Source organism: Symphodus melops (genome assembly GCF_947650265.1).
Source record: "Symphodus melops genome assembly, chromosome: 11".
In the NCBI taxonomy this organism is placed as follows: domain Eukaryota; kingdom Metazoa; phylum Chordata; class Actinopteri; order Labriformes; family Labridae; genus Symphodus; species Symphodus melops.
This window is the reverse complement of record NC_136701.1, coordinates 11,027,743-11,099,436: the sequence shown is the minus strand read 5'-3', so window position 1 is coordinate 11,099,436 and position 71,694 is coordinate 11,027,743. Positions and strand designations below refer to the sequence as shown.

General features: G+C 41.4%; 3 protein-coding genes across 3 annotated transcripts; 2 read left to right on the top strand and 1 right to left on the bottom strand.

The window, feature by feature from the left end:
* The first annotated feature begins 6,813 nt into the window (after window positions 1–6,813).
* LOC306832045 (T-box transcription factor TBX2b-like) lies at window positions 6,814–13,214 on the top strand. Its single transcript, XM_079356436.1, has 7 exons — window positions 6,814–7,423; window positions 8,236–8,503; window positions 8,705–8,851; window positions 9,010–9,086; window positions 9,175–9,320; window positions 10,437–10,984; window positions 12,149–13,214. The coding sequence occupies exons 1-7, from the start codon at window positions 7,065–7,067 to the stop codon at window positions 12,563–12,565; spliced, it is 1,962 nt and encodes a 653-aa protein (XP_079212562.1). The 5' UTR covers window positions 6,814–7,064; the 3' UTR covers window positions 12,566–13,214.
* A 6,227-nt stretch (window positions 13,215–19,441) lies between these two features.
* On the top strand, window positions 19,442–54,660 carry LOC306831377 (acetyl-CoA carboxylase 1-like). The gene is given in 56 exon segments (XM_079355458.1): window positions 19,442–19,652; window positions 20,564–20,822; window positions 22,674–22,806; window positions 22,998–23,136; window positions 23,736–23,845; window positions 23,925–24,006; window positions 24,108–24,206; window positions 24,465–24,571; window positions 24,680–24,790; window positions 24,908–25,117; window positions 26,027–26,197; window positions 27,566–27,727; window positions 27,932–28,095; window positions 28,190–28,340; window positions 28,481–28,584; window positions 28,683–28,910; window positions 29,059–29,209; window positions 29,301–29,435; window positions 30,516–30,662; window positions 30,774–30,962; window positions 31,941–32,041; window positions 32,155–32,243; window positions 32,421–32,545; window positions 32,787–32,900; window positions 33,476–33,589; window positions 33,677–33,766; window positions 33,917–34,035; window positions 35,905–35,928; window positions 36,355–36,504; window positions 36,942–37,085; window positions 37,214–37,316; window positions 37,863–37,970; window positions 38,090–38,146; window positions 38,416–38,460; window positions 39,815–39,856; window positions 40,542–40,757; window positions 40,861–41,016; window positions 41,129–41,353; window positions 42,066–42,221; window positions 42,888–43,034; window positions 43,514–43,783; window positions 43,967–44,064; window positions 44,270–44,390; window positions 44,477–44,587; window positions 46,813–46,956; window positions 47,084–47,204; window positions 48,428–48,524; window positions 48,631–48,727; window positions 48,828–48,963; window positions 49,113–49,144; window positions 49,146–49,291; window positions 49,372–49,484; window positions 50,344–50,498; window positions 51,108–51,278; window positions 52,714–52,850; window positions 52,943–54,660. Coding segments are annotated over 55 exon segments (7,224 nt in total). The 5' UTR covers window positions 19,442–19,652; window positions 20,564–20,592; the 3' UTR covers window positions 53,070–54,660.
* An 11,709-nt stretch (window positions 54,661–66,369) lies between these two features.
* LOC306831379 (LIM/homeobox protein Lhx1-like) lies at window positions 66,370–71,053 on the bottom strand. Its single transcript, XM_079355461.1, has 5 exons — window positions 70,446–71,053; window positions 69,403–69,623; window positions 68,751–69,025; window positions 67,969–68,125; window positions 66,370–67,642 (listed from the first exon to the last, which is right to left on the bottom strand). The coding sequence occupies exons 1-5, from the start codon at window positions 70,613–70,615 to the stop codon at window positions 67,245–67,247; spliced, it is 1,221 nt and encodes a 406-aa protein (XP_079211587.1). The 5' UTR covers window positions 70,616–71,053; the 3' UTR covers window positions 66,370–67,244.
* Window positions 71,054–71,694: the final 641 nt, after the last annotated feature.

The window sequence follows — 71,694 nt, the reverse complement described above, 5'->3', positions numbered from 1 at the left end:
AACTAAAAGTATGTCAAACATTATATCATTATTTAAACAACGTTATACTTCTTGACTATATAAAATCAGCAGACATTTTGAAAGCATATCAGTAATAATGTCTGACAGAAAAAGAGAAAGGGCTGTCAAATGCCTCTATAAGGGCATCCATTATGGACATAACATTTGCTGCACTTGATAAGAAAGCAAAACAATCTGCAGTTCATCCACCATATTACCATTTATGTGTCCCTCAAACCAGCCCAGGTGAGTCCCTAGCATAGTGTCAGTGCATAATACAAGTGATGTAATTCTTTAAAAGGTACAGGTAAAAGACTTCCTAGGATACATGTAACTGGTGGATTTGTGTAACTGTGAGCCCTGAAACATGTGGTGTTTCTCTGTGGATGTATAGCTCCTTTTACAATGCAAGTTAAATAATGCATATTTAGTCCACTGCTGAGCTTTGTCAGCAATCAACAACACACACAGGTGTAATGTTAGGGTTAAGTGGTCCCGCCTCGAGCAGGCTTCTGAGGCAGAAATGGGGGCGATACTTTCTCCCTGTGGAAAATGTGTCTTGGACTAAACATTTACAGTTAAATATAATTAAAAACTGTCCATAAAACCATACATGTGTAATAGTTAAGAACAGTCATAAACAAATGCAGGTACAGCTACACATAAGCACAGCGTCGCCTATCCCTACACACAGAACACTCGCTGTGCGTAGGGCCACATAATCCATATGGGCCCCTTTATGCGCAAGTGGCTTGAATTTCCCTCTGTATCAATACAGTATCAATGTATCTATCATTCTCTGCAAATGCGCAAAGGAGCCACGCGTAGAGTACCAAATCAGCCTGAGACAGTAGAGGGGAAAAAAAGGAGACGAGTAATCTCACATACGTTGCCTTAATTATTGACAGCACGCAGCCGACAGGAAGTTGGATGCAGGTAGAGAGATGGCTTCCAAACGGCGATGTGAATCGGGAGAAAGCAAGATAGAGAAAAAAAAAGTCAAAGCATGAAGAGGCTCACGCTTCACTTGAAGGTGGGTGTGTTGTTAAAACGTTGTGGCATAAACAGCCCAGCTGCTGGCCTATACTAAAATGAGACAGAAGAGAGGATCATTCTGTCTAGATGTGGACTGGAGATCACATTTTCCAGCGGTGCCGATGATCATTCATTGAATGTCTTGTTCGCTGCATATACATTCAGCTCTGTTGAAAAAGGAGTGGCGAACTGACCAGTTGGTGGTCGTTTGGTGGCTCGTTTATAGCCTATCAATCTTTTCTATCAATAGAAGTTTAAGACTATTTTTTATGGAGCTACAATTTTGCCATCACATGAATTAAATTCACAACAGTCATATAAGATCAGATAAAATAAGATAAATTAAGAAAATACTTTATTTGACCCACGGTGGAGAAAATTCAAGCATTGTAGCAGCAAATGGCAGTGTAGGAATATAAAACCTATATATTTAGAAATATCATCAAATCATAATGAATATTATTAGTTGTGGTCATATTTGCATTGAGTGAATTTTAATCTTTGTGAGGTCAGTATTTAAAATCATTTATTTGTGTAATTTACCATTAAGACTAAAACTAATCTTAATAATCTGCTTGTATGATGGAATTCTTGTCATAACAGGGTCAATGCTGAGGTTTTTAGCCAGCGCCCAGTACTTCCAAAAGGTGTGTAAAAACACACCTTATAGCTTAGGTGATGTTGAGGGCTTTGATAGACGAGGTGACAGAAGAATGGGTTTTTGCCTTCTTAAGGCCTCTACGTCTGCCTGAGGGGAGGAGAACATGACATGGGCCGTTCAAAAGTATTCTGTGGGCCTGGATGTTGATGGACCGGCTCCAAAATAACTTTAAGATCAACCCAGCAACCCCCACATCGATGTTATCCTGTCTGGAAACTTTAAAAAAAAAAATCATTTCAAGAAAACACCCAGTATAACGTGGTCAGAATTTTTTCAGAAGAAAATATTTCTCGCTTGGAAGTTCCAAAAGAAAGGTTAGGTGGGGTAGAGAGGAGTAAAATCAGCTCTATGAAAGCCTTCTGCTAGCTGTCTCTGACCCTCTGATGGGATTTGGGACACTTCAGGATACCAGGAAATGCACAGGAGTGGCAGGCTTAGGACTCAAGGATGAAATAATTGATAAGTAATGTGTAATGCAGAATAGCAAGAGAGAGCTGCAGAATCTCTCAAGATAAAGGTCTTAGCTTTTTTTTTATTTTTACAAATTATGACTAAATGATTCAAATGATGTCTTCATTTTTACTGCTGAGCATTTGAAGTTGGTTCATGACCTTAGAACATCACATTTTCAAAAGAAATGGTGGAACTGGAGTTCTAGGAAAAATATACTTAAATATTGACAAATGCAAAATTGATAATTCACCCATTTTCATTAAGCTTTGTATCATTAGAAACCTGTTAGTATTTTTAAATTGTCCTGCATGTATCAGTGTGTGTGTATGTAGAGCTGTCACAGTGTCATGCGTCCACAACGCCAAAACCCCATGTGAATTCCCAGACTGTTAAAAGAATATAACAGTCATGGAATGAATATGAATGTAACGTCAGGTTAAACAGAACCTTGTGTTGTGTCCAGTATGTAACCGATATGATGCCACAATTAAAACAAGACACTACAGAGCCCAAACACTTGAGGTGACTAATCTGTCACCTTCTCCGCTCACCCTTTTGTCCATCCTTACATCCATTTCCTTGTGTTCAAAAATTAAAGAGCATGTTCCGAGCTTGAGATGTGATAGAAACTTTACTGGCTTACCCTTTGGGGGACTTTCAAAGGAAGCCAAAGTGGCCTAACATTTTTCAGAATGTGTCCCAGGTGTGGACTCTGACCAGAGAAGTGCACCATCACTCAGATAGATTGCTTCCTTCCTGTTCTGGCGCTTCTCTCAGACTGTCTGCTGAAGCTGCACCAGAGAAGGAATGCTGGCATTTGGACCATCCTTCACGGTAGCGCTGAGTGAAAAAAGGCAGACCCAGTCACCACCAATCCCCTCTTCAACCCCTAGACTACTTTTTTTTCTGAGGATGGCTGTTAGACAGGGGAGCTCATGCACGAAATATCTGTGAATATTTAGAGAAAGAAATGGAGAAGGATGTCTTCCCACCCTTCTCTCTATCATGCCTCTCTGAACTCTTCCTATGGCTTTGATTACAAGTGATTACCCTCAACTATCTTGGGAGTCATTTATCATCCATGGGACCTGTGAGATCACTTCCTATGCAGTGCTTGCAGGTGTGTTTCCTGCCTTGTAACTGTCAAGCAGCACCCCATATCACCTCACATGTTGGTTCAACCCTTGGTACCAGTCTACCTACAAAGGAAAGGACTGTCTATCTAAAAAGACAGGAGTGATTATGGGCACACTCACACGAGGCCCAGTTACCCAATACTCTGCTGAAGCAAGATCGTCCCCCTCTACAATCCCCCCCCCCCCCCCCCCCCCCCCCGCTTGCCTGCACGGACATTGCTTAATGCACTACTGTCAACTGAGCACAGTTACCTCTCGTACATCGTCACACCATATAATGACACACTCAGTCTTTATTTCAGTACGATGGAGAACAAAACAGAAAACATGACTGCAACTTCACTGACTTTGTGGCTTGTTTTTTTGTAAGATACAGCATTCTGCACTGCTTGATTTCTGGAGCTTGCAAGGCACTGACCAATCATACAGTACACCATGTCCCTTCTGTGTGCCTGGGCTTGTGCACATATGCATGAGCAAACTTGCCATGGCAAAGTCCACCTCTTCAAACCATCTCTATGCCAGCATGATATTTGTTCTTTCTAAAACAAATATTGTTTTCTCAATCTGTTTGATTTCCTGCAGTTTTGCAATTTTTAATGCAGTTTTCTGATAACGTTCAGATTGACCTATTATCCAAGAAAGAACGAGTTTGTTTTAACTTTACAAAAAAAACAATACAGTATCGAACATTAAAATTATCTGCAAATAATTCGTAAATCACAACATGTGCAAATTACTGCTGTGGCCATTTTAGCAGCACTAGAATTCTGGTCGTTTAAGTGTTAAAGGGATACTTCCCCTGCTTAAAAATAAATCTGTATTGAAATTGGGTATAAAATACATTTCGAAGTTGTTGCCTTCTTGATCAAGAAATGGCAGAAAGTGTCTTTTTGGCTCGTTGTTACGCGGCTGCCCCAACTACAGCTAAAAAAAATACCTCAAGCTTGTTTCTATGGGGCCGGTGAGCCCGTAACCTTGTGCCCATCCTTACGTGCTCCAGTCAACGTGAAGGTGTACCTGATAATTACCTGAATGTGTGTGACTGCGCTGTCTATGTGATGAAAGTTCCCACTGATGTCAGAAGATTTAGGTGCCAATGTCTTTCTGTGTGATAGAGAGAGAAAGGAGACACCGAAAGTAAACACATCATTAACAACAATAATATTCACATCAGCTTTCAGACTGCGTATTCTGAGATTCAATTCTGCAAACCCTGATAAAAAATAAATACTGAATGGACTTGAGGTTGTAAAGCATGTTATAATCTTCTGACTACTCAAAGGGCTCTTACATTCCATCTACTCATTCACACCATTTATACAGCGATGGTAGAGGTTGCTATTTAAAGTGACAATCATGCAACTAATTCTGTCAACAAACATTAAAACGTGGCCAATGAAGTAGCTGGAGCAAGTAGGGGTTAAGTGTCTTCTCCAAGGACACATAGGACAGATGGCTGCAGGAACTGGGGCTTGAACCACCAACCATTTGGTTGAGAGAGAATTGAACCTAACAATAAAGCCCCGTTTCCAGCAAGCGATCCAGTATGGATCAGCACAGTTTGGTTCGGTAAAGCCTGATCCTGTTTGCTTTTCCACAGCCAACCGTGCCCTATTTGGTGTTCAGCGTCCAAGCTTGATGCCGATACCCGCGTCAGCTACATAATAGCCTGACATTATAGCAGCGCGACACAGTGTACACAGCTAGTAAATTCAACAAAGAAGAAAAACGTGACACAGTAAGCAAAGACCAACATCCAGCAATTCATCTACTGTGGTGCGCTCCTCTTGAAGTATGACCGCTGCTGCTATTTATTTTTATTTTATTTATTCGGTTTTTTTTATGCGAAGAAAAAGGAAACTAAGTGAAAGGAGAGAAAAAATTATAAATATATATATATATATATAGCATATATTTTGTGCTACGGACGCTTCATCTCAGGACAATTAGTGAGACACCTCAGTGAAAAACTGTGCATTTTGCATGTGGCTCTTTGTTACAAAACACAATCAAGCTTTGTTTCAGAGAAGGCTAATGCTGCTTTTGTACGGGACCAATCAACAGACTGCTGTGTTTAGCTCCACCTTTTAGGGTCAGATCAATATCCTTGGCACCCCAATAGGAGGGCTACAAAAAGTAGGACGGTACGGCTTTAGTCTATGGAAACCCATCAAGAGACGAAACTGAACTGCTTGGTTGAAACGGGGCATAATATTATGAATTAGCCTATCCCAGTTAAAGGCTATACGTCATTCGTTCTTTGAAAAAAAATTAATGGCTGTGTCCGAAATCTTCTTCGAGTTTAACAGTTTTTCCTTTGTACGGTCAATTTAAACCTTAAACTTGAACTATGAATCGTCTTTTCAACAAGAAGCCTTTTGGTTATGTAACCTTAGCATAGGCTTTTGCAACAAGAGAGATGTTTAAATGTCGCCTTATTATTCATCGAAACTCAGAAACTCAAGAAAGTTTATCATCTCTAACGCATTTCTAATTGCTTTCACTCGACTCACGCATTTATTTCCCCGACTGTTTTCATTTAGTGCCCTTGGATTTGAGTCATGTTCCATTTTCTCACGTTTTCTCCCGCTTCACAGAAGCTGAAGCATCATAGCCTGCAGGCTGCATTAGAAAGAAAAGTGGAGCAGGCGACTTGAGGATTTGAAGAGTTATCTAAATATGAAGTGACAGGAGAGAGCTTTCGACTCTTTGAGGGAAGCCAACAAACTGGCACAGAGTCCGTCTTGATTAACAGTTCCACCACACTTCCCCATCATAATCGAAAAACCTGGGGTGTGTTCAAGAGAGAGAGGAGCAAATTAACATTGAGAGTCAGTACTATCATTACTGAACTACAGTACATATCAATTTGACCCTGAAGTGGACTAAACAAGTGTAAATATCATTATTATTATTATTATTATTATTATGAATGAATGAGTGAAACCTATAATGCCATGAGGGGAATTTGTCTTACACCATGAGCATGAACATCTTTAACATATCCTAACAAGACAGACAGACAGACAGACAGACAGACAGACAGACAGACAGACACTTTATTGATCCAGAAAGAAATTTAAGTAAGTTCAAATGTATGGGATGTCAAGTTGCAAATTTATTAAAGTGCAGACTGCCGAGTTGATGAATTTTATCAGAGCTTGTTAAGCAGCAGAATGCGCCTCAGTACAAAGATGTGACGTTTATTCCAGTCCTGATCCTGGGCATTTTATTTTGTAGCCTGTATGTATACATTGAAAACAAAGGTCTGCACACTTCCAATTAAGCTATGGCAAAATATTTTTTTACAATATTGTATAAGACAAGCCTTGTTCAACTCAAAAATGCATAGGATTTTTTTTTCATACTGTCCAACCTAATTCTTGGTTAAAATTAAAGAAACAACAGACTGTTAAAAGTAACTAAAAAAAAAGTAACTTGGTATGTTGCTCTGAGAGCTTGAAACCACACCCGGAGCTTTGTAATTGGTTCCGACTGTGTGTGAGAAAATTAAAGCTCATTAATGTACCATGTGCCTGGGTGGGCAGACGTGTGACTGTGTGTAAACATTTGCATCCCTCTGTCCTCACTCATCAGTGCCACTGCAGCGTTTATCAAGCTTTACGCACGGTCCTGCACTGTACTCTCTTCCCCATCCTTGCATTTGCCCCTGTATCTGCAAACAATTTTGGAACTTTTTTTTAATTCCTTATAGTGAATTCTTTCAATTACTGTAGGAGTCTTTCTACCATCGACCTGCCAGTTCGGATGCCCCGATGAGAGATCCAGTTGACACAGCGGCTGCCATGGCTCATCATCCTTTCCAACCTCACCGACCAGATGCTCTGCCTCTGTCTGCCTTCTTCACCGCCGCACAGCAGTCACTTTTCCCCGCCATGGCTTATCCAAACGTCGCATCTATGTCCGAGTCTCTTCCGGAGCAGGCTCCGTCTGACGCGCGGCTGCACGCGGCTCTGGGACGCCCACGTCAGCCGTCAGTTCAGCCGCGGTCCTTGAAGAGTCTGCAGCCAGAGGACGGACAGGATGACGACCCCAAAGTCACACTCGACTCACAGAATTTATGGAATGAATTTCACAAGAGGGGAACAGAGATGGTTATTACAAAATCAGGAAGGTACGTAAACTAACACATCTTACTCATGCAAAGTTGAATTTTATAATAGTAGTAGTAGGCTATATAGCCGAAGAATCTGTGATTGTGTTCAATGAGAGAAACACTTTGAGTCACAATTTAGGGCGCTTTCCTGACATCGCTTCAGTTTAGTAATTTGTTAATTGCACTTTTGAAATTGTTATAAAGTTTTAAAACATTCCCATTCTTTAATCTGACCGTTTTTTTCCCCGACCAATTCAATTTAGTTCAGTAAGCTTTTTGGCATGAATTTGGAAAGAAGTGCCATAGCATATAAAAACACAAATACAATATTAATTGTAATTGTGATTAATTGTAATAATTAATACTTCAATATTAGCAATCATAATTATCAATAATGATACTATAACAATCATATGCATATCTCATAAAGTAGGCTACTAAACAAAAACACATCAAAGAAAAAAAGGATAATTTATTGCCAGACAGTGTGTGTTTGTGCCTTTTTGTGTGTAGATTTGTTTTATGTGTGTAAATATATTTAAGGCAGTGTGTGTGTGTGTGTGTGTGTGTGTGTGTAGGTGTGTGTGTGTTTAAATTGTGTTTCTTTGTAGCTTTGTGTCCGTTTATTCAGGTTCCACTGGTTGTCATCCGATTTTGACAGGCTGTAATACATTTTCCAGCTATAATCTCAAAGTCATGTTTTTCTCCAAACTTTTTTTTCCCAACCTCATAATATGAGAAAAATACCAGAAAGACAATGACTTCACCAAAACCTGAAATCCAAGTCTCTCGCGTGCCAGTTAAGAAATGTGTCATTCTTCCTTCTTCAGGAGGATGTTTCCACCTTTCAAAGTGCGGGTGGATGGCCTGGATGAAACGGCGAAGTACATTCTGCTCATGGACATAGTGGCTGTGGATGACTGCCGCTACAAGTTTCACAATTCTCGCTGGATGGTGGCAGGAAAAGCTGACCCAGAGATGCCAAAGCGCATGTACATCCACCCAGACAGTCCGTCCAAAGGAGAGCAGTGGATGAGCAAGCCTGTGGCTTTTCATAAACTCAAACTCACCAATAACATTTCAGATAAACATGGATTTGTAAGTATTATTGTCAGTCTTAATTGTAACTTGTTAGGCTTATCCATTTCATTATGTTTGTATTAAGGTTTCAGAGCTCGACAAGATGACATCACTGTGAATAAATTTAAAAGATACAACTTTTATTGTAATTACTGTAATATATTAGCCAAATAACCAAGTCTGTATTTGTTTCTGTTTTCCTCTCTTCCTTTTTTCTAGACAATATTGAATTCCATGCACAAATACCAACCTAGATTTCATATCGTGAGAGCCAACGACATAATGAAGCTTCCTTACAGCACCTTTAGGACTTACGTTTTCCCGGAGACAGAGTTTATTGCTGTAACTGCTTATCAGAATGAAAAGGTAAACCTGTGTGTGCGTGCATGATACTACTTATGCAGTAATTATGATTTATTGATGCCGTTTAGGTCCATGGCCTAAGAAGAATGATGCCTTTCTTGATTAAACAAGATGCCTCAGAACTGGGCCCTAATGTGCTGATTTTTCTTTTATTTCATTAGATTACACAACTGAAAATAGACAACAACCCCTTTGCCAAAGGCTTCAGAGACACAGGAAATGGAAGGCGTGAAAAGAGGTATTTGTTTTTCCATCAATACTTGCAGTTATACAGATATAAAGAAATCCTGTGATGGATGTATTTATAGATTTGTTGTGATTTGCAGGAGTAAGCAGTTCACCATTTATCCACTGCATGAGACCCAGAGCAAAGCAGACCACGAAGGTGCTGAATCTGATGACTCATGTGAGCTACCAAATACCAGGGATCAGTTCCACTCCCCTCGTGAGCTGTCCACACCAACACGTCAAGGTGGGTTGACTTGGGTTTAGCCAGTTGTGTCATGTGGCATGCATCCTTCATGCACATGTTTTATGATTTGTACTTCATCCAAATATTCATATAGATTCACATATAAGACTGTTCAGAGAAGCCTTTTTACAAAGCGGGTGTTTTGGACTTGTTACTGTACAGTGGGTGAAGAACAGGTGTTACTAATGACATTAACAAAGGCTTTATTCTATTTAAGTGTTGCACTAAGCCATTAAAGTGTGACAGTAAGCTTTCACGCACAATAGCAGGACCCTGAGTTGAGACACTAAATGGAATTAAGCCACCAATAATGGTCTTATTTACACCTGTGCTTGTCCTACTGTGACATTTAGAAGTGTCATAGTAGGACACATTGAAGCCTCAAATACTTATTTTAAATCGATGTACGTATGTATGTATGTATGTTTGTATGTATGTATGTATGTATGTATGTATGGATGTATAAACGTATAAACGTATTAAATGGAAAAGTCTGTAGAAAAACTGAATAGTTAGAGGAAAACATGGGAACTCCACCAAGTTTTATATATTCTAGTATTGTATGTTTTTATTTCAAACTGACTGGAAAATAAAGATGACAAAAAATCTTCTTCTGCTGCTAAACTAGCTTTCAAGCGAATGTCTTGGTCATAACCTAGTAATTTGACCTTAGATAAAGTCATTTATCTAAAATAAATGTTGAACTTATTTGGAGGAGTTTATCATGGGGTGAAAGAGACTTTCAGGAAATGTCTACGGCTTGAAGTGGCCCGAAGACATTGCAGTGACATTATCTTATCCCTTCAAGAAGTAGGATGGCAGCTAAAGTGAGCAACAAAAACAGGAAGGCAAGTTGTTTATGTGTAGACCTTAACCTTAATTTAGTGCGTGACTCAAGTTGACGGAGCAGAAATAGCTTACATTAATGAATCAACTGTTAGTCTCTGGCGCCTCTAGATAAGTCACACATGGCCTGTTTCGTCTGTAGCCTGAGATGACGTGCCTCTGCCTAAACATCCTTCTGTTTTCTACTTTACTAACAAGGAAAGGTTTGCGCTTCAAACCTTCAACTAAAAATACGTTTATCAAGCATAATGGGTTTTTTTCCCCCCACAGGTGAAAGCAATATTGAAAGTGATTCAGATATGGACCATCGGGATGAGGAAATTGCTGAAGCCGGCTGTTCGAGGACTGAACGTGTGTCTTTCTTCAGTACGAAAAGTGAGGAGGTGCTGAGAACCAAACCTGCTGTCAGTAAGAGCCCTGGCAGTGAAGACAAAATTAAAGAAAGAACAATTTACAGGACATCAGATGATTCGTCCGCTATGGAAGCCGAGGCTTCAAAAAAGAACACGAGTGAAATCAAAGATGGTCTCCAGCCTATGCTGTTGCAGGACTCGTTGTCCCTCAGTGCCGCACGCCGTCAGACTTTGGATTACTCCAGTGTGCACAGGCAACAGTTGCTTAAGCTTGGGGCTCCTTTGTTGCTTCATCCAGGACAGTTGCCGATGAAGCCAGAGGCTTTTCCATCCACGGGGATGGGACATCTGTTTTCTTCTTTGCCCGGAGTAAATAACCCGGAGAACAGTGGCCTTTCTTCTCAAAGCTTCACCTCTACGTCTCCCTTCATGTTTCACCTGTCACAGCACATGCTGGCAACTCAGGTAGATTTAAGCATCAGTACTACATTTCAGTTTGACGCACAATTCAATACACTTTCCAATAGCTTTCTTAATGTGAAGATATTAGCTCCTTAAAGTGTCCATTTACAAATACAGTGTATGGAACAAAGAGTTTATCTTTTCAAAGGTGTCTTTCCAGAGACAATGTTTCAATCTCACAGGTGATATCTCTTTTTGTAACTGAACAGGCCCTTTAAATGTCCTGGATAGAGTAGAGTAGAGCTGTCTGTTGGCTGCCAAAGCTGGCTGTGACCCTAATAAGCTCTAAGTATTTGTTAATGTTAATTTGTTAAATTACATTTTGAGATTACTTTAGTTTATAAATCAAATCTGTATTTAAGTTAATACAGTTGCCTTAGGGTCCTACAAATTGTGCCAGTTTTATCCTAAAACCAAAACTTTGCTGCCTGGAGTTTACTGTACATTGATAACACATGTTGATAACACTGATATTTATTCTATTAGAAAAAGAAATAGAGACAGTTCATGCCAGTTTGTAGGGCTCTGAAAGTTGTATAATGTGGCACTGATTTGGAAGTTAGCTCAGGACAGGTTAAGAAAACAGCCAGAACTGTTTAACTGCAGGGTCAGTGTGGTGCTTCAGCACAAGCCTCAAACTATTTCCACAGCAGCAATGATATTTCATTCTGAGACAGTAGTGCGAGAGCTTTCAGTGATGAAGAGATGAAGACAAAGAAAAAGAGAGGCAGCAAGGTGACCATGATTGTTCTTTTTTTTCTGCAACATTTTGATATCTTGGAAGGTCAAAGCGCTCCTCAGCTAACCGTCTCGTAAGTAACCTGTGACGGGGGATTCCAAACAGATACTGTTCCTTAATAAGAGATCACAAGCAGTTTCAACTGTGCTTTTTTATCTTAATGGATCTTGTGTAGTAGAATCTCAAAGGATTGGATAAATAAACGTTGACTACATGTCCGTTTTAAATTCAAACACAAGCGTGGTCTTGCAGGTTAACTTTTTGTTTGTTGTGTGATTTATCTTGTCTCTTCCATATTTGTTGTACTACCAGTTTCAGTGCCTTTGAATGAAGACGAAGCACTTTACTAATTTTTCATGGCATATAGAGGATAAAAACAATTCATGTTGCAGCACAAGGAAAATTAATGATTGCGTTTCTTCATACAGGGAATCCCGCTGTCACCCTTTGGAGGATTGCTCCCCTATCCGTACCGCTACATGGCGGCACCTGCTGCCATTGCTCCAGCTCTTCCCACCTGCTCCGCAACCTCCACACTGGCCAGAAACCACTGTTTCCGCAGCCACCAGCCCTGGTTACGATTTAACCCTTATCAGATCCCTTCCTCTGTCACCTCAAGCCAAAACCTGCTTACAACCGGATCACCTGCGAGTTCTAACTCCCAGTCTGAGCTGTCCAAATCTGGAAGCAGGGAGTCCAGTCCAGTGTCTGAGAACCCCAGTGAAAGAACCAAGGTCAAGCTGAAGACGGCTCCAATTAAAACTATTGTCAAAGAGTCCATTCAGGACCTAAAAAATCTACAGGATCCAGCTAGAGAATTTGGTAAACCACTTCCTTCAAAATAGACTCTCTGTTATGTTGATTTTTAACACAAACAAGTTTAAGCTGCACATTAGAATCTCTTCAGTTATTTTGTCAGACGCTGCAGGTCTTGCTGCTATTTTTTTCTTTTTCATTATCTCAATATGGATTTGGTGATGTGTTGATCAGAAGAACTAGGTATCATAATATGTTCTTCTTTCAGTGGGAAGCATGTTACCATAAGACATTGAACTAGTTCTTAAGTAGTGCTTTTGTGTCAGAACATGTCACATCCTAGACTAAATGTGGCCCATTTTAAACTCTACTTACAGGAAGTTCTTAAAGTTATTGAAAAGAAAAAAAAAAGAAAGAAGGATGGAATTCCTCTGAGGAAAAACAAGCTATCCAAACTTAACACCCAAAGTGGACTGCTCTAAAAGGATCATGATGTGCTATAAATGTGAACACGAACCAAAGAGAAAGAATAAAGTTGTGTTCCACCAAGTCACAGTTTCACACTATGTGTTGATGTACAAAAGCTGCACCATGGACTTACAGGGAAAAAAAACTCAGGAGTCTTTTCATTTTTAAACAGCACTTGTTGGCATAATGTGTTGTGGCAGGTTGTCTGCCAATTTTTTTTGGGTACATTTTTGTGTGATTTGATTTGATTTTTTCACATTTGAAATAAAGTTGTTGTTCACATGTTGAGGTGCTGTTTGAATCTGTAATGCATCTTTAATTCTGTCCTTTTCTGATAAACCTCGGTCACCCTTTTAACACCACTAATCACTCTGGTCATCTTTTATGACGCACTTAAGGCTTCCCTCGGCAACAGTAGCTGTGCGTTTTATTACCTCCTGACCTTCTGAAGTAGCGTAATCTCTGACAGCGACCTGGCACTACCTACCTGCTTCTTCTCTTCAGGAAATATAAACTGTTTTTAATTAAGGACAAATGTTACACGACCACAATATTGCACTTTATTGTTTATATAGTTGTTGAAGCATCACTATGTGTGCTTAAATTTGTCCCGTTCAACAGCTGCTGCTGATGCCATGCCCTTGGCCATAGCGATGGTGGCTGAGCAATAAAGGTGAATGAGCGAGCGTCTACGGTTCAGTGCGCTTCATTCTGTATGCATGAGTGGAGCTCACTGCTTACAAGGGCAATTCCCAAAACATTTCCGCTTGTGACAGTGGAGCCACACTTGAGTTGTTAATCCCTGTCTGTACCTCACCTCAAACTGTCGCATAAAAAAAAAAATCTGAACTTTTCATGGAGTACAGCAATGACATTCATATTCATTGATAGTGGATATTAAAAACTTTACAACATTTCTCTGGCATTTTTAAGGAGTGTATGGCCGTCACAACACTTGAGGTCTGTTTATGGTATGTAGATGCAAAGACTGATGGGGGGTTCAGATTGGGGCTAAATCAGCAAAAATGAATCTGAGGGTTTCAGATAGCAAAATGAAGGTCCATCTGACTGAATTCTGAAATTACCCAATGATCATAATTCATTCACTGATCACGATGAAGATGAAATAGTGATTAACTGCACAGCACTCTTGAATCAGGGGCTTTAATACGTTGAGAACAAAGCTCAAATCACTTTGATATTGAGTCTGTTTTCTACTCATGCAAAAAGCACATCTGCAAATATTTGCAAAAGTCAGTTTGCACATATTTTGCAGGTATTATTCAAAAAGTACCAATACATTTTTTTCTGCCTGACACCAGCAGGGATGAAGCACCCAGTGCTGGAGAAAAGCTATCCAAGTGAAAAGCCAGAATATGGATGTTCAAGTGACAGGGATAATATGCTATTGCAAAACTCTGTTTTGAGGGAGTCACTTTTAAAACTGTTGACAGATCAATTCAATTTTCAATTTTGGAGCAATGAAAATGTTCAGCTCTGGATTTTGGTTTTTCTCGACAATGAGACACTTATTTTGTGACTGTTTGTTTTTCAGATTTTGGTTGGAATTCCCTGAAGGTCCTGACAGACACTAATAATTAATGTGCTCTGAAAAAGGAACAAAGAAAATCTGTAGCAGTTGTAAGCATGTAAGAAGACTAATTTCTGCCATGAGGTACCAATGTGATGAACCAATCATGACTCCCTGCTCGTTCTCTCTCCCACGAGCCCACAATCAAAGCATGATCTCAGGTCTGTTTCTGGACCAATGTGGCTTGTGCATGTAATTGAGGGGCGGGGCTTTTAAGGGAGCACAGAGGGGAGGAGGTGGGTCCAGACAAAGCACTGAGCTAATGCTACTTGCCAAATCATGCTAGTTTTTGAAAATTCCTAACCCTGCCTTCTAAAGGAGAAAAAAACTTACCTGAGTGATTAACTTTTGAAAGATGGTGGTAAATTGTCTAATAAATAGTCAATCTTCTATATAAATAAATTATAATTGTGTTTGTGTGAGTCTGTCTGTTTGGGTGATCACAATGTGTATTTCTTTAAAGTGTTGTATGTGATCATCTTTGAATTGGTCATTTTGTTCGAAAAAGTTCTGTTCAGTTCCTGTTAAAAGATGATGACTCGAACAGCCGCCCATATTTCCAGTTCCATTTCGAGTGTAAGCAAAAGATCCTATTTCTCAAATGGCATCCATTTGAAAGACTTCTTGAATTTGACTGTTGAAACTGATTTTACTTTTCACTGACATTCAAAGGTTCTTCCCTCTTTCACTGTAGCTGCATGTTCCAAAAAAGGTCAGCTGGTTTCCCAGGAGAAAAATTGATCCAAAAGTCCCCCTCCCCCTCCTTTTCCGCATGGGCTGTTCTTGTCTCACAAACTTTTTTTGTGCATTTTCTTCTCCTCTGCTGAGTGTCATGTTGTTTTAAAAGAAAATCTCTACTGGCCCAAAAAATGTGGCAAGGAGGTCAACTGCAAGGTTTACAGACCGCAGAAAAACTTCCCCCTGGACTGTTCTGGGTCTTTGGAGAAAATACATATATCTTCCTGTATGGTAAAGCATGATCAGGAGGGGCCGTTCTTTCTTGGACTTTAGAGGAAGTGAGTGAGCGGAGGATGTTAGCGAAGCTGACATCCATCATGGCCAACCCCTCTCACCCCCTTCATGACACTGTGGGGGCTCCGAGCAGCTCCTTCAGCAGCAGACTGAGACACCCACCCTGCAAGAAAGAGTCCTACGCTATCGCAGGTCAGACTGCAGTCAGACTGTTTATTACCGCCACTTGACTCTGTATGATAAAGCTCATCACAAACAATTATGCTACAACCTGTGTGTCTTTAATAACAGTTCTTTTTCCACAAGTGAAAATCGACATGTATATTTCTAGCATTATGTTATCTCTATTGTCTTTTTCTTGCCTCATTTAATTAATTTAAATGTCTGTTTTTTTTTTTTACTCTTTAGCTTTTTGCTAATTGCACTTACAATCTTTATATTTGAGTTATTGTAAAAAAAACTAAAATGTTAAATAAAGTTAATCTTGTCTTAATCTTTTGCCAAGAAGGCAAGAGGAAATAACGTATACACAGGACTTAAATAGTTATCTCACAATTCATTAGGTGCAGAATAGTAATGTTATGACATTAAAGATAGTCATTTGAAACACACAGTGCTGCAACTGTAAAGGTGACTCCACTCACGACACTTCCATGAGCCTGTAGAGCTCAGATGATATTTCTAAATAAATCATTCTGTTTTGCATTACACTATGTCAAAGCGACTTTGCGACTCCAGACTCACATTTCCCTCGATGCTGGATGAATACTCAACATATTGCTGCTCTAAGTTTCCTGGGAAAGTAAAAGCTGGGATACAAACGTCAACACAGATGGTTCAAGGACACTACATATTCATCTGAAGCATACAATATTAATAATGCTCTTAACAGGGACATCAATTCTGTTATCATGAATAACGAACTAGAGAATCTCTGTCAGGGCTTTGTCAGAGTACAGATACACAACAAGGTATAGTGATGAAGAGAGGTGAATTATCTAAACTACAATAAGGGGAGCTGATTGATATGCTAAAGATAAATCATTGGGAAATCACAAATTATTTTATTTTTTTATTAGTTATTAGTTTTTTTCATTCTTAATAGTTATTGGATATTTGATAACCCTGTCATTTCAGATTTGTTCATTGATTCCCTGTTTTGTAAGGCAAAGGCAATTCAGCCTAATCAAGCACACCTCGTTTGCTGTTATTGCCGACTACTTGTGGTAAGGAAAATTTCAGCAATCACTCAAGATCACCCTCATTAACATCAACCAGTCATAAATGCAAGTCTTTTATAGACCCCTGTGAGTTTAATATAGGATTTCATTTTCATTTTTTAATTTATTGTTTTTTATTTCTTAAGTCAGTCCAGTAACAATCCCCCTGACACATAGTGAACACTAAGATGTTGATGAAACAGCATGATTGCAATGCAGGCAAAGTTGGGCCTGTCACAATCCATATTGAAAGTGTAACTTTACATCACCAAACACAATGCTATTGATTGTCTGGTTTCTGTGAGTGCATCTTATAGGTTAAGGAGCTAGATGAGACCAACTGAATGTAACAGGGGCAACAATGGAGGCCGCTTATGGTCTCGAAATGACCCATCAGTTCATAGACAAGCGCTATGGTGGACATTCCTTGCACTGAAACTTTCTCAATGGATAGCCTCTAAAGCCATCTAGTGGGCCACAGTTGTAATTACACCACCATTTTGATAGCACCGTAAACTAGTGTATGGATAGTGGACTCTAAGTTTTAACTTTCTCAAATGGTTCTGATACCACTTCAGTAATGACCTCACATTTTATGGGCACCATAAACTCTGTAATAAAGTTTTGATTGGTCTGTTTAGATTCTGTGTGCCATAAGAAATTATGTAACTACATGTCTTACACACCACACAAAGTATTTTATGGAAACTATATACACTTTAGTAAAAAAAAGAAAAGAAAGAAGGAAATGTCAGTTTAGATGAGAAGATAGAGCAGTTATTTATTTAACAATTTATTTTTTTCAGCATACACTTTTTACCACTTCTAATCATAGAGTACATCAGCTATCAATAAAGAATAAGGACACAAATCCAAGAACATAGTGCACAAGGTTGCAATGCATGGACACATTGCTACATGTGTATAGAACTTGTTTTTGACTGCTAAGCATGCACTGCATTCCACACTGCAAGCTATGCAGCGTAAACCCTGCAGTTCACCCTCCTATTGTAATAGAAAAGAAGAACGATTGCTTTTAGACATTGACATTTAACTGTACTTTTTAAGTGACAGTTTCCATTTTTTGCACGTCATGTTTTCTTATGCTTCTATTTCTTTTTCTACATCGGCCTAATTGTCTGTTTGGATTACCAAAAAAAAAAGGTCCTGAATGTTTTTTTTTATTTTTTTTAATCTATAATCAAGGTGTTGTTTACGTATCATTTCATGTCTGAATAAAAAAGTTGGATATTCAATCTCTTCACACCCTTTGCTACTATTCATCTGTAAACCACGTGACAAATCTTGTTGCCATAACTATCTTTAGCAGAGACATGAAAGCTGATACGGCGAGCTTCAGATAAATTCACATCAACTATTTTTTGACAGTAAAAGCAAATCAAATAGTTAAAACGTGGAACTTCATTATTTTTTAAGGCACCGGCACGGCTTGGCTGCCAGCGAACTGCACATGCTGAACATGCATGACGTAGGACCACCTCCTCCATGACGTACCCCTCTAGAAGCCTTGGAAACCCCGCCCACAAAACATCCTCCGGAATCTTATTGGCTCGCTTAGAACGAGACCTCCCTAGATATGTATTCAATAGATTGCGTATGCATTAAATCCTGACAACGTGTCGATTCAATGTAGGTAGGCTATAATTAAAAACGTACCAATAAATAAAATGAAGTTTATGAAACGTTATATTATCTGACTACAGATAATTTCCAAATAATAGGGGCCTTCTGTGGCATCACAATGCCGATGGAGAAATCCTTACCACACCAGTTATATAACTAAGAAACAGCAAGAAATCCCTCATCCAAAATCAAGTGTTAAAAACAGAATAAAGTAATGAGAACACGTGTTTTTAAAATATGACTCCTAAATTCCTGAGAAGATGTTAATTGGCAGTACTGTAGCACTGCATGCAATATACTGTTATAGTATTTTGGGTGGCAGTAGCTCAGTCTGTAGGGACTTGGGTTGAGAAAGGAGGGTCGCTGGCTCAAGTCCCGGCAGGTACCAAGTCCAGAAATTGGTTTGGTGCCAGTCCACTTCCTGAGCACTGCTGAGGTGCCCTTGAGCAAGGCACCGAACCAAAAACTGCTATGGAGCGCTCGCTGTGGGCAGCCCCCTTACTCTGAGACCTCATTAATGTTTGTCCATAGTATCCTATTTGTGCATGTGTGTGCATTTCGGCTTATGTGTGTGTTCATGTTCATTACACAGTGTAAACTGAATTTCCCCTCGCAGGATTAATAATTAATTAAAATTATTTTTAAAAAAAAGTAAATTATTATTGCCATTTGCTTTTATGAAAATGTATAGATTAATGAACAATTAGGAATTAAATCTAATTATCAGTTATATCAATTATATATTTTAAAAAAGAAAATATATTTAAGAAATATGAAGAGGAAAAGTTCGTGAAAGATCGTGAATGGTATAATTTCTGTATATAAATGAAAGGGTTCAAATGAAGGAATGTGTATTGTTTCAGCTGGAAAAGAAAGTGTATTTCCTCAAACTGCACATTACTTATTGTAGGTATTTATATCATAATTATGCAATTTCAAAAGTGATTATTCCACGTTTATATAACTCCATATTTTAAACATTTCGTTTCATTCATACCGTTTTTTGAAGCGTCGATAGGCGAACCGTCTTTTCTACCTCATCTATTTCTATAGCGGAAGTTACGGTCAGAGGTCATCGTCCAATAGTAACCTGTGCGCGCATCATCACATCACCCCACTCTCTGCTGTTTAAGCGTCTGTCTGAGCCTGGTGACCTCACCGTGATGTGATTTTGTCATCTTCAGCACCGGACGGACGGAGAGATGTCTTAAAAGACGCATCTAGATCATCGATCTCTGGGAGTCAACTGAGTCAGGATTACGCTTCGGTTCGTCTCCACCGGTGAGTACATGTTCATCTCAGATCACTCTCATATGCACCGGTTCCGACCATGCTGCAGGACAGTAACAGTCAGCTGTACACTGAGAGTGTATTAGTGCCATCACTGTGTGTATTATAAGTGTATTAGCATCTACCGGTAGCATCTTGCTAACTGTACAGTCAGCTTGAGCTCATCTGAGGCTGCTGATGAGTTAGAAAGCTAGCTGGGATTTGTTCAAGCTAACACAGTCGATTTAAAACAGTAAGAAGTACATGGTTTCATCTAGAAGTTTCGGTTTGTCCACGAGCTGACCTCGGGTGTTTTGCAATGCTACCCTGGCTCATGCTTTCAGCGTGTCTGTCTTCAGTGCTCGTCTTGTTTTTCTGGTCTCGCAGGCAGCTAGAGATAGGTAAGGCGTGCCTCACCTGGGGAGCAATGATCTCTTTCCTACCTGAACAGGAAGGCAGGGACAAAAAAAAACAAAAACCCATTTAACTGTAGAAACGTAAAGACTCATTGTACTTGTGTTGTTCCGGACTTCGTTGGTAATCAAGCAAGTGAATGAGAAGTCCTGCTCTGCATTACATTACAGTAGGTGATGTCCTTATTGTAGGTTTTAATGATCTCTTTTACACATAGAGAGGATTCAATTACTACTAGCTGACACAACGCTTCTCATAATTGTGGCTTTGTCAACACTACAGTTTTTTTTTTGTTGCTGATCCTGGATTTCTAAATATAGTCATTTTGGTAATGTATGTTGTGTGGGTTCAAGTGGTTTGATAAATTATCAGAATGCACGTTTATGTAAGCCACTTTTGCAATAAGACAAACAGCATGAAACACAGGTGTTGTGTCCCTCTGACTTTAACCAGTTGTTTGGACTCTCCTCTATAACTGTTGCTGCCTCTGTCGCGTTCCCCCTGCACAGTTTTCGCAGCCTGTTCGTGTCGTCCAGTCATGGCACAGAAGGACGGTGCTGCCAAGAAGAACCCGGCTGTTGCGTCGTTGCACTCTCACTTCATCGTGGGGTCAGTGTCGGAGGAGAACTCGGAGGATGAGATCCCGGTCAAGACCGACCCGCAGCTGGAGGAGAAGGAGCCCCGGTCTTTGTCGCCTTCCTCGGGGAGCTCGGACAGCACCTACGAGCTGGGATTCGACTCCATCGATGGGCCCGTGCAAAATCTAAGGTTAGAAGTCGGCCTTTTCATTTCTGCACTCTCAATGTAAAGCTTCTGTTTTTTTATCAAGCATGCAGGTCAACTTTTAAAGAGAGATTGTACCAAGTTTTTGGAAGCTCCTTATATATTTTTTTCCTATTTATGGAAAATAAAACAAATTATTTTGGCCTAAAAAATAAGAAGTCTCTGATGCACTTTAACTATTTTTTGCGTCGGTAAAAATGCATCCTTCAACTGCACTGTTTCTTACTGTCGTGGCTGTGAAGCACACAGATGTGAATATAAAATAAAACCCTGCAAATTCTATCATGAAACTCCAGCTCAGCAGTCCAAAAGGAGTACACTGTGTGCACTCGTAACGTCTCCTCCTCCTTTGCAGCGCGTGAAAAAAACCAAAAAGTGGTTTCGCTGCAGCGCACGCTGCTAAAGGTTTCTTTGTTTCTCTGTGTGCACAGTCTGTCAGGGAGTCATGGAAATTAGGACCAGACTAGAAAAGGTGTGAATGTATGTGCATGTTAAAAAATTCAAGCCATAAAGTCACAAAGAGCGATTCAGTGATGACAGACATTTGCATAAAGTTTTTAGATTCAAATAAGATCTGATGTAGCAGTGTGTGCTGAAGTGGGTAAGATTTTTGTTCCCTCTGGGTTTGTTGTACTTTATGTTTCTATCCTTTGGACCGTGTTGGTCTTCTTTCCTAACCTGCCGACAGTCTCCTTGTGCCAGAGAGGAGGAGAGTCCAATTTGTTTGGCTGCTTTTCAGTTTTACATTCACATAATCATCACACGATTTGAGAACGAGCTCTTTGTCAATGATTGCTTTTTCCAGTCTGGTTTTACATCATCAGTTTCAAAAGGACAAATACATTGGCAAAGAGAGAGAGAGACAGAGAGAGATTGGGGGGGGGGGGGGGGGGGGGGGGGTTGGGTTGGGTTGGGTTGAGGGCCAGATGAGAAAAGCTTGGACAGCATATTTCAAAGTGGACATACTTGATGGGGTGAGTTTGTCTGCTTCCTCCACCCCCCCTTATCGCCTCTCTCATAGGACAGAACCCACTCTTGCTTCACATCTGGATTGAAATGACAGACTGGACTCATTTTTTCTCATGCCAGTAACCCCGCCAGCTCACAGACACCAGCCAGCCAAACAAACAAGCCAAGGCTCGACTACCCCCCCCCCCCCCCAACCATTCCCCATGTCGGGTCCCCCCCTTTAGGCTGGAGCTTGATTTGAATACAACAGTCACTGCTAAGGTCTGGTGGAGAAACGAGCCCGAGCATGTGAACATGTTTTAAGAATCCAGTCGTGACATGTGAAGCCTGTTGTGTTCAGATGTCAGTGGTAACACTTTTTAAAGAGGTTGTCTTTTTCTTAAAGACCCCCCCCCACACACACACACACACACACACACACACACACACACACACACACACACACACACACACACACACACACACACACACACACACACACACACACACACACACACACACACACACACACACACACACTTCTGCATGCAAATAAGCACCATCACTCCCATCTTAACTATTGCTTCTCAGGATTTCTTTGACACCTGTAAAAGGTGGCAGTAAATCAGTTACTTGTGTGTGATAAGAGACAGTAGTCAACCCTTTTATCTTTAAGAGGTGATAACAAGGTTTTTTTTTCTTATATTATCTGGCCTGTTAACATAAACTGTCCTCAAATCTTTTGTCAGAAGTATTTTATTTTAGCAGTTTGATTTTAACAAAGAAAAAAAAAACCCGAGCTCATTAGCTGCCTTTAAGTCCATTTTCTCTGAAACTGGAGATGTTGCAAAATGCTCTGAAGTTCATTCTTTGTGTTTCTTCCAACAGGCCGAGCATGTCGGGGCTGCATCTGGTAAAGCAAGGCAGAGATCGCCGTCGCATTGACCTCCAAAGGGACTTCACTGTGGCTTCGCCTGCTGAGTTTGTCACCCGCTTTGGTGGCAACAAAGTCATTGAAAAGGTGATAACATCTCTCTCTCTCTCTCTCTCTCTCTCTCTCTCTCTCTCTCTCTTTCTCTCTCTCTCTCTCTCTCTCTCTCTCTCTCTTCGAAATGGATGCTGAGAGTGGCAGAATGAATCCTATGAAATTGAAACGGCATCATCTGTGACCAGCCATCATTATTCATGGCTCAACTTGTTGTGCTTCTGCAGGTGCTCATTGCCAATAATGGCATCGCAGCGGTCAAATGCATGCGCTCCATCCGCCGTTGGGCCTATGAGATGTTTCGCAATGAACGAGCGATCCGCTTTGTTGTCATGGTGACCCCAGAGGACCTGAAAGCCAACGCAGGTGAGTTTAATTAATTAATTGATTTTTATTTTACAGGGACATTGGTCATTTAAGTAACAGTTTTGTAAATATAAAGGCTCATTTTCATCAGTTTGAGTATAATATGTGTCTCAAAAAATGTCAGCCTTGGCTTAATGGTGCATTCATGTGATGTCGGACACGTCGGAAAAATGCACATGAACCCCTCCTATTGTTGGAACAACTTGGGAACTCTGGAATTTGTTTGACTTATTATTATTATTTTTTTTATCAATTGAAGTATTGCATATCAAGTTTTTTGCTCAAACATAACTTGTAACCGTTTTTATTCCACACATCTTCTCCCTGGCACCCTTGGTGTTTTTTTTCGTATTTGATCTAATATTCCAACTTTCTGAGCTGAAATCACGTGGACACACTTGATGTCCCAAGAATGACTTCCCAACTCTGGAACTGGGACACTCCAAAGAAGCACGTGAATGCAGCGTTAGTCCCCCATAGCTTGAAGAAAATACTCCAGAATTTTGGTCCATTTTTATTTTTTTTGTCGCTAAATCCAAGAAGTCCTCTTGTGTCGTAGCTGTCGTATCAAATATTGCTTTTGCTTCTGTTTCTTGCAGAGTACATCAAAATGGCCGATCATTACGTCCCCGTGCCGGGAGGGACGAATAATAACAACTATGCTAATGTGGAGCTTATACTGGACATTGCTAAACGCATACCTGTTCAGGTACCACAACCCCCCTGATCTGTGTGTGTGTAAGGTGTCCCTTTAAAGTATGTCATGGAGTTCATCTTGTCCCCCGCAGGCTGTGTGGGCCGGGTGGGGTCATGCCTCTGAGAACCCTAAACTCCCAGAGCTGCTCCATAAGAATGGCATCGCTTTCATGGGTAAGATAAGCTCCTTTTTTTGTTTGTTGTTGAGCCTATCACTTTCTTCTAATGATCAGTTTACTCAACTGAAATTACTCCGTTTCTTACTCCTTCCTCAGGTCCCCCGAGTCAGGCGATGTGGGCTCTAGGCGACAAGATCGCCTCGTCTATCGTCGCTCAGACAGCTGGAATTCCAACTCTGCCTTGGAGCGGTGAAGGTGAGTTATAATTAGTGTTGGGACCAAATATTTTCTTTTCTTTTCTTTCTTTCTTTTTTTTTTTTTTTTTTGCTCTTTAAGATCCTTTTTTTCTTGCAACACAAAAACCTATGTGTTTGATTGTTTTTGTTACTTTTGTTTTATTTTCAAGTCAAACCCGGATATCCATTTATTTATTTTTTTTAAACAACTTTCGTCCCACAGATAATTTAAGGATCAAGATGTATTCTTAAATTGTTCCCTGCTTACCTTGTCCAGGCCTGACAGTAGAATGGACCGAGAGCAACCAGAAGAAGAGGGACATTAACGTTCCTTCAGACGTGTACGAGCTTGGCTGCATCCAAGGTGTAGAGGATGGCCTGAAGGTACAGCGTGTGATTTACCTGACGGCTCGCAATGCAAAACGCATGTTGCATGTTCTTTCACGTACGATGCATGTACTGTATGCTTAAGTTGTATGTTTCAATTACCAGGCGGCAGAGAAAGTGGGCTACCCTGTGATGGTGAAGGCCTCAGAGGGAGGAGGAGGAAAGGGAATCCGTAAAGTGAACTCAGCTGATGATTTCCCAAACCTCTTCAGACAGGTCGGTGGAAACTAAATCCATTCAAGTTCAAATGCACCAGTAGAGCTGCGAATAAAATAAACGTATTTTTGTGCATTTGAAGACTGCAAGGGTTTTCTTGCTCTTTGGTTTTTCCAGGTCCAGGCCGAAGTTCCAGGATCCCCTATTTTCGTCATGCAGCTAGCCAAGCATGCGCGCCATCTGGAGGTGCAAATCCTGGCCGACCAGTACGGGAATGCCATCTCCCTGTTTGGCAGAGATTGTTCTGTACAGCGACGGCACCAGAAAATCATAGAGGAGGCTCCCGCTACCATCGCCACCTCGGATGTGTTTGAGGATATGGAAAGGGTACAGCAATATTTGCACTTGAGCCCGGCTTATGTAGGATTATTTAGGACGACAAAAATCTCGTTGAGTAATCACCAGCAGAAGGCTGATTTCTTTTATCAATAACTTTTTTATAACAGAATGATCGGGCTCGACCGATACAGGATTTTTTGTGGCCGATTATCGATATTTGGTAGAAAAAGTTTTCTACGATATTTCGGCTGAAATCTTTCTCAGATCTATTTTTAAACTACAGAGATAGAAAGACACGGGTATGCACATTTGTTGCTTTGATCCCTCAAAATGCAGTTATCAAACACTTGTGTCAAAGATACTATATGATAAAGACAAGATGGTCACTCAACTGGAAAGTAGCTGCGTGTGTACGTGCGTCACTGCTCCACACTCTGCACAGTGATGATGCTCGTCGTAATCCATTTAGCACACTCGGCTCACCGACAGCCCGACAGAGAGCTGCTCGTGCAATCCGATGAAACTCAAAAGAAAATGCGTTTTGACGGGCGAATCCAACCCGTAATATCGACACACATCTGCATTAAAAAAGCAGCTGACATCGATCGTCCCTTGATATGTGAATATTGGCCGATTATTATGGGCTGGCTGATAAATCGGTCGGGCTCTATAATGTGATGTATCCACTGCGGTGTTCCTTCACTTCATTCACTGCTTCTTGTGCTAAGAGCACAATATTGTGTCTTCTGTCAAAGACGTTTTTCTAATGGAGCAAACAGGATGCACAAATACAGACAAATGTTTCAGGCTCCGTTATTGGCTTAGAAATATATACTCCATTTATCAGCTGAATATTAGGAACAACATATAGCTTAAGACAGTGTAAATCAATTCCGATTGATGGCCCCTTGAAGATGCTTCAGATTTGATATGACCCGTGTTGTGTTCTCTTCTTAGTGTGCAGTGAAGCTGGCTAAGATGGTCGGCTACGTCAGTGCAGGTACAGTGGAGTACCTCTACAGTCAGAATGGCAGCTTCTACTTCTTGGAGCTCAACCCTCGTCTGCAGGTGGAACACCCCTGCACGGAGATGGTCGCTGATGTCAACTTGCCTGCAGCCCAACTGCAGGTCAGTCACACGCACACGCGCACACACACACACACACACACACACACACACACACACACACACACACACACACACACACACACACACACACACACACACACACACACACACACACACACACACACACACACACACACACACACACACACACACACACACACACTCCTGCAGAGCTCTCCACTACTGTCCTGCTGGAGACAAAGTTAGCACGCCTCATTGCTTAACACTAGACGGGGCCCCCCCGGTCACTATGGCAACCGCCTGCAAAGGAGGGAGGCAATATGCAGAAAGATTGTAGTCGTTGCCGTGGTTGTAACAGCGCGAGGTCACGTGGTGCACTCTGATTGTGTGTAAATGGGTCAGCGGCAGTCCAGCTGAAGGGCAGGCGCGGCTGGGAAAGCTTTGTCCTCAAGCTGATTGGGTGTTTCAGCGTGAGTGACACGCTGTCCAGCAGAGAGGATGAGGGGTAACAACAGGACTCACCGTCTCTCCACACAATGTTGTTTCTAAAACAGGAAACGAAACAAACAGATAAGCATGTCATCAAACACAGCGAGTTCCAATACCGTAGAAAATTATAATAAGAGGACGTTTAAAAAATCATCCAAACGAAACCTTTAATTCAAAGAGAGTAAGATAAAAACAGCTCAAACCGAAGCTTAAAAATAAAAAATGTACAAAAAAGTTACAGTGCAGAGTTAAACATAAAAAAAAATAATAATAATAGTTTGGTGAAAGGCAGATGTGAACGGGTGAGTCTTCAACCTCGATTGTAAGAGAGTTTCAGAAGAGCTGCAGTTCCCTTTGAAGTTCACTTTGAAATATGTGGAGCAGAGAACCTGAACGCCGCTTCTCCGTCTCAGCTGTCCTCGACGAGCCGAGCGATGCGGACTGTGAGGGTTTGTAGTCACTGATCAGCCCGTAGCCTCTTTCAGCGCTTTATCAACCAGCAGCAGTATTTTAAAACGTACTCTCTGACAGAGCCTGTGCGCTGGACTGATGCGATCACTTCCTCGGTCTTAGTGAGGACTCCAGCGGCAGCGTTGTGGTGCTGATGTTTCAGACAGACCTCTAAAGATACTGCTACAGCAATCAAGGCAACTGTATGAATCCTCTAATTCTTAATATATTCTTCAGGCGACTGTCAGCTGACTTTCTTTGTCTTATTGTGGCTTTTTAAAGTCCATCAGTTCACCCAGACTGTGTTTGCCTGGTCTGTGGTTTTGAGTTGTCCTCGACTAAAAAAACTAAATCACTGCAATGTGACTTATCTAAAGACTGAATCTTAAACAGCCCGCTGTAATAAACACTGTGTGATGCTGTGTGCAGATGTATGCATGTGATCCTGACACGGCTGTGTTCTTTCAGATCGCCATGGGCATTCCTCTCCAAAGGATCAAAGACATCAGGATGCTTTACGGGGTCCAGCCCTGGGGAGACTCTCCCATTGACTTTGAGGGTCTGTCGACAGCACCGTCCCCCCGGGGCCACGTCATCGCGGCACGCATCACCAGTGAAAATCCTGACGAGGTGCGGCCGACTCCCTTTCACTCCCTTCTGGCTTCCGCACAAAATGTGTCCGTTTTTTTTTCTTCTCGATTTGCTCTTTTCACCTCGTAATCCTGTTGTGACACAAACAAAGTTCTCTGTTTTGACTTCTCTAAAGGGCAAAATCGTCTGCTCCTCGCTTTGGTCGAGTTCACCAGAAGTCCTGATTGTGTTGTGTTGTCGCAGGGTTTCAAGCCGAGCTCCGGAACTGTGCAAGAGTTGAATTTCCGCAGCAACAAAAACGTGTGGGGATACTTCAGTGTGGCAGCTGCTGGAGGGCTGCACGAGTTTGCCGACTCCCAGTTCGGACACTGTTTCTCTTGGGGAGAGAATCGGGAAGAAGCCATCTCGTGAGTACACGCGGCGACTCAAAACCCCCCCCCGGTTCTCAATTTCTCTCACCGAGGTTTAAGCATACGCATGTACGTCTTCATCTTTCCTTAGTAACATGGTGGTGGCTCTGAAGGAGTTGTCTATCAGAGGAGACTTCAGGACGACAGTGGAATACCTCATTAAGCTGCTGGAGACTGAAAGCTTTCAGCACAACAGCATTGACACGGGCTGGCTGGATCGCCTCATCTCGGAGAAGATGCAGGTATACAGATGTTTTCTAGTCACTCGATGCTGTTTGAGTAAAATATATGATAAGAGCTGTAAGTCAGATCGTGATGGTTCACTCGTGGCATTGCGATTTTTCCTGAAGATGTAAGACGTCTGTTTTTTTTTTTTGTGCAGGCGGAGCGGCCCGACACCATGCTGGGAATTGTTAGCGGGGCTCTTCATGTGGCCGACGTCAATCTGAGGAACAGTGTCTCCAACTTCCTGCACTCTCTTGAGAGGTAAAAAAAAATAAAAAATGTCGCAGGTCTCCGGAGGGAACCGAACGTGTGCCGTGTTTGAATAGGAATCAAGACGCTCTCTTTTTCTCTCCGACCAGAGGTCAGGTGCTGCCTGCGCACACGCTCCTCAACACTGTGGAAGTGGAGCTCATCTATGAAGGCACAAAGTACGTCCTCAAAGTGACCCGACAGTCTCCCAACTCCTACGTGGTCATCATGAACAACTCCTCCGCCGAGGTGGACGTCCACCGTCTCAGCGACGGAGGTCTTCTGCTGTCTTATGATGGAAGCAGCTACACCACGTACATGAAGGAGGAGGTGGACCGGTACGAGCACACAAAGCGTTTTGAACACTTTGTTGGGAAATGACATGTCTATCTTGATGTACCTTCACTCAGTTTATAGCTTCTTAGGAGTTGCTCCTGTGACTCTGGTTTTCCGTTCCTTTTTAAAGACAAGTTTCGTCTTCTTCAGGTATCGCATCACAATCGGGAACAAGACTTGCGTTTTTGAGAGGGAGAACGATCCTTCGCTGCTGCGATCCCCTTCAGCGGGAAAGCTTATTCAGTACACGGTTGAGGATGGCGGCCATGTTTTTTCCGGCCAGTGCTACGCTGAAATAGAGGTACAGTGCGTTTGAGGGAATGTGAATGACCTGTATTTTCTTTACTCTTTTTTTTCATAAAATATGCAAACTCTTGACTTGTACGTTTCAGGTCATGAAGATGGTAATGACCCTCACAGCTGCAGAGTCTGGTTGTATTCACTATGTGAAGAGGGCTGGAGCAGCTCTGGAGCCCGGCTGTGTCATCGCCAAGCTGCAGCTGGATGACCCGAGCAGAGTGCAACAGGTACATTCATCTTTCAGCGCCTACGATTGTTAAAAGTTCCAGACTTTCAAATGACACAATAAAGTGTTGCATATTCATATATAACATATACATACATATACAACAGAGGCACTGAACTTACTAAGGCAACTCAACTAAAGATCAAATTATCTCAATTGGTCATATTGAAATGGCGTCTTTTAACACAGTTTCAGCATGAACAGTTTCAGGCAGTGTTAATATCTCATTAAATGGGTGATCATAGGACATCAAACTATCTCAGGTTTAAAGGGACTGAAATATTGTGATTCTATTTCAAATAAATAGTTGATGCCATGCAAGAGCATTGCGCATGTGGGATACCATTTGGCACCACAAACAATAGGAGAAGTTTCCCAAAAAATAAAATCAATAAAGATAATAGAAAAAAATAATAGAACCAATATTAACTGCTGATGGCAAAGCTGTCCGAAGTTAAAATGTAACTTCGAGCCATACTCCCCCGTCACACTTTACAACCGGACGTTTATGTACAGTAGCTCCCTCACAGGGCGAGAAGCTTATCATTTTTATTGCCCTTCTGGTGTCTGCACTTTGCCTGAATCCAGTTAATGAAGCAGCAACATTTGTAAAGGACGGGGTGCGCTGTGTTTAAAACACAAGATGAGAGCGCAAAGTTGTTTTTGTTTTTTTAAACTCCTGCCGTCATAACTTTTAAGAGCCAAGGTTGTAAATTCACAAGAGAATTTGGTCGTGCAGCCATACGACTGAACATGTGAGCCTGGTCAGTTTAAAAGTTTTTTTTTTTTTTGTGCATTTGGTTTATGACGAGTCGCTTCATGAAGTCAAAACATCAATGAAGCAGTTAAAATCAGACTGCCTACACAGATGACACAATAGTGACTTTATTATCCAAAGGGAAACAGCATGATATCAGATAGTTGGGAGGAATTGTTAATGATGCAGATGGAGCTCACGTCTTCAGCAGGAACATTATTCGGATTAACTGAAGGTGTGTTTAAACCTAGAGTGTGTTTAACCGCACATGCACATCATGCTTTTTGAAATGTCATTGATTGTTTTGGGTTTTTTGTCTTGCAGGCAGAGCTGCACACCGGGGCCCTGCCAACTATTCAGGCAGTAGCTCTCAGAGGGGAGAAGCTCCACAGAGTCTTCCACAACACACTGGGCCACCTCGTTCACATCATGAACGGTTACTGTCTCCCCGAGCCTTTCTTCGGCGCTAAGGTAAAAAGAGTTCATACACACACACTGGCTGCTGCACTCTAAAACATCAGCTCGTCCTCTCAGCTCTTCACTTCCTTTCAAACAAAACGCCCCTCGCCGTGTCTGTCCTAGTTGAAAGAGTGGGTGGAGAGGCTGATGAAGACCATGCGTGACCCGTCTTTGCCCCTGCTGGAGCTTCAAGACATCATGACGAGCGTGTCCGGGCGCATCCCCCCTGCCGTGGAGAAGGCCATCAAGAAAGAGATGGCTCAGTACGCCAGCAACATCACCTCCGTGCTCTGCCAGTTTCCCAGCCAGCAGGTAACACACACACACACACACACACACACACACACACACACACACACTATGCTTACTACACAGAAAGCCTTGTTAATATACCGTACTTTGTGGTTAACAGTAAAACTCATTTTCTGCATCTCTAGCTGTTATTTGACAGCTCTTAGAATCTTAAGGGTCCACGGTTATTCTGATTCAGAGCAAGTGGCAACCTCAGGTTTTGAAAAATGAAGCCAATGCAGAAATCCTGCAGTTTGAATATCCGCTTGAAGCTGGCTCCAGGAACACCGGAAGTTGCACACACGACTGGCAAAAAAAAGCATTTAAAAAAAAAAAAAAAAACTGTAAACAAAAAACATGTTTACAGTCTGTTATGAAAAATGACTGTGATTGGTTATTGTCATCACTGGCACAGTCTGTACGGGGGCTCCACTTTTGATTTTGAAAAACAACACGCGCTATCCATAATTGGGGGCGGAGCTAACATGATTGACAGGTTGGCGCGATGTAACTCTTCGTCAATAGGCTTAGCTTCGACTCTAAGCCCGTCGTCGATTGATTGAAAGTTATGCTGAGTCAGCATTTCCAACATGGCAGCTGCCCCCTGACGTAACAGGTGGCTGACGTCACTCAGTCGTCGTCCATTAGTATTTGCAGTCTATGGTTCGGAGCACAACTCGAAGTGACGACGCAGATGAAAATCATGTCACGTGAATTGGCAGTATGGCGAACACATCAATATCTGAGTCACCACAAATCCTTCTGGCTAAAGGAGCATTTCACTTTTTCATTCACAGCTTAAGAAAAGTGAAGTACAATAATGTGACTAGTAGTGAAAGGGGGCTTCCAAACGCATCTTATTTCTTTATTTAGCTAAAAAATTACAAATGGAACAACCAGTCAGGACTTCTGTAAAGAGGTCACTGGTGCCACTGGGATCCAGTGTTTTGTTATTAGGATTATATGCTCATAATGTTTTCTCCCTTTTTGTGTCTCCAGATTGCAAACATCCTGGACAGCCATGCAGCCACGCTTAACAAGAAGTCAGAGAGAGAAGTCTTCTTCATGAACACGCAGAGTATTGTCCAGCTGGTGCAGAAGTGAGTGCATCAGCTCAAAAGTGGAGGCTTACTGCACGCTGTGTCATTTCTCCTCGTTACCTTTCTTTTACACACAGAAGAAACTTTATATCGATTTTTTTTGTCTCCATCAGATATCGCAGTGGTATCCGAGGTCACATGAAGGCAGTGGTGATGGACTTGCTCAGACAGTACTTGAAAGTAGAGGTCCAGTTTCAGAATGGTGAGGGAACACACAGGTTACGTCTGGTTTTAGCTTTTAGTTCTCAGAATTCGATGCAGTACCGATTCTGTCCACTTGGTGGGTGTCTTTCCCAGTGAAACGTCTCAGCATCAGCGGATACAGTTTCCTTATGCAGTGCTTATCGACACTTCTTCTTCTTCATTATTTTGTCAACAGGACACTATGACAAGTGTGTGTTTGCACTGCGAGAGGAAAACAAAGGGGACATGGCCAATGTGCTCAACTACATTTTCTCCCATGCTCAAGTCACCAAGAAGAACCTGGTGGTCACTATGCTGATTGTAAGTCTCTGATCTAAATGTTGTAGGGCTTTTTACCTTTTTTTTTTTTTTTTTTTCTTCCATTGACTGTCTCATGGCTTTCAGACTTCTGTTTCAAGGAGGATATGAATGTCATTCCATAGCGCTCTATGTAATCCCTGTATGTTGTGTAGATTACTGTTTGTCTGTGTTGAGTCTCTGTAAAGGATGCCTGGTTTGTGAGGTTGCATGTTGCGTAACCTTATTTATGGCCTGTGTCCAGGACCAGCTGTGCGGCCGTGACCCCACACTGACAGACGAGCTGATGGCCATCTTGACTGAACTAACGCAGCTCAGCAAGACCACTAACGCTAAGGTGGCTCTGCGGGCCCGACAGGTCAGTCTAGGACTCGGAACTGAACGTTCTGTATTGAACGCATTCACACACACTTAATTCACGCACAAGTTTCACTTTTTTTCTAATCTTGTTTTAGATTCCATTTTATTTAGCTTTCTACTTTTTGCACATAAAGATTTTATTAATGTAAATATTATTTATCTTATTTTACCTCATTTTATTTTTATTACCGTACCTTTTTTATCTACATTGCACCGTGGGGAGGGGGGAAACGTAATTTCGATTTCACCATATGTCTGACATATTTTGGATCTGATAAAAAAGTAAACCTTGAACCCTCACTGGCAATGAATATCATGCTCCCCGTTGTCGAGGCATGTAGAGCTCTTTTAATTCACTTTTTCTGCGCCAATTCCTCAATAGCAACACGTTTTTTTTCTGATCTGCCTTTCTGGGTGTCACTATCAACTTATCTTCAATAATTGTGGATCAGAGGCATGAGCACTGTCATCAACTGAAACGAAAAGCACTGTTCAACTTTAATAAAAAAAAAAAAATCTACAACAAATGCATGTTGATGTTCAAGGACTTTGTTAACCCGCCTTCCTACATAGGTGTTGATAGCATCCCACCTCCCGTCTTATGAGCTACGACACAACCAGGTGGAGTCCATCTTCCTCTCTGCCATCGATATGTACGGACACCAGTTCTGCATCGAGAACCTGCAGGTAAAGAATTCAGCTCGTGTTTTATTGAAAACCAAAAGAAGTCTCGACGATGAGTAACCATCTCATCTTTTTTTTTTTTTTTCCTAGAAACTGATCCTCTCAGAGACATCCATCTTCGACGTTCTGCCCAACTTCTTCTACCACAGTAACCAGGTGGTCAGGATGGCTGCCCTTGAGGTGAGGAGAATAACCAGTACACATTCCAAGCCTTGATATGATGATGATTTACTGAATGGGGAAAAACATGCAGCAGATTCTCACGTCAAACTTCTCTTCTGCTTTTTTTTTTTTTTTTTTTTTTTTTTTTTTTCTCCCCCGGGACTCCAGGTGTACGTCCGCAGAGCATACATCGCTTATGAGCTCAACAGCGTTCAGCACCGTCAGCTGAAAGACAACACGTGTGTGGTGGAGTTCCAGTTCATGCTCCCAACCTCACACCCCAACAGGTATTGGGATTCCCGAAAAATAGGAGGCTGCAGCACTCACATGCTGTGCATCATGTTTTGTGCTACCCCCCCCCCCCCCCCCCCTTATAATCTTTATAAATACTTATTTAAAAATACCTATTTTTAAAGGGATCCATATTCCATTAGTGGCTGCACCAACATTTATTTATTTTTTATCACTGTTTTATTTAAATTAATCATCTTCTTTAGCAACGGATGCATCTTTTATTATCATTATCAGCAATATTTGGTGGCTCTTTTTTTTTTTTTTTTTCTCTCACTGTTATACAACAGTCTGGATGTTTGTAGCAAAGACAGTTTTATAAAACATATCCATCTAAAGAGTGTGTTTACTTATTTAGATCTCTAGTAGCCACAACCAAGATCTGAGGGTCCAAATAATCCAATTTAATGACATCACTCATTTAAATATTCTTTGACAGGACAGTGCATAGGAAGTAGAAAATCAGGAGATAGAATGGATTGGCATACGGAAAAGGAGCCACAGGTTGAACTTGAACCCGGGCCGCCCACTTAGAGAACCACAGCCTCGATACATGGGACGACCTAACCGCTAGGCCATCTGCGCCCCGATGATGTTTATTTGAACTGTTAATGATAACTGAATCTATCCATGGTGCCACCGTTCCTCTCCCATGATCCCAGCTTTTTTTCCCCATTGTTTCTTCAGTCAGTGCTGCTCATGTGTAAATTATTATTATTATTAGTTTGTTTTTTTTAGTTTAGTTTTCTTTCTTTCTTTTTTTTGCACAAAAAAAATACTTCACTTGGTTTGTCAAGTGTGTGAGTGCTATGACGGTCACCGCCTCACCTTAACAATCAGGCTTTAACTCATACATGTTCAGTGAGCAACAGAGCAGTCTCATGTCAGTCGTCCGGCCTCGTAAGTCCAGGAAAAAAAAAAAAAACATCGGGAGGATCGCTAGTCTACATCACACTTTGGAGACCAAAGACAAACGTGGGGATTTGCGTTGTTTCGCGCACAGCATTTCACTACGCTTGTAACAGACAAAGTAAAACGACTTTTCTGGTGAACGTGTGTTTAGCAACCTCCCTGTATGATTGTCTTCTGTTTTGTCCTCGTGTGAGCGTATACGTGAGAGTCCCTTGTTTTGATTGTGTTCTGCTTCTTCATGCATGTGCACAATCGATCACATGCTTGTGATTTCATGTGCCCGAGAATACACCACGCATGAACTAGAGCCTGACCGATTTAATCAGCCCGGCCGATATTAGCTGATCGCATCACTATCGGTATTGGTTAAATTTGTCTCTGATTTGTGCCAATATAACTGGGTTTCATCAATCTGTGATCAATCTATTTATTTTGACATAGTTTTTGATTTATGATTGTTCCTTTCTAAATAAACATTAGCGTTTTATTTTACTGATGTTATTCAGGCCAAGAATGGCTTTTGTTTGACCGTAAATAACCGCAGTAGAGTTTTTAAATGGATTTCAAACAAACTCTGTAGGAACAAAGACGGAGCTAAGAAAGATATCGGCTGATATGAATTTTATTTCTCCCTGATATCGATGTCAGTATCGGCCCAAATAATCGGTCAGGCCCCAGTGTGAACTTAAGACAGCATGAGAGTTGGAACTGATCCAAGGCGACCTTTATATCTCATGATGCATGTTGAAAAGGGGGCGGTCAGAAGGTGCAATGTGTGTTCCAAAGCCAAAGACGCACTTTACGTGATTTGCACATTCGTTCCGTATTGATGATTACAAAACAAGACAAATCTCCTTAAAGGAGCAACACACATTGCTAACCAACGACTGCCCTCCTGTCCTGTCCTGATGCCTGCCACTAACCACTAAGTAATCAATGTCGTTTGATTGCAGAGGGAACATCCCCACTCTAAACAGGTAATGTGAACACTCCTTTCATTGCATAGACTACCTGTAACTGTACTGACTAGCCAGCTGCATGTTTGAAGCGATCACCTATGTCGATTCATCGGATTATTTAGCCAAGATAAAGATGGTTTGGTGCTTTTAACTTTTCCCAAAATGAAACTGATTTAGCACTTGAGGGTCAAGTCTGGTGCAGTAACACAAATGTTTCTGCAGATACTGACACCAGCATGGCCCCCTGGCATTCTGTCAAATAGTGTGTGTGTGTGTCTTCGTGAGAGAGTGATATATTCTGAACTTGTGTGTGTAAGTGTTTTGTCTTTTATTTGGAGATTTGGACATATCGTGGGATGTAAAGCGAGGGGAGTGGGGGGGAGGGGATGTTGTACGTCATAGTGCAAATCTCCTCAACTTGAAACCATGTGACTGTCCTGCCAGGAAAATGTCTGCTCCCATCCTGGACATTGCAAAAGCTGCGGAAAATAGAATGCATGAAACGAAAGGCCTGGACCTTAAAGCAGGAGATAGTAAACCTAAGGACGATAACACTGGGAAGAAAAATGCGTCTGATTTGGATACTGAGGACAGGTTTGACACGACAACAACAACAACAACAACAACAATAACTCTCGGGTGAACAATCAGGGAGAGTTTCTCGCAGTCGGACTAACACCAATCAAGATGGAAGGGGAACTTTAGAGGGGTCTTTCCGGTGCTTTAATGTCTCTTTGTTGCTGTCTGAGGGATGTGTAGTTGATTTGATTTGTCTAACACGTGGTCTGTCATGAATCCTCTCACTACTGGTGTCATTTTCTTTCCCCTTGCTCTCTATGAACGGGACCTCACTCAGTTCTTAAGTGTCTCCATGTCTTAAGATAATACAGCAAGCTTTTCAAACTTCCGAAAAAAAATTGTTAGAATCAATCCGTTATGAGTTTCCAAACGGTAATTGGGAGGCAGCTTCACACGGTCCTTGTCCTTTGATGGCAGACTCTTATTCTCACCGTTCCTTGTCGATACTCTAGGATGTCATTCTCGTCCAACTTAAACCACTACGGCATGGTGCACGTCGCCAGCGTCAGCGACGTTCTGCTCGACACGTCTTTTACACCGCCTTGTCAACGCATGGGAGCCATGGTCGCGTTCCGCTCCTTCCAGGAGTTCACCAGGTCAGTCTTAGTAAAGAGGAAGCTCCTAACTTGAATGTATTCATTTGGTAGTTGAAGATAAACATTTTTAAAAAAAAAGTCATTAATGTATGATGTAATATTTTTTGTTATTGTTTTATCCTCTTCAGGAACATCTCTGATGTGCTGAGCTGCTTCTCTGACTCTCCTCCTCCAAGTCCCACATTCCCAGAGGGAGGGAATCCTGTCCTGTACGGAGAAGAGGACAACAAGGTGTGAGAACAGACTTTTTTTTTTTTTTTTTTTCAAAATCTTTTTATTAAGGACCTTCATACAAATCACAATTACAATGAAGTACACATACAGTATGCTCATTTATGTGTATAATATGCACTTATTAGGCACGGATACTGACAAAATAGTTTTGATCTAAGGAAACTTCATCAAATACTTCAATAGAAATATTGTCCCCTTTTTTTTTTTTTTTTTTCTCCTCCCTCCCAAGAACAACAACAAAAAAAAAACCTGCTCATTTCTCAGCTCATAATAATCGAGAACAGACTTTTTGAATGCTCATGACGGCTCTTTGAACACTGTTCAAACTTTCGGAATAAAACGTGGCACGGCAGTAGCTCAAATGTGTAGTGACTTAGCTTGGGAACTGAACGGTCTCTGGCATTAAGTCCCGGTGTGGACCAACTCTGGAAGTTGAAGAGGTGCCAGTTCACTTCCTGAGCTCTGCCAAGGTGCCCTTGAGCAAACCCTCCCCTCACCAGCCCAGATAAAGTGCATCTTCTTCTTCTTCTGCTGGCTTTCCAGAGTGTCCAGGACGAGCCTATCCACATCCTGAATGTGGCTATAAAGACCGACAGCGACATCGAAGACGACAGCCTGGCCACCAGCTTCAGAGAGTTCACTCAGTCAAACGTAGGAGCGCTTCCACCGCAAACACTGACTTCAGATTTCCTCAGGAAGAGTTCAATGTTTTAAATGAGATGAGTTTTTCCTGACACTTCTGATTTTTTTTTTTTTTCGTCACATTCCAGAAATCTCTGCTGTTTGAACACGGTATCCGTCGGCTGACTTTCCTGGTCGCTCAGAAGGTGAGAGTAACTTGTGAGCGATGACATCATCTACTCCCTGTCTCCACAATCAGCTCTCCCGCATGTCACCAACTCAACCCCCTTTCTTTACAGCATGTAACACCATGTTAAAAAGTGTCCCTCCGTCTTTCCACATGTTATTACTAACATTGATTGACATTGAGTCTGGTTGTGACGACGTGTATCTAATCTAGCTCACTATCCTCTTTGTCTCTCTGTATCTCTTTCTGCATGCGTTGCTTTTGCTGCTGCTGCATTTATGATGACAGGATTTCAGGAAGCAAGTCAACTGTGAGGTGGACCAGAGGTTTCATGTAAGTATAGGAAGACGGAGAAAGTGAGCACACGGGGCTCTTTGAGTTGATTCATTCAAACAATGGTTGTGCGTTAAAAGCAGTTTTGAAACACCCTACTGCCAAGGGGATCATCCAAGATTCAAATTCAAGACGTAAAGTCTTTGTTGTCAAAGTGCATTAAAAATCCTCCTGAGCTGTGGTGTAAAAAAATGAAAACAGAATTTATAGATGTATCAGCATAAAAGGGTTAAAAAAAGGCAAAAATGTAGACACAGAGACATATATAAATGTGAATAAATGGATATGGCCTATTTTAGTGTGAAGTTTGTTGGTGGTCATTCTTCATGGAGTGGTAGGACACTCCCAAACACCCTGAAGAAGAGCCTCGGAACTGCTCTGCATTTTTCCCCCTGCTCCTGTTGATTTTATATCCTTGTCTCTAAGTGAGTGTGCCTTAAGATGGCCTGGTGGCTCTCCTTTCCTTCAGCTTAAAGAAGTCATTGAACACACAGAACACTAAACTCCATGCATAGATTTGTCAATTCGAAACACCAAATAGTAAGTGCACCCCGGTTTGACCCACGATCGACGCGACACCCACCAGCATTTGTTGAGGCTGATGATAGCGGAGCTTTTAAACGGGCTCGGGTTTTTCAGAATTGGAAATCATCAACACGATGAGATCAGATGTTTTTCCTCTCTCTGTCTCTGACGAAAGCTAATCGTGCTAATGAGTGTCACCATCATCATCGTTTATCGCTCAGCCAGAAGATTTAGTTTGCAGGTTGATTGTGTTCATTTGTTGATTGTGTATGTGATGTGTAAGGGCAGGTCTGTGGAGGTTTACACTGACTGTGCAGTGGTGAACTTATTTTCTGACGGCGTTCGTGAAAGCATCTCCAATCAGCCTGACATTGTCTTGGCAAATGGTACAAGTCATCTGATAGCGTCAAACAGGGCTATGGGGCATTATTCAAAGGGTGTAATGTCTTTTTTTTTTTGTTGTTTTTTGTTTTTTTAAAGAATAGAATGTTTTATTCATCCGCGTAGCAAGTGGTGCTTTTGAAACATCCTGTTAGCATCCTGTTAGCATCCTGTTAGCATGCTGTCTGAGTGAGATCGCAGAGATTCTCTGACACAGGAATAAGTGAGCGTCCAAACCAACGCATGGAGATCGAGCTCCTTATGATCACTGCTTATTACCCCATACTCAGCCCTGTTGTAGCAATTAAAGCAAATCACAGCACAGCTTCTACTCTTTAGTAGGTAGATGTCCAACTAGCATTCTTAATACCGCAGTTTATACGAGCATGTTTCTTGTTATGTTGACATTATTTGTGTCCTACTTATCTCTCCCTTTTTTTCCTCACAGAGAGAATTCCCCAAGTTTTTCACGTTCCGTGCCAGAGACAAGGTGTGTATTTCTTCTTTTTTTTAATCAATTAAAACTCTTTTGAATATCACCAAATGACGAGGTCTATTGAAAAGATGAAGGGATCCACATGATGGGTGTACAAGCATAAGGCCCCATGTTCACCTAGAGTTTTTTTTCTTTTTTTCCCCCTGCACGTCAGCATCTTTTAAACGTGAGTTTGCAGCAGCATCAGTGTCTTTTTTTTATTTTCCGATTCTGCCCGTTTTTTGCTTCAGGAAGATAAAAAAATAATAATAATTTTAAAAAAAAGATACTCCCTGTCTTTTTGTCTCCGTGCTCCACGTCAAGACAAAGTGTGTGTGGTACTGTAAAGCATTCTCCATTTGAGGTGTGTCATCCAATCACTTCAGAGCGCACAGCCGGAGTCTTCTCCTGCTGAAAAAAAACACAAGGTGGACACGCTACAAATTGTGTATAGAGCCCCCCCCCGTCATTGATGGCCCATCCTCTCCCTTACTCTGATAGTTTCACTAAAGAAACACTTGCAAAGTCATTAAAGTAATGAACTCTGTAATTAGGTCTCCCATCTAAGAGAAATGACAGTCATTAGAAACTTGATGAGATCGAGACTGGCCGTGATTAAAATGACTTCATAAAAGTTCAGTTCATTAAGGTTGTGTTTTAGTAGTGTTTGCGATTTGTGTCTTTTCCCGTTTCTCAACAGTTTGAGGAGGACAGGATTTACCGTCACTTGGAGCCGGCACTGGCTTTCCAGTTGGAGCTCAACCGCATGCGTAACTTTGCCCTGACTGCCATCCCGTGTGCTAACCACAAGATGCATCTGTACCTGGGTGCGGCCCGAGTCGAGCAGGGCACAGAAGTGACGGACTACCGTTTCTTCGTTCGAGCCATTATCCGCCACTCTGATCTGGTCACAAAGGTGAGACAAAGAACCTTTGAACTTACTTATTCTATAATACCTGATGTCTCCTGTTTAGATTTTACAGAAGTTATCTTGCGTGCCCCTGCTGTTCCATTCCTAGGAGGCCTCTTTCGAGTACCTTCACAATGAGGCCGAGCGTCTGCTGCTGGAAGCCATGGACGAGCTGGAGGTGGCTTTCAACAACACGACTGTACGAACCGACTGCAACCACATCTTCCTCAACTTTGTCCCCACAGTCATCATGGACCCATCAAAGGTTGGTTAAACTCGCTCACACACACACACACACACACATCTCTGTGAAGAATCAGAGCCTGTATTTTATTGTGTGATTCTTATCCTCCTTTATCTTTCTTTACAAACTCCAGATCGAGGAGTCCGTGCGCTCCATGGTGATGCGTTACGGCAGCCGCCTTTGGAAACTGCGCGTCCTTCAGGCCGAACTGAAAATCAACATACGTCTGACTCCTACGGGAAAGCAAATCCCCATCCGCCTCTTTCTCACCAACGAATCCGGCTACTACCTGGACATCAGCCTGTACAAGGAGGTCACCGACTCCCGAACGGGACAGGTGGGGCCTAAAGACCGACAGGTGGGGCACTCATACATCATCCATCTCATCCGCTTTGTGTCCCCGGCCTCGTGTTAAGGGCTTTACCTCCATCCTGGAAAACCTCAGCTCCCAGAATGCAATTTACCAGCCTGTCCTGTAAAGTGAAAAAAAAAAAAAGAGATTTAATGTAACGCAGTATCATACAAGAAATCAGGCTTTAAGATTGACTGAATGGGAACAGAGATCCAGTATGGCGTCTTGCCGTTAGCCTGATGGACAATTACTTGAGTGATATTCTCTCTCCTCGCAGCTGATCAGGTAAGTTGTACTTCATCAAGCCATCGGATTCATCTGTCCATCATCACATCATCCATTAATGCATCATTTCATCTTTGTTTTATATCATCTTTTTTTTTTTTCTTCATTAGTTCCATCGTGGCAGTGATAGGTGTTCTATTTCTATTTAACTTAAACATCCTAAACACAATCTGCAGCACATCCTGCAAACGTTTAAACGATTCAACTCAAGTTAAGAAATGTTTTGGTTAGTTTTATGTTCAATTCAAAAATATCTGTTGTGGAGGAGGCTGCAGAAACACACCTGTACCTGTCAGAGAACGTCCATCTGGTGACTGTGCATCATCATCGTCATCCACACGGGCATTTCAATTGTACAGATGTTTTAAAGGGGTCAGTTGATGAATCTGTCCGCGTGCGTCTAGTGTGACTCTGTGTGTTTGTGTTTGTTCAGATCATGTTTCAAGCGTACGGAGACAAACAGGGTCCACTGCACGGCATGCTCATCAACACACCGTACGTCACCAAGGATCTTCTGCAGTCCAAGCGCTTCCAGGCTCAGTCACTGGGCACCACATACGTCTACGACTTTCCAGAAATGTTCCGACAGGTACGACCTAAAAACTGCTAAGAAAATCCCTCAACTTGAAGCTTTTTCATTTCAATTCATTTCATTTTTGTGGCAGATCAAGAGACTGATGTATAACAAATAGTGAAGTAGAATAAAGTGACTTTATAAAGTCATTTATTGTATTTATAATAATAATAATAATGATACATTTTATATGTAAAGCACTTTACATTTTTCAATCTCAAAGTGCTACAGAGGTTAAACGGATAAAAGAGTACGGTAGTTAAAAACACATAAAACATCTAGAAAAACGAAGTTAAGAAAATGCTTTTCTGAAAAGATGAGTCTTAAAGCTTAAGGCTATTTAATAGACTTAGAGAGATGCTGTCCTCGCCATTTACATTCCGCTGTATTTGAGACCAGTCCCAAGTGCTGCCTGCAGCCTTTAGTTTGGAGCACCAGGGGGAATAATGCTGTGTTCTTTTGTCAGTCTCCAAATAAGTAAATAAATAAATAAATTAAAGTTCCTTTATAAAGTGCTGACGTTAACAGTTTTCTGAGCTATACAAGTATTGAACACTGGACCTGTTGCGTTTCCTCTGCTTCAGATAAAACTATGTTATTACCACTATGCATTAACATGACCGTAAACCAAATGATCTGATGAGTAACTTTTTTTTTTTTCTCTCTTTTTCTTTTTATCAGGCTCTGAAGAAGATGTGGCACTCCAGCCAGACGTTTGCCCACTTACCCAAATGTCCTCTTCCCTCTGAGCTGCTCACCTTTACAGAGCTGGTGCTGGACGCCCAGGGTCAGCTGGTGCAGATGAACCGACTGCCAGGGGGCAACGAGGTCAGTTTGTGTATTTTCATAACATAAAGACAGACTTCATATAACTTTCAAAAGTTTTTGGTTTTTTTTGTCTTCCTGTGAATGTTTCTGTCTGTTTGTTTTGTCCTGCAATGTCGGGATTTTTCTGTTCTGTAATTTTGAAAAACTAAAAAAAAAAAAAAAAATTATATATATATAAAAATCTTTCAAAGGTGTAATTCTCCTGACATGCTGTAGGTGTCTCTGTGTGTCCTTAGATGTGCTCTCAAATGCTTGTCTAAACCTAGATTGTTGTATTGCACACTCTTATACATCATTTAAAGTGCATTAAAAAATCATACCTATGTCGCGTAGTTCCATCAAACCGTAATCATAAAAGGCTGCTGTCTGATTAAGGCATAGAGAACGATAAATGAGTTATTGATCTTAGTCTCAGCTACATCGTTTAATCATTTGAACTTGAACAGATTTGTTACAGTATTTCTTTTCCGTCTCTCCAGATCGGCATGGTGGCGTGGCGGATGACCCTCCGTACACCCGAATACCCCTTAGGTCGTGAGATCATCGTCATAGCCAATGACATCACACACAAGATCGGCTCATTCGGGCCCCAGGAGGACGTGTTGTTCCTGCGGGCGTCGGAGATGGCGCGAGAGAGCAGCATCCCTCGAATCTACATCGCGGCAAACAGCGGCGCCCGCATCGGCCTGGCGGAGGAAATCCGACACATGTTTCACGTGGCCTGGCAAGATCCTGTGGACCCCTATAAGGTCAGTACGCACGCGTCCCAGAATGTTGGATTTGTGTTTCTTAAACTCATTCTGTACTTAGTAGTTCTGTTGTTTATCAAGTTAATTTTAAAGATGTATATATTTTCCTTTTGCTTTTCATACTATTTAAATGTGATTGACCTCCTCTTTGTTGAGCAATCATCTGTTTTTCGCCCCCTGCAGGGTTTCAAGTATCTCTACCTCACACCTCAGGATTACAAGAAAGTTTCAGCCCTCAACTCTGTGCACTGTGAACATGTGGAGGATGAGGGAGAATCCAGGTAAACCCCTTCTTCAGAACATATCGACACTCAACTTTGCACTTCAGGAAATGAATTTCTCTAACCTGCTGCTGGAGCAGACGTATGCATGACCACATGCTTGAAATCCCTTGAGATTACAGCAGAGGTGAAAACAAAAGGAGGGAGGGGGGGGGGGACCTTTGGGAGGGTCGTGCTTCGAGTAAATGTATGTGTCGTCATGCAGGTACAAGATCACTGACATCATTGGGAAAGACGAGGGGCTCGGTGTTGAGAACCTGAAAGGGTCAGGAATGATCGCCGGAGAGTCCTCCCTGGCCTACGATGAGATCATCACCATGAACCTGGTGAGACTGTGAAGTGGCTCCGTCCTCCTGGCGTCAGGCCACTCGACGCGTATTGGCAGCTTTAACGTGACGGTCTTGTCGTGCAGGTCACATGCAGAGCCATAGGGATAGGGGCCTATCTGGTGAGGCTGGGACAGAGAACCATTCAGGTGGACAACTCTCACATTATCCTTACCGGAGCTGGTGCACTCAACAAGGTAAGAAAATCTGCAGGTTAATGCAAAAATCAATAGAGCAGAAAATACAGACTTGTTGTAATAGAAAGAAACACGATGTGATTGTGTGCTTTTAGACGTAATAAGCCTCATATATGTTATTTCTGCAGTGTAACAGTTGATGCGTTTTTAATGAGATTTTCACAAAAAAAATCTCCAAAAATGGAGAAAGACCAAACAGATCTGGAAAGACATCTGATACTCTACATTGGGGATTTTTCGCTTTTTATGATCGGCTGAAAAATGCACGATTTCAAATATCAAGGACGTTTGGTGTGCACATCTATAACCACAAAAGTTGACTACGGTTTTGGAGCTGTTCCAACCGGGTGACCAGGCCTCCCTCTGCCTCCCTCTGCCTCAGACTGCTCTACTAGGATTCCCTCTCCGGTCGTAGCCACAGGCCCGCCTGCCACTCACTGGAATCATTGAAAGCGAACCATGAAGTCGTATTTGCATAGAAATAGAGTGACATGCCGGGGGCTGCAGTGCAGGACTCCCATATCATTTGTTTTTAATCAAAATGGGAAGTTTTGCTGAGGCAGATTGTTTCTGCTGCATGCAGCTGATTGCTGTGTGCTTGTGTGTGTGTGTGTGCTTGTGTGTGTGTGTGCGTGCGTGCATTCACACTTCACCACCTCCTCTTGTCTTGCTTTCTTATCCGCCTTCCTTGTCAGTGCATTAAGATGACTCCATTTCCGATTAGATGACAGATTGCAACAGGACGAATCATGCAAATGGCCCGATGATGGCGAACCTATTTACTGTCTTCAGATGGCCTCGCTGCTCCGTTGCACTGCGCTCGTGGCAGCGGCGCCGCAGTAGCGTGAGCGAGAAAATGTAAACAACGTCGGGGAAGGGGTGAGGGGGGAAAAAAAAAAAATACATTTCATTGTTCTAAAATTTCATGGATTTCACTCGCAACACAAGGTAGGAATACGCCCATTTTTTTTTTTGCCCAGCCCATTTATCAAACGCCTTCCTAGCTATTAACTGAAACTTAATAAGGGAGCAGAAGGTGGCCATCGAGAGATCATCATTTCATTAGCTGCTGGAAAGCTCTCATATTTTCATGGGGTGCAGATAGTAACTACTAGCATAAATACCCCAGTGAGCTGCTCCATCCAGTTTGCCCCCTCATTTTCTTCCTCCTAGTCATTTTCCCTCTACGCCCCCCCCCCCCCCCCCCCCCCCCCCCTCCTCTCCGCCGCAGAATCTTAATGAAGCCGCCGATGGCCGCGGGCACAGGAGTTTTGTGTATGTCAAGGTGACTGCAATGTTTCCCGGGGCCGCAGGCTTTCCTGACAGCTTTAGGAGAGTGCCCCAGATTTGTAGCCGGATACAGAACCATTAATGGTAATAAAGAAAGTAAATGATGGCTGGAAAGGTGAGAGCTGAGGGTTAGGGACTGAGCTCCTCGCAGATTTGTTTTTTATGGAGCCATGTCAGGGCCCTGCCACCTGTTCAAGACTGCTTATGAAAATAGGGGTGGGCTGGGAGTGGGAGTTTTATGGCTTCAGGTTGGCACAGGGGCGGTTTTCAAAGGTCCACCTCACCCTTTTACAACATCTCCTATAACAACTGGCGTACGGAGGGTTCAAAAACAGCGTGACAACCAAAAGGCACGTTGAACGATTCGAGCGTTTTTGTTTGGAAATAAATTCACGCCGCCTCTCATTATGACCCCTGCTGGGAGAGTGTCAGGTGTTTCCATCCGCCTGTGACCGCCGTGGTAGGTTGATTTGTGGCTGCTGATCATCTGGAATCGACGAGGCAGCGGGGCGAACTATTTCACCCAGCTGTTATTCAGCTCTGTGTAAACTGTGTGTTATCGTATTGATCTGCGGCTCCCCAGACCCGAGAGCCTGCGAGAACAACTCCTGTTGTCTGCAAAAAGTTTCACAACATGAGCAGTAGATCAAGTCCGTCTCCTCCATTGGCGAGCAGAGGCTTTTTATTTTTTTTAATTTTTTTTGAAGGGTAAGTCAACGATAAATTTAATTGGGCCGGCAAAAACTGCGGCTCCAGCTCTCAGGCAGGTTATAAAAGCAGGACCTCCCACTGCTTCCTGTTGTACAGGACTTGTTACGTGTCGCCTCCGAATCTCATGTTGCACTTTCAGGCAGTCTTGATTGAAACAGGAAAAAAAAATCTGTTTTCCATGGCTAAGCTTCTCACCTCATTTATTTTTTGTTGTCCTACTTCAGGTGCTGGGAAGAGAAGTGTACACGTCCAATAACCAGCTCGGTGGCATCCAGATCATGCACAACAATGGGGTGACCCACACGACTGTTGGCGATGACTTTGAGGGAGTCTTCACACTGCTGCAGTGGCTCTCCTACATGCCGATGGTAATCTTTTTCTTCTTTTTTTTTTTTTTGCATCTTAAACCGTTGGACCGTTGAATTCGCCCGAATGTGAAGAGTTTAGTGTTCTGTCTCATATTATAATAACAATAAATCTGTTTCCTTTCTTCAGTGTAAAGCCAGTCCTGTACCCATCCTCGATGCCAAGGATCCCATCGACCGCCCGATAGAGTTTGTACCCACAAAGGCTCCCTATGACCCCCGCTGGATGTTGGCAGGACGGCCAAGCCAAAGTGAGTATTTAGTTTGGAGCAAAGCTTGGTCGTCTTAGTGCACCTTGTGATCGTCTTTGACGGGTAGATTCTGTTCAGGTGGTCGCTCTGTGACACCCGACTTAAGAAGAGAGAGTCTATTTTAAATAAATGGAATTCACTCTTTTCCTCCACAGTGATTTCTTACTTGGTGTGAAGCTACTCTCTAACTGAAGGAATCTTTCAACTGTACATGTTGAAGTAGTAATGTTAGTAAAAGAAAATAAATCTGAAAAACAACTACCCAACATGCTCCTTAATCAGTAATTAAATATATACTTTAAATAAAATGACCCACATGGTACCGTGTGCACAGCAAACCTAGGCAGGTGGCAGGTACCAGTTGGCTGCAGGAACATACGATGAAACACATATTTATACTGTTGCTCACTGAAAATGACTTTACTGTCACTTTATTGTGAGCTAACGACAAGTCGCCCATCATGCTTCGCGCTTTGTTCGCTCACAGTGTGCCACGGTTTAGTTCTCATTTTTTTCATTTAATATAAATGGTTTGAATTTCTGTAAAGTTGGGAAGACCTCACACTGGGTCTGGGCATTTTTGATGTTTAACATTAAATGATCAATATCAATGATAATAATGTGATTGACTTCTTAAATCCCTGCCTACCGACACTCAGTTTGCAGAAGGAGGATGATGGGCTGGCTAATCACATGCTCCGTTGTAGTTTGATGTGGCGTCCTGGTACGATCTGCAGCAATGAGTTCTACATGTTGACTTCGCTCATTTCCTCTACTTCTTGTTTTCATCTGAAATGCTTTATCAGTAGTGATATGGCGTTGAAGTTCAACTTCCTTATATTTACTTTATTTTCAAAAAGTGTGAAATATTTCACTACTGTTCAGGTTATGTCAAGAAAACGAAGAGAAATGTTTTGCTGAAGCCTCGTGACTTCAAATGTCAAAATAAGATCCGAATAGCCTCTCAGTCCCGTCTTTCACACGCTCGACTGTCTCTGCTCGTGATGAGTGGTGAGGCTTAACTGAACGGTCACCTCACATACCGGGCATGTCTCTCAGGGTGTGCGGGCAGAAAAACAGCTGAGTAAGCCGCATTTCAAAGTCATCCATCATGGCGGCTGCCAAGCTTTACAGACACGGAAGGAAAAATGCTATTCCAATTTTCTGCACAATTTCTTATTTTCCGACTGTGTCATTCACGCTCCCCTCGCTCGTCTCCGTAGGTCCAAAAGGATCGTGGCAGAGCGGCTTCTTCGACCAGGGCTCCTTCATGGAGATCATGCAGCCGTGGGCTCAGAGTGTGGTGGTGGGCCGAGCCAGGTTAAGACTCACAGATGACACGCTGCCGATAGTGTCATTTTCTTCGATCAATATCTGTTGTCGAGGTGTTTTGTAGATGTCAGTGCTGAATGGCCTCTCTCCACAGGCTGGGTGGGATACCTACGGGGGTGGTTGCTGTGGAAACCAGGACAGTTGAGCTGTCGATCCCAGCCGATCCGGCCAATCTGGACTCGGAGGCGAAGGTAAAGGCCCGCTCCGTGCCATACATCACCATGAACTGTTATCCAAGTATTTTAACAGTTACAAACACAGATGCTGTTTCTTTTGTATTTCTCTGTGTAGATCATCCAGCAGGCAGGGCAGGTGTGGTTCCCTGATTCTGCCTTCAAAACAGCGCAGGCCATTAAGGACTTGAACAGAGAGGGCCTGCCTCTCATGGTGTTTGCAAACTGGAGGGGCTTCTCTGGAGGAATGAAAGGTACGTCTGCTCCCGTCGTAATCGAGAAAGATGCTCCGACACTCAGAATGCTAGAAGCATATTTTCATTGTGAGGCAGTGTCCGAGTAATTTTCAAATCTGAAGTCTGACTTTAAGGCATCTCATTTGAACTTCTCTTCTCTGTCTTAGACATGTATGACCAGGTGTTGAAGTTCGGCGCCGAAAATTGTGGACGGCCTGAGGGAGTACAAGCAGCCTGTTCTGGTTTATATCCCCCCTCAGGCTGAGCTCAGAGGAGGATCATGGGTGGTCATAGATCCCACCATCAACCCGCGTCACATGGAGATGTACGCCGACAAGGACAGTCGGTGAGTTGGACCTGAAAATGACGGGCGCCGCCTTTTATCAAAAGCGCCTTTTGTTGATTTGTAATCTTTGACGTCTCCAGAGGCGGGGTGCTGGAGCCCGAGGGAACGGTGGAGATCAAGTTTAGGAGGAAGGACCTGGTGAAGACGATGAGGAGAGTGGATCCCGTCTACATGGGCTTGGCTGAGAGATTAGGTGAGTCTTCCACTTCAGTTCTAATTCTAGCTCTTCACCCTGCACTCGGCCATGTCCTCATTTAAGTTAAAGAGCGATACATCAGGTGAGAGCGTGTGCATGTGTGTGTGTGGTTTTTTTTTCTCTTGCCGTCGTTCTTCACTCGCCGTTGATTGTATCATCTTCTCTGCTTCTCCCCGGGGAGACGTGTCAATCACAGCCCGCTCAGATCAATCAGCCGCTCTACGATCTGTCCTGCACAGTGTATCGATCGTCCTCCAGGCTCAGTGTAATGTGGGCCCTGATGCTGTTTGGACTCGGGGCGATGGTGTGAACTGGAGTAATGGGGGGGGGGGGGGGGGGGGGGGGGGTTTGAGAGGTTACAGATTGGATTTGACAGAAATCGGTATATGGTGACAGCCACCAGGGCTTTAGGGGACTTTCAAACAAAATTCTGCATTCAGGAGTTAATTCATAGCTGTATACTAATGGAGAGCCCGGTTTGGAAGTCAATTATACTATTGAGGATTTAAAGCCAACTTTAATAGAATCAAATCAGTTTTTATTGCGAAGTGCATTTACATATACAATGAATTTGTTGTGGTGTATTGGTGCAAAAAACAGTTAACATGCGAAATAAAGAAATAAATAAGTAAGTAAATAGCAAGTACTTAAATAAAATAGAATATAAGAAGCAATTAAAAATATATAAAATAGAATGTAAAAAATGTCAAATATGGAGAATAATAAAAAACACAAAGTGTAGAGAGGGTGAAAAAAAAAAGTAAGACTTTTAGATGAGGATAAAAATCCTCTCCTGACAGATTAGCATTTGGTGCTCACTCTTGTCCTCCTGTGCTTTTGTTTTAAACTCCGATAGGAACCCCAGAGCTGAGTCCCCCTGACCGCAAAGAGCTGGAGACCAAGCTGAAGGAGCGTGAGGAGTTCCTCCTTCCCATCTACCACCAGGTGGCTGTGCAGTTCGCAGACCTCCATGACACCCCGGGTCGCATGCAAGAGAAAGGTGTTATAACGGTGAGCTCTTTTTGTCTTCTTCTTCTTCTTCTTCATCATGCTGCCCGCGGGGAACAGTCAGTGGAACTGCTGCAGCACCTGTCCAGTGAATAATGTTTGGTCTCACCGGGCTGTGAGACTCGTCCTCATAATTATCTTCTGATGACCCCGGTCAATCACAGCAGAGGCGGCGGTGACGCCTCAGGCAGGGCCTCGTCTCATTCTGGCTCCTCACAGCTCCATCTTTCACACACGGGCGTTTAAAGAGCGCGCTCACATGACCAGAGGGAGCGTCACAGTCAGGATGTTTTGTACACACAGTATAGGCCGGATAGTACCGGTCTGCATGTTCCACTCGACTACCTCAGCTGAGTCTATTAGTCCACTTTGATGAAGACGTTTTTTACACTACACTTAAAAACATCAATCTACAACTCCCCCCCTCCAAAAATAATCCACAACATACTTAAATCCTTCCCACAAGAATTGTTAACAAACTAAGCCAAATGTGCAGATCCTTTTGCTAGCTTGTAATTTTCCATCCATGTTTTTTTTTTTTTTTTTTTTTTCCGTCTCGTGCATTGGTCGAGAATGTAACGGTTTTATTTTCTCACCTGTCGTCCATCTCAGGATATCCTCGAGTGGCAGACGTGCCGTCACTTCTTTTACTGGCGTCTGCGTCGTCTGCTGCTGGAGGAGACGGTGAAGAGGAAGATCCAAGCAGCCAACAGCGAGCTGAATGACGGACAGATCCAGGCGATGCTGCGCCGCTGGTTCGTGGAGGCCGAGGGCGCCGTGAAGGTAAAAAAAAAAAAAAAACTCTGTCCAAACATTCGCATTCAAGTCCGAGCTGTGTATTCCTCTTGTGGAGATTAGAACCAACAAGTAAGTCATTATTTCAAGAAACCTACATATCTTACACACATGGGAGGATGCAGTCTGTTTTAAAGCACATATTTTAAACGTACTTTCAAACAAATGACGAAGATTAGATTTTCTAGGAACTCGTCAGTAAGTGTGCTTTCTAAGACTCAAGAACAAACGTGTTTGCTCGTTCAGCTTTATTTGACAGGGGATTTTTTTTATATCAGTGTACATGTGTTTTAAAAAGAAATGCAATGAGTCTAATTTGAAAAATAATCTTTTTTTATAAATCCTTACTGTTGAATATGAACACAAAAAATCTGGAAATCAGCCTTTTTACAATGAATGTATTTCTAATGAGAACAACAGACCTTTACAGAGCAGTGTGTCTTTGTACTGATAAATGATCAGATATCAGTTCATACCCACGACCTCTCATTTGACAGCTTGTTGTCTGTTTAAGATTGCTGTAAAAGAACTAGAGACTGCAGTTTACAGTTAGCATCGCTGTGAATGTCCAGCTAAACATTTTACATTCTTAGCCGCTCTAAGAGAGATGACGCGGAGGCAGTCCTGTTATAACACCATGACTAAAAAAAAAAAACCTGATAAACTGGTATGTGGAAAATACACATATATGAGAGATGCATAAATACCGGTTCTTCAGGCTCAGAAAAGCTGCCGCAAGGGCCGACAGGAGCCGGCCCCGACGTTTGAGCTCTCCTAAAGAAGTAGCCTTCTTGTTAGCTGATACTTTATCCCAATCAGGAGCGGCTGTCTTAAGCCCCAATTAATCACAGCCCTGGCACGTGCAGATAGGAGAGCAACACGCTGTTTCGTAATTAAAAGAAAACAGATTAGAAATGATTAATAAGGCCATTCAGTGTTCTCGTGGACCTCAAGCAGGACTGTTCATAAAAAAAGAGACAAGAGCCCCATTTTTAGCCCCTCAGCCCCCAAATCTGCTCTAAGCCCTCCAGCCGCACTTTGTGTGGGATCAGAGATGCCAGCACTCATGAATACTAATTTTTCCGTCAGGTCCAGGCAACAAGACATGAAACCCCCACTTTATGTCAGGCCAAGCCTTTTGTTGTTGATTCATAATATTTTACACTAAGATTAGCCCATTCAAAACGTAAGCTATAATAGTTTTGTGAGCTGCAACAATTATTTTGAAATGGACCGCTCAATTGAAATGTTTATATTTTATTATTGTGTTGGTGATTAGTTTGAAGTAGAAATAATCATATTCTTGCATTTAAGAATTAATTTTTAAGTAATCAAAAAAAAAAAAATTGTAGGCTGCATTTCCTTATCCAAAATGTGAGCCATGTGTAAGCCTCCTTTGACAGCCCCTCTGTCCTTTATGCAGGCCTATCTGTGGGATAACAACGAGGAGGTGGTCGCATGGCTGGAGAGGCAACTTGCTGAAGAGGAGGGCGCCCGGTCTGTGATCGACGAGAACATCAAGTACATCCGCCGAGATCACATTCTCAAGCAGATCCGCAGGTACGAGAGCTCGAAATGAATGCGGACAAACGCGAGCGAAATCGAGCTTCATTGTCATCATCTTTTTCTCTGCTTTTTTTTTTTTTTTTTAGTCTTGTTCAGGCCAACCCAGAGGTCGCCATGGATTCCATCGTGCACATGACCCAGCACATCTCACCCACGCAGAGAACGGAGGTGGTGCGGATCCTGTCCACTATGGAGACGTCAGCCTCCTCCTAAGAGAGGGAGGGGGCGGGGCGAGTCCGGCTTCTCCCTCCCTCCCTCCCTTCCTTCCTGCCTGGCGGGCTGAAGCACAACTCAGCTTCAGCTGCACCAAGTCCTCCACTGAGAACCAGGCTGGAGACTGAGGCTGGAGGAGCCAACATGAGGGCCCCTGGCAGCTGCCAGGTCACTGATGAATCGTTGGCAATGATTCTTAATGAGCAAAACTACCGTTGACAGTTATATTATGTGTGAATCATGTTAGTTAAATATTGTGTGTTTTGTATTCAAGTGCAATTGAAAAATAACGAAAAGAAAAATCTGCTGACTAATGTGTTTGGAGTTTACACAGTTGATGCTTCCGTGATAATCAGTGCGCTATGATGCTTTTAACTGGAGCTGCACACTCAATCCAGAGTGCTGTCGTGATGTAAAGCACACCTTGGTTTGTGACATATGCTTGTCGTGATCTGCAAGTATTTTGATGACCAACTCGACAATGACAAGTCATTGCTGGGAGCATCAGGGAGAGAAAAAAAAAGGGGGGGGGGGATGTTGCACTTCAACGCAGGGAGTTACTGAACAAAGACAAGAAACACCACAACAGATTTGGACAGGAGAGCCCAGCAGGGAGTGTGTGTGGGGTGGGGGGGGGGAGGTCCCCCCCCCCCCTTTTTTTTTTTTTTTTTAACCCTGCGCTGTTTTCACAGTCACCCCGCAGTGAGCGGCGGGCAGCTCAGCCTCACTCGACAACAAAAAAACCCACAGCTGTCCCTTATGTTCCCACTCACACACAGGACAAACACATGCTGCTGAAGACGCACTTTAATGCTGCTCACTGTTCCCCTCCCATTGCACCGTTTGAACTGTTGCATCTAACACACACACACTCACACTCACACACACACTCACAAAGTGATAGAAGCAGCAACACACTGAGGTGGTGAGACGTGAAAAAGGAGTTGTTAATGGTACTACACACAGAGCACGGTTCTTTACAGACGTCTTCCTCTCTCCCTTGGTTACTTTTCTTTTTTTTTTTTTTAACTCCTTTGTGTTTGCTCTTCAACCCAATCATAAAGGTTTTTTTTATTTATTTTATAACTAAAGAGATATTTTTTTGAATTGATAACAAATGGATTTCTCAGTCGTTTAATGTGTTTGAAAGAGTCTACTGTCCACTGGTCTCGCATGTTACATGTTAGCGTTTCATTTGAACTGTAATCCACATTAACTGTCCTACTTAAAGTGTGTGCTTTATGAGATGTTACTTATTTTTTACAATTTCCTTTGGAGAACACGCATTACTGCTCTTGAGGTTGTTACAGTAGACAGGCAAAGTGTTCCACCTGTGTAATGAAAGGATTTCATTTCAGCCCTGTGAGTCTGCTTCAGACCTATAGATCATCGTGTAATATGCTCTCCTGATAAAGCAACGATAAGCAACATGAGATGGCTTTTGTGATCTGTGCTGTGCCTTCTCTGTGCCCGTATGACAAGTTGTCCAGTTGCTTCATAAGTAACTGATTGTTTCCATAATGGCTGGAGAAGAATTCACAGTGACGAGCTCTAAGTGTGTCTGCAAATTTAATAAAGCTTACCCAACTTATTCTGAGTTTGTGTTTAAAAAAAATAACGCTTTTTTTATTTTATTATTTGTTGCATTGGAGGGGGAAAAAAAGTTTCAAGGGAGGATTTTTAGGAATTTGCATTAATTTAATTTGTCAATTATTTTGATATAGTGATGATCCTCCAGGCAGATACCAACATGACTGGAAGCCTCATTAATTCCAGCAGTCGGAACAAAGTGAATTACTCTGGAGAGACATTTTCTGATTACTAGAAAATGATGCTTCCCATTCCTCAATCCACAGATAATTAAAGCAGTATTTTCTTTCCTGGCTTTCAGACTTCAACAGTATTAAAGAGGATGAAGCAGATCAAACAAATATTGAGGGATCTATCTCATCCCTGCTTCCTTTTTTTTTTGTTTTGTCCCACTCCTTTGTGTTATCCCCTCAGCTCTATCAACTCTTTCACTATCCCACCAACAAATATGTAAGACAAATTGAGTTGCATGCACCCAATACCCACCACAATTATAGGAGGCCCAATAAGAAAATGAGTCATTTGGCTGTATAATTGGAAATGTGCCTTGCTTGGTCTCTCTGGTCTCCCCGAGGGTTTTGGCTCATTTGTGGTGGCATGCTAGGCCGGCTAATTCTTTTAGTCGCTGACAAACTGCAGAATCAGGTTCTTTGTAACCACAGGAGGCTGAAGTTGTCCGTGGAACTTGTAAAGAACTTGTCTTTCTCTATTTACAAAGTTCTTCAGAAGAGACAAGTTATTTAAAAATACATTAATTTAAGTCAAATATCGTTTGCCGTTTTTACAGTCAAAAGAATTGTCTATTTTTAAGGTTAAACAAAGTACACAGGCTTTTCTTAGAACTTAAAATTCAGATTGCCAATCCACAGTGACCGGCAAGTTCTGCCAGATCTGTGACAAAGAGAGAGAGCGAGAGAGAAATATAGCAGAAATATTAATGGCAAAAAGAGAAAGTCGGTGTCTTCTAGGAGATTGAAATTGGAGGCATTGTGATAGCACAGAGAGGAGACTCAATCATGCATCTGAGGCAGCTATAATTCCACATCCACACGTCTCAATGACTTGACAGCACTTGAGAGACAAAGCCTGTGACCCAGTTGCAGGATTCCAATTAGCGGGATATATGCAACAGTTGAGATGAAAAGGGAACAGGGTCTTTACAGAGCCCTGAGGCTGTCTGATTACTGCCTGAAAACAAGACTCCTCTACCCGTGACAAAGAGTACACCGACGGAGATGGAGCGAGCGCCAGGCCCCAGCTGTTCTTCATCTCTCCAGGCGGAGGATTCTGAAGAGCTCATCTCAGCTCATCTCCGCCCGTCTGCCTTTTTTCATCTAAACTATATTCAAAAGTGCAAAGAAGGCCAGTCACGCCAAGACACTGTTCATGCTTGTCTTATTGTTAGAGTTCTCGTCTGTGGAATTTCTTTCCAGACTGTGAAAGCGAAAGATGACCCTCTGGCCTTACCTTGGGTCTGTTAGCTGAAGGCAACCTCAAATACGTAGTGCTGGCTGTTTAACGGGAACATATTTCAAGTCCAATGGTTCCTCGGGATTTCAATTTTCATACTGATTAATTTTACATTTAAAGGCATAGATACTCATTTCAAAGAGGACTAGAGGCATAAAAATGTGTTAAAAGATTAATCAAAAATGTTTATTTATTGGAAAGTATGACAAGTCAAACGAGTCATCATTTTGATTTAAATCCAGTTTTGGTGGATTAATAGGTACAATAACATTACAACAGAAAGTGAATTATATTCTTATAACTCGTTACATTATATTTATTTCTAGCATGCCTATCTATGGATGTATATAATACATTATTTGATGTATATAGAATGGACTGCACAACACCTGTCCTGGACTGAAGTGAAGCTACAAGATTTAGAGCTCCCTCTGCTGACTGGCTGCATTAACCCTGCCATTAAACCTTCCTACATGTGAGCATGTCAATCATGTGGGATATGGGTCACAATATAAAACCAGATACACGTTAAATGATCAATGAACTTAAGCCTGTACATCTCTTTCTTAGTCTTCTGACTACTTACAACACTTTTTACACCGCAGGTCTCGCACTGATGGCAGAGGCTGCTACGTGATTTGTCCATCAGTTCAGACTAATCTCTTTCATACACATCTACACGAAGCTTATGAGGCAGCAGGGGACACTTGGGTTAATTGTCTTGCCCAAGAACAGATCATATGTGAATGCAGGAGCTTGGGATCGAATCCCCAACCCCCTGGCGCAGAGACAACCAGCTCTACCACTGAGCCTCAACCAATCCAATCAATTTTCTCAAACCTCGTCTCGACCTGAGGAATCTTTGCCATTTTGACTGTAAGTCAAATGTGTGTTTTTGTAATCAGTTGCGGTGTGACGTGAATCTTCCCACTTATTAGGAGTCTACAAAGCACAAACGCTGGCTATCGACATGGAGATATTTTGATTACATGTCTGTCCAACGTGAGGAGGTTGAGGCACGTTTTACAGTCATCCAGATATGCAGATTAATGGATATGGGCTGTGAAAAAAAACAATTTTCAACCATGTCCACATCTCCAAACTTTAGTGAGCAAAATAGCATAGTCATGATAAAAATCCATGTAAATAATTGTAAGTCCCAAGACAAGCTGATCATCTAACAGGAAGTAAAACAGTTGTGCTGCACTTTAAGCTTTGTTTAAATTTCAAATAGTGATTATGCTTTACTCTAAGGTTTCCCCATGAATTTTAAGTCTTTCGTGACTTATAATGTTTAAAAGACATACATTACAAAGGACAGCTGCTGAGAGTTAATTTGTACAATAAATGAAAATATTCAAGTAAATGATGCATTGTATCTTTAATGCAGGGGGCCGGGCTGCAGAGGTAAAGCTAGGCAGTGAATCCCTCCAGGGACAGCTAAGAAGGCAGTCTGTCAGCCAGCTGCATGAGAGGCTTAATCTTCAATCTGCGTTTGAAACGGGCCACAAGGGTCAAAGATTACAACACCCTGTGATCATCACCACATAATGCCTACATTCTCATTCTGTCAGGGCTCAGTAAACATGGGGTGACTAACTCTACACCAGAACAACAGAGAAGGGCTAATTCATAAACTGAAAAAACATGCTGCAGACAGATGAAAAAGGGCAACAAAATACAGTCAAAAAACGGATCCCATGCTGCAGCTGAGAAATCCACAGCTTCTTATTTGTCCTAATATATCTGCTCATAAACTTCATTTGTTGTTAAGGTAATATTATGCGAAATCTGCTTATACTTGTGCATTGCAGACCAGGTGAAGCTGCTCCCTGTAGCATGTACCCCACATCCCCGCACCCTCCTGCCCCCACATTAACATTCATGGAGCCACTGGAGTGTAGCGAGCCGCATACACAGAGCCAACGAGGAGATGCAGGGATGAAGAGGGAGAGGCAGGACTGAGCTCCCCCCTACGATAAGGACTGGAAGAAGGGGGGGCGGGGGCTGTGGTGGTGAAGGTTGCCAAGTGTGAGATTGTGAGAAAGGTCAGCAGGCAAGGACCTGGGACTTTGTCCATATAGAACAGCTACTGTAGGTCACTGACTGGTATGGAAAATATAGGAGGAGTGAGAGGTCCATGTGGTATGCTGGGCAAGACTGCAGGATACACTGTAAACTCTTCCTGTAGCTCACTTCAAATGCAGTTTGAACAGAAAAAGACATTCAGCCAGTCTTAAGACATTAAGGTCTAAAGTACGTAAAGATGTCTTGATGAGACATTTTAGGACACAGGTTTTAAGTAATACAGTAGCACCTGCAGGCTTTAGGATTGAAGTAGGGGATTTCAACTGACTGAGCTGAAAGAAACATTTCCCAATCTGTTTAATTAGACAATAAACCTTTGAGACCTTCTTCACTCTCTCATAAAGGGGAAATTAAGCGGAAGATCCATTGCATAAAACATGGACGTAGTCACAGTGATGCACCCACTGGTTAGTTTTGAAGTCTAATAATGGTAGAAGTCACATTGAAAATTCTGTCTCAACCACACTTTCAGTCAACGTTTTAACAAAGTGAAGTGGAGCTGAGGTAGGCTTTAAGCCTGGCAAACAACTACAACGCACCGGCTTACTGTATATAGTTATATCAGTCACGCCCCAAATTCTGCAAAACTCTCATCCTTCATAGAGCTGAAGATATGATAAGATTAAATCCCAGAACAGTGTGGGCCCAAAATGACTTGGCAAACATCGTTTTGGCTGTAAACATGACTGCTGCAAGCCTCAAATGGACCCTCAAGATCCTCAAATGGACTCTCAGCAAAAACTGCAAAAGCTGCAGGAACTGCATAGGTTTTGAGTTTTTTACGATCGGCACTTGAAAAGAACCCAAGTAAATGGGAGCACAAGTACACGGCAAAGGCTTGGCATTAACATCAGCTTCACTTCCTGTTTACAACTGCTGTCATGCTAAAATGATAACATTTTTAGCATGATAACATTGTTGGCCCATCTGCTTGTGTGTCATATCCTTCTATGGAAGATAGAAAAAAGAGACCTAATAATGATCAATAATTTAATAAGTCTGTTTGAGAAAAAAATAAGCACATGGCAGAAGTGTGCGCCTTCGTTCTTTTATGGGGCATCGTTAAATCGTTTTTGGATGTTAGCATATCAAGGATAGGAAGAGTCCTACACTGAAATGCGTGCAATCTGCCTCACACGTGCAAAGTATACTCATTAAGAATGCTCACTTATTACTCATTATGAACAGTTCTCACAGAGTTAGTTACTGAATTTAGAGTTGAAGGGCTGAATGCAAACATCAGTCCAGTCGTGGCCTGTGTTTTAGAGGTGCAGCACATTAAAATGCATGCATTAGAGGCATATCAGCAGAGCGTGGAGAGCCAACTCCCCATGGAAATGTTGGTTTACTGCATCTCAAAGGGCCTGTGGATCGGTTTATTTGTGACCAGTGTCCTCTGGCTCTGAAGGACAAAGGCAGCCAACCGGGGAAATCATTGAGCTTGACAACATCGCATACAGTCATGTCATCTGAAAGTGCTGGTTGAGGACATTTTAATCAGACTGATAAAGATGTTTCTCTGTAAGCTGTCTCAGCTCAAGAATGGTGATGGATCTAATGATGGCTCAGTGAGAAGACTTGAGATTTCAGATGAATTTCAAACGTGCATGATAGAAAGGAAGCAGAGTTTTAAATTGCAGGTGTTAAATGTAATGTCTGGACTGACAAGGCAAGAAAACCAAAAAACATTACATTTAATTTTAGGCTGGATTATTGCAATTTCCTTCCTCTTATACATGTCTAAAGACTCCAAAATACTGCATGCATCATTGCAAGACAAAGGTTGAGCATCTCTGCACAATCTAGAGGAGAAAGTCAAATCATTCTTCTTACCTACAGTTTAGTGTCGTATTGTGTTTATTTCAGAGTTCAGAATTTCTTTCTTTGTTTTGTATTATCTCATTCTAACTGTTGCTTCTTTCCCTTTTTTATATTAGTTTCCTTGTTGCATCTTTAGTGTTTCCCTTAGTTTTATTTTCTCATTTCTTGTCCTCAGTTTTCTCTATGTCCTAGTGTGTATTGTTACTGTAACATTCATTAGTTCACTCTGTGTTTCAAGTGTTTCCCATTTTATTTTGTTGTTCTTGTCTGTTTTGTTGTTCAGTATTTTTGTATTTCCTGCCTTTGTCTGGTTTTCCTCCAGTGTTGATTGCCCTGATTGTCTTCACCTGTGTCGTCTGTCTCACCTGTGTCTGATTACCCAGAGTCTATTTAGTCTCAGTGATCCTTCCCTCTTGTTGTCGTTCAGTATGTTACACAATCTGTGTATCCCCTTGTGAATTTTTCTGCGCTTTAGTGTCTTTTTGTTTCTCCTTCTATTTGGACTTTTATACTGTACCATGTTACTTGAATTTCTTAAAATCTTTTTTTGTTTGCCTTTTGCCTCGTATTTTAGTTTCTATATAAATGTGATCTCTTTGGTTCTACTCTTGGGTCATGTTCCTCGTCATTGACACCCTTAACATTGAACTTCATAAATGCACGGCTGTTTGTGGTACCTAAAACTTTCAGAAGAAGGCCCCTCTCCTTTTTAAAATCCCCTACCAGGCAGGGTCTTGGAGGCGTGCATCTCCCCAACTAATATTAGTAGGATTAAATCTTTCCTTTTTGGCAACTCCAACCCCTTTTTAATGCACCAACTCAACTACAAATGTTGGGAATTGCTTTAGCTGTTAGTTAGCCTTCATTGTATTCAAGTGGCCCCTTATAGAGCCCTTACTCTCTATAATAAGTGTGCAGGTTGGATTTAAATGCAAATTCATCGCTTTCTTCTAATGAAATCCTCAATGAATAGAAGAAAAATACATTGGCACCCAAAAAGACACCTTTTATACTCTGCACTCGTTCCAAAACAAAATGTAGATATAAATGTGTCCTTTTGGCTCAGGGACAGGGATCACAGAAGAACGAGTCAGGGGAGGTTGAGGGGTTTCAGCTATACGGAAGATAACTGGTTAGACACCCCCCTCCATCCCTGCCTCCACCCGGGTCATACACCCCATTACACACACATATGCATATATACATTTTGCCGAGCAGGGTTTTTTTTTTCCACACTTGAAAATGAAATGCTTGAATGCAGAGACACAGCAACCTTCCGGCTCATGTCTTCGTCTCATTGTTCTCATTACCAAATTACAACAGAAACATCAGAAAAATATGCAGCATTGGGTTTATTTTACTTGAACAAAAACACGTGTTCTTCCAGCATGAGAAACTACATCAATAAGTCCAAGCTTGCAAAATCATGAAATTAAAAAATGTCAAACTTTAAATGCATGATATTGTCATCATACTCAGCGACATTTACACAGAGTGATTAAAATCTAAACGAGTATTATCTGCCTCTGCTTTTGTTGAGTAAATGACATGTCAGAATCTATAACACTCTTAAATCTTCTCAGCGCTTGGCCCTACAGATTAAGCACTGCAAAAAAGACAGTAGGAGGGGAACACTCATGATTCTGTCCTCTTCAACTTTAATCAAAAATACATTGACGTGCCGCAGCCCCCTCCTTCTCTTTCATAATAATAGGCCGCTAAAAATTCAGGAGGCAGACTCCACATCAATCACTCGCTAGATTTGAGTCCAATGCAATAAATATGCAAATGAGGAGAAGCCAATGTCTCGTAGCTTTGAGAACAGCGCGAGGAGAGAAAAAAAAAAGAAGAAGGGGAAAACTGTATTAATTGCCCATGGCCAGAGGAATCCTATTACTGTGGGCATTGATTATAAAATTGTATGTGTGAATGATTTTGATCATGCAGAAAGTGGACCGCAAAGCCTGAAGCAAAAAGTGGAGAAAGAGATGAATTAGAGAATAGAACCAGATTGTACAAGTGACTAAAAGGAAAGAAGAATGAGAAAAAAAAGACTAAATCTAAGTTTAAATAAGAATCAGATTACCATATGAAAAGGATTTCTATCTCATATAACAATACAGTACTATCTTTTGATAGCACTTGTAACTGAATTTATTTAAATTCTAAATTTTCTTAGCTCAGATTTGAGAAATTTGGTTCATTGTTTAACTACAAGGTTATCTGTCTTTGATTATTTCTTTACCAAGTCTAATGTGTTGCCCTTATGAACTCTTTATGATATTTTCCTTACTAAAAAATGAGAAAAAAATAAAATAAAATCATAAAAAGCCCACAAATCAGGGTTTCATTTGTATGATCACTTTTCAAATTAAAAAGTGCATTTCAACCTGAACTGAAAATATTAACGGACAAAAGCCAGATTGACACTCTGTCTACCACTGCTATCTCAAGGGCTGTTTTGGTAACCCATCCAAGGCAGTTGCCTTATGAAAATGCTGACTCTATCCAACTTTATGTCAACCTAACGACAGGCAAAGAGCTGAGACAGACCTTAAACCTCCTAACAAACTGACTTCTTACCTAGAATCAAAACTGGTGAGTTCTAAAAACCCATTAAACACTTGTGCCTGCTAATAAAGACATTAACCAATATGCCCCAAATCATTTTAACCAGGCTGTAAATATGTAAATTCATGCTATCAAAACAGACATTTTAATATGGGGTGGGATTGCAGGGTTTGTTGGAGCCAGCCTCAAGTGGACACTCAAGAAACTGCAGTTTTTTTTATACGTTTTGTGCACGTCTTGACTCTATTTTTTAGCACCAGGGTTGCTGCTTGGACATCAGACAAAGTGCACAAAGATGTTACATCCTTTTGGACCAGTGATCAGACAAACTGAGCTGACACTATCTGAAAACAACAAATGGAGACTAACTACTGCTGTCAGTGAATTCAAGTGTCAGTGAAACATGTAGCCAAAGAATCCAGCATGGCTTCAGAAGGTGGTCAGCTGATTGATTAAAACTCAGCTGAAATAATACTGTTCATCTATCCTTGGTTGAACTGTATTGTATATGATATTCACAAAAACATCAACAACTTCTGTAGACAGTTGAATAAGTTCAACCGTGAATGAAGGTGAATCACTCCTCAAAGACACAAATAAGCATTATTGTGCTCTGTTAATCCAACAGCAGCAATAATGACTGTCAGCAACATTTGAATTGATTTGCTGGCCCACTGTTTGACTTGCAAATCTCTCTCTTAATCACTGTGTTTTGTTCAGATAAACAGGGATTAGTTTGATTAACAGCATAACATTATCTCTAAACATTTAAACACTGTTGGCTTTGGGCATACAGGCTTTGATCTACAGATTTAGGAAACAGTTCAAAACACTGAATAGATGTTTTATTTATGCAAACATTTCCTTTGAAATTTCTTGTTAGTCAAATCTGAAAGAGAATAGCTTAATTGTAAATTCTCTGACATCAATTAATGATATTTATAATATCTGATTTTATTGTGCATCCTTATTTTCATTATAAGTCTCCTCTTATGCTCACAATCCTCCTACTTGATGGTTTCTCTTTTTCTCTTCGCTTTATTGTGTGGAGCAAGATATGTAATGAGGTCACATCTAAGAATGTATATCAGTGATAATGAATTGACAGCAATTTCATCATAATAAACCATATAACCCTCCACCAGAGCCATGTGGCTGGTTGTTCAAATATTTACCATGTAAATGATGTCAAGTTGTGATTAGAAGAGAAGGTTATTCTAGGAATGTTATTTGTACACATTAAGTTTGGCTTGAACCGAATGACACCGTAACTTCTGATGAAATGTGTGAAATACGTACAGTAAATACGGTTTGATTAATATAACTTAAAATGCCATGTTTGGTCCATGACTGATAGTACGGTAATTGTTAAGGCCACAGCCACACAAAGGTAATGTCACTCTTAACTCAATACTTTCAGACAAACACTTGTGTTTTTGAATTTGAAGTCAACAACACATTTTATTTACACAGGTTGATTTTGATTCATTAATTGTACAATTTGGTCTTCTATTGTTTAAATTGTGTTCTCATTTTATTAAGTCAAACTTAATAAAACTCTTTTTGGTCACATACTCTCCTGATTTTCAACTAGTTGTAATTTTAATTAATTTGAAGTGTCAGAGCTCCCCAAAACATGTCTGGGTAGTTTCTTGTTGAAAATTCCCACTGATTCTGTATTTGATCATGCCGAGCCCTGCTCAGAACATGCAGTTTTCTGTGGCTATTCTGTAGACACACGCACATGCATAAACACACACAAGGAAGGTGGATTGAGCTTTTTCGCTCCGTGCCTTATCGTGTACGGTGAAAAGGTGGAACAAGCACCTAACTATGGGAGTGTCATGCACCTGGGGGAGGAGTTACTTTCCTTGGTGATATCATAAAGGGCAAATCTCCAGACGGTCTGTTTGAGCAAACATTTTCTGAAAAGTGAAGCAGGCAAACGACGGAGAGGATGGACTATCCTCAGAATTGTGGGGGCTGCAGACAGACTATGGACATATATCAGTGTTTGAAAAACATAGTAATTGTATTTAGCAAAATATATTACCTTTAATTTAGCTATGTATAAAGTTTCACTTATTGTTCATTTTCCTTACTTGTTGTGTTGAATTTTTTTTTTTTTAATTATTGTTTTTTGGTATAGAATCTGTTTATTCTGTCCACACAATGTGTCTCATCATTTTCAGAAGAGTTATATTTAGTGAACCTTTTTTGGGTTTGTACATTTGTACATCATTTATTGGTACAACATTCCTGTAGTCTGATTCCTTACTGCTTGGTGAAAAATAAGTTGAAAAGAGTGAATGAACTTTGGGCTCAAAGTCAAAGTTGCAGTTGTGACTTAAACTGTATAGTTATTTAGAAAAAAAACATCAACATAAAAAAAACAGCAAATAATACAATCTGGGGCTGCAAAGATCATATCTTGTCTGAGTGGTGTTGTGTATTATTCCAGTGCTGACTTTTCATCTGCTAATTTATAATGTTAAATGGTAAATGGACTTGAGTTCTAAAACTTTTCCAGTCTTCTGACTATTCAAAGTGCTTTAATACTGCATGTCAGACCTGCCTATTTACACCTATTCACACACTAATGGCAGAGGTTGTGATGTAAAGTGAGCTTTAGAAGTACTAATCCTTTCATACACATTATTGGTATGCCGATGATGGAGCCGTGCAAGCAATTTGGAGTCTTTCCCAAGGACACATCAGACATGTTGCTGCAGGATCTGGGGATCGAACCCCTGACCTTACGGCTAAAACAAGACCAACCAACTGAGCCACAGACGCCCCACAAATCTAAATAATCTCAACACCTCATTTACATATAAAGTGATCTGAAAAAAATACAGACAACATGCCAGATGTAAAGGTAAATTGATTGCTGGCTGGGTATTTGTCTGGATACTCCAAACGGTCAGTAACAGCAGCTTGACTTTGGTTGACTGTACCGCAGCAGACGGATTCTCTGTTTAAACAGGTTTGCAATGCAGTGTTCTGGATAAAGGACTATTCTTTAGAAAAGTATCAACATACAACATATTAAATTTATAGATGTTAAAGCGTCTAAAAATATGTAACAGAGAAAATCAATGTTAAGATGCTCAACATATGCTCAAAGACAAACTCAACTCATAGAAAGTATCTGCTGAACATTCTAAGGTATAAAATCACATTTCCTCTGGAACAACTATCCATACTTTTCTAAATTCCACAACATAAAGCTGTGACCATGACGTGTGGTCAAATTCCTCCATGCAGCTAGAGCATGTACAGACAGCGACTTTGTCATTCAAAGTGTCCAAGACACAAACATATAGATGACATAGTCAAATGTTGTCAAGTCAATGTATTTGACACAAACAAAAAAACAAATTGGAGGAGAGTGTCAAGAAACACTTCCAATGTAGGTGGATGTTTTTTTTTTGTTTTTTTTCTAAAGGGACTCCCTATCAATCATTTGCTCTTATTTCAAAAAATTAGGTGTACATTAACCAATCCTGAATCACTTTGAAAGAATGCTGTTTTCCAAAAGTAATTAATAATTATAACAATAAAGAATGTGTTATATTATGCAGCGACTGGTCACTGGTTATAAATCAGTGGTGTACACTTTACTTTGGACCATCAGGTGTAGTTCATTGAAAAGAAATGGCCGTTACTCTTGGCAAAACAGAAATTATTTTTTTTCTACAACAAATATTCTCTAATCAGACGATAGAGTGAAGAGAACTCAGAGTGCAAGATTCACTGTGCATTTGGCAACAATTTATTTGCATTTCTTTTTTTTTCTAATGAGGACAGTACAAATGAGCACAGTGAAGAACCACATCAATAAAACAGCTACAAAAGTTTGGTTAGTTTGCATTCAAGCAAGAGCTTTTTTTTTTTTTTTTTTTTTTTTACAATGCTGAGATCCAAAGCCCTGAATACTGGAGCTTTAAGTAAACAGTTGACTGTACTGCTTGAATCATGTCACATTAAAGTCAGATCCTTTTCTGTTGTAAGAGAAAAATCCACATTATAAAGAGGTCCTTTTGAAGGCAAACATGTTGGTTATCAATTGGTTGGAAGAGAATGGCGGAAAAACAAATATATATAAATAAAACATAAACAGCGTCTGGGCAGTCCTGAGAGAGGTTTTTGGTCAAATGTATTGAACATGACAAGAATAATCTCACATGAGCTCATTGAGGATGCTACATGTATCAAATACTGAAGGCAATGAAAGAAATCTCTACCACGCGTCTTTAAGTTCAACATATTAAAGACAAACTATGTCACATACGTGGCATTTAACGTTTTCATAAACAGTAAATAAAACACTTTCTGCTGCCTGTCAACGTGTTTGTTTATTGCTTGATCAATGAGGCCCAGCATTGTCAATGTTTTAATGACTCAAATTCACATGGACTATTTAAAAACAATCTATTGATCGGCAAGTCAATAAACAATTATACCAACGTACAAATATAGAGATTTATAAATAGTTAAATAGAGCTTAACAGAAATGCAAGCAAATAAATAAATAAATACATCATAAATAAATAAATGTACATTTAAATAAGGAAAAATGCATTGATTTGCCTTCAAAATAAAAGTGTGCTTTGCAGTTGGGTTTCCTCTGGGCTACCACACAGTGCCTTCACTCATGTCTGAGGAGGTTTGTGACAGCTGGTTTGTGTATCCGTTGTCACTGAGGGACACAGAGGTAAAAGGTGTGCCGGGGCCACACATCTCACTGGAGATGCTGTGCATGGAGCCCGGCATGTTGGGCTCCGGACTGGGTGAGTCTGCAGGGTGGTGAACAGACACTGTGTCAGAGAAACACTGCACCTCTGTTGGACAGTGGTGCCCTGGGTGGTGGTGGTGGTGGTGGTGATGGTGGTCCATACTTCCTAATGGGGTGCCCGCGGGGACGGAGGAGGGCACGTAGCCCAGGTCTGCTGGAGTCTGGGCCTGGGACGATGGAGGTCCCTGGAAGTACTCGTAATTCCCTCCTGAGCTGTAATATTCCGCTGGATAATCTGTGTACACATAAACATCTGGATTAGTGGAAAGAATAAATAGTAGAAACATAGACAAACTGAAATGAATGAATTACTATTCAATTATAATACGATTTAAAAAAAACAATGAAGCATAAATAACTTTATTTTAGTAGGCCTGCTTATCAAAACATTATATCTTTATTAATTATGTGTTGAATAGTTTTTTTGTTGTTTTTTTTTAGATAAAAACACAAACGTTGATGACAATCGGATAATAAACAACTTTTTTTTAACTCTTCACAAGACAATACACTCTAACTATCGATTAAATGAAAAGTCCTTTATCTCCAAACATATCTCACCTCCATAATAGGAGAAGTGTCCCATCTCCTCTGCCTCCAGCCTCTCTCCCAGCGCCCTCATCCTCCTCGTGCCGCGATAGAACACGTGTCTCCGGCCGCCCAGCGAGCTCAGCTGCTTCATGCGTCTCTCTTTGGACCGCCGGTTTTGGAACCAAACCTTTAAGCGATGGACAAAGACAAATAAGACCAGATCATCAGCATGAATGCCACAAGGAATAATATTAAAACCTTTTCTTGTGCCTCTTTCATTTATTAACAGAACTACGAGTTTCAGAGTATCTTTTTCTGATGCGTAAAAAATGCATTTCTATGAGTTCTTGGACATGAGGAAAGCTGTTAATTATGTCAAAAAATATGTATGAACCAGAAGTCAAAATAGGGATGAGTGAGTGCGTAAAATCCACTTTATGTAGCCTACCCAGGGAGCGTTTTGAAAAATGTCTACTGAAATCCGTGCTAAGTGAGTCGTGCTTTTAATGGTTTTAAGAGTGCAGTGGGAATGAAGATTATGGGGTAAAAATGATAAAATTGAGACCATATAAAAGAAAATGGGAACGAATCTGCAGAGCATTAAGGTCTGATTCCCTAAAGGTGTCTGCAACCCACCAATACCTGAAAGCTTTTTTTTTTTGTACAGGCCTACGAAAACTAGTCGCCAGATTCAGTCTGAGGAATCCCATAATGGACTGTGTCGATCCAACAGCGCAGCTAAAACACCCAACACATGTTGGTGTCTTTGACAACGTGTGTTTGTCTGAGTTTTTTTTTTTTTTTTTTTTCACCTGGATGACTCTCATGCTGAGGCCGGTGTCTTTCGACAGCTGCTCCCGGATGTGTCTGGTGGGTTTCGGCGTGGCCGCGAACGCCGCCTTCAGAGTCTCCAGCTGCTTGGCTTTGATGGTGGTCCGAGGCCCGCGTCGTTTCCCGACGCCGCTCTGCTCGTCGTTCTCGTTGTTGCAAGCGTCTTTATCTGACAAGTGTCCCGATTCCGAATCCTTGCCGTCGTCCTGCGGGTCCTGCGAGTCAGGAGACAGACTTGGGTCGCTGCATGTCGTTACTGTGGAAAAATATACAACATATTCCGTTTATAGCCACATTCAGTGTGGATACTTACAGGATCTGTTTATCTAAATCACAGCCTACCTTCAAATTAAAGCAAAGTATATATATCTGGAAATTTAACTCACAAACATTCCCTTTATAGTCTGGATTTGAGGGGAATATGATACTAAAACAAACAAATTTGAACTATACATAATTTTTGGAAGGGAAGAGAAGAAGGCTAACCTAACACACATACACACAAAAATAAGAATTAGTAGGCCTAGACATAATAAAAAAAATATAGGCTACTAATAGATGCTGCATGGTATTTCAACAATTTAATTGTAAAACAAAAAATAAAAAAAACAAACATTAGCCCATAATCTTCACCTGAGAGTAGGATTGTGTCTTTCCCATTGTTGTTCTGATAGTCCTCTTTACAGACGAACTTGAACTCGTCCAGGATGTAGAGCTCCTCTCCAGTGGACAGTTGTTTGTTACACATCACACAGGTGAAACAGTTCAGGTGGAACACTTTGCTCTTTGCTCTGCGGACCAGATCACTGGGTAGAATTCCCTGATCACAGCCGTCACACTTAGTCCCAAATATCCTGCAGACAGGAAATGCAACAGTCAGGCCAAAGTTTCACAACAGAGGTGCATGTGATAAAGACTTTAAGAGGAAAAATGTTTGGACAAGTAGCTTACATTAGTACGTTCCTCGTGCCTATAATATACTGGAATGATGCCTGTAGATTATTGTGAATTAAAGGCTAATAATCAATAACAAATTAAGGAGCATAATGTCTCCTTTAACCTCTCATTAATGATAAAAACAAATGTAATGGCGTAGATTAAATATGAAAAAAATGTTAAGTTTGTTTAGTATTGTCATTATGAGTGAATGTCCATCATGTAATCATCCATGTTTGTGCTTTAAAGAAAAGTTAAAAGAAAAAAGCAGCCAACATCATTAAGTGTTGAATTTTCAGATGTAGGCTATTCTTTATTCACTACATTAAACAGTAATTTAACCACAAAACAGCAGAACTAAAAGCACACACATTTGGTGTTGAAAAAACATTATTAACAATGGTAATAATTCTATAATAGTTACATAAATACTTAAAAACTAAACGTTAAAAAAAACATTAAAACAAAAACTGCACTCTACGACAATTCACTTGAGGAAGCAGTATTCATGGTGTAAACAAAGATGTATCTTGGGCTGCGCTTCTGTTTTTTTTTTTTTGTTTGTTTGTTTTTTTAAAGGCCCCAGCAATCCTGGATCAACATCTTTTTTTGCTTTGGCCTATAAAGTCACTTGATACTTTTTCTCGGATAAAATAAATCAAATGTGGCCTTTTTTCCAATGTCTATGTTTTCTGTTAAAAGCAATAATAATTTCTATATGAAACCATCCTAATTCTCACCTGAAGAAGTCATTCTTACAGTACAGCCTCCCTTCTCGTGAGAAACACTTCTCAGTCAAAGTGCATTTACATTCGCAGCACTGGACACATTTGATGTGCCACGGTCTGTCCAAAACTTTGAGCAGGAATTTGTCCACGATGGGATTCTCACAGCCGGCACACTGCAGCATGGTCTGCAGTGATTCCCAACCCGATATGTAAAGTGAAATATTCTCTCTCCACCGTCACAGTCACCTCGGAGATGCTGCTGCGCTTTTTGGGTAAGATCCAGCAAATCCAATGCTTCCAAAATTAATCTGAATAATCACATCACCATCCAGGATATTAAACACATCTACTCCACAGGACAACAATCCACATGTGACCAACAGCTCCAAACGACAGGTTGACTGTCGGAAAAAACATTTCTGTAACAAAATTACAGACTGGAAATCACAGAGGAGCCATCAGGATGATCCGAAGAAGCCCACTCTGGAGTGGCTGTTACACAAAATCACTGCAGTATGCTGTTTCCTGAGTGGCGGAAAGTAGAGAAAAACAACGATGATGAGAACGATGTTCTCAGTGCGCTCAGTCCGTCTTTCATTTGTGTCTCATTATGTCTCTGATGAGCTCTCAGTCTGAGAGAAACGCAGAAATAATCGCACCTTCAAGCTCAGCCTATTGCCTATTCAGAAACCTGTGACGTCAGCTTCAGGCTAAACCTATGAGCAGCCTTCTTTTTACTCCAGTGCACTGCATCTACTTCAATACTGTGAGAAGTAAAGGACTATAAAATAAGCGATACAAAAGATTGATTAAACCAGCAGAAAGATGACATAACTGATAAACTAGTTGTTAACCTAACTGTAATCTAAACAAATCATGGCCTATATGTTTTTGTATCATGGAAGAATATAAGACGTAAAAGATAAATCCAAAGAAAGCCAAACAAATTGTGCATTTTCGTTCCAAAAATAAAGGCAGTGTTTCAATTTAAATGTAACAATAGAAAGAGTCAGAAAAGCTATCTCATGTTTTAACCCTTTTCACGTCGCATTCTGACTGATGAATGAAAGAAATAGCATCATAAATACAGTAAATACGTTTTATTGAGGAAAAAAAAGCATAATAGTTTCCATGTTGATAACAATGTTTTTGGGGGCTTTTTTTTTTTTTCTACAGCCAGATAGTCTCTCAGGGATCGCCGGTTGTGGGTCAATGATATCACACAAATGAATAAATGATTTGCTGAGCCTCAGACTGCAGC

What these genes read in the sequence shown, in the direction of transcription:
- LOC306831379 (XM_079355461.1), bottom strand. Translation starts at nt 70,615, where the DNA reads ATGCTGCAGTGTGCCGGCTGTGAGAATCCCATCGTGGACAAATTCCTG. An exon ending in TGTAAGAATGACTTCTTCAG is followed by an intron (nt 69,624 to 70,445) that starts GTGAGAATTAGG and finishes TCCTGTCTGCAG; the next exon opens with GATATTTGGGACTAAGTGTG. An exon ending in TCAGCATGAGAGTCATCCAG is followed by an intron (nt 68,126 to 68,750) that starts GTGAAAAAAAAA and finishes CATCGCTTAAAG; the next exon opens with GTTTGGTTCCAAAACCGGCG.
- LOC306832045 (XM_079356436.1), top strand. Translation starts at nt 7,065, where the DNA reads ATGAGAGATCCAGTTGACACAGCGGCTGCCATGGCTCATCATCCTTTC. An exon ending in TTTCAGATAAACATGGATTT is followed by an intron (nt 8,504 to 8,704) that starts GTAAGTATTATT and finishes CCTTTTTTCTAG; the next exon opens with ACAATATTGAATTCCATGCA. An exon ending in CTGCTTATCAGAATGAAAAG is followed by an intron (nt 8,852 to 9,009) that starts GTAAACCTGTGT and finishes TTATTTCATTAG; the next exon opens with ATTACACAACTGAAAATAGA.